The following is a 56,007-nucleotide window of genomic DNA, read 5'->3' on the forward strand; positions in this document are numbered from 1 at the left end:
ACAGACACACACACACACACACACACACACACACACACAGAGTTATGCAACTTGAGGCCACTGGGCACTTTGAATGCTACGGTAATCTACAATTGTTCACCACAGAGATTGTTTTCTGCCACGTGAACACTGGGGGGCAGCAGAGGCTCCCGCTTTGAGGCAGCGGCCACCGCCATCACCTTGCTCAGCGGCATCATGTCGTATCCCATGAACAACTCCCTCATTTTTACACCTCAACTGGATTGGAACTATTACCCCATCTCTAAAACTTTATGAAAATAAGAATGCCATTGCAGATAGCTGAGTGGTTGTAGGACAGATGTTGTTAAGACCTCTGACAAAGTCAGGAAGCAAAAAGTTGAGCTTACGTCACTCAGTCTCTGGTGCACCACTCCCGTCTCCGGCACTCATCCCTCGCCTATAGGCAGCTTCGTCTCCGTGACCCATGCCCTCTCCTGCACACATCGCCTTCTTCATCCTCCCATACGTTGCCATACGCCCCTCCCCGTCTCCGTGATACACTCCACTCGCTAAACGCTCCTCATCTACGTCGTCGTCTTTCCTCCCGTTCTGTGACACAGGCAATTGTTGCGTGTATGAGGGAGAGTTACACCTCCCTCATTCCACTGGATATCCATAAAAATGATCTGATCCTCCCTACGGCTCCATATGCACATGCCGTTCGAGTAGTTCCACACAAGATGCATCAGTGATTGCAATCTCTACACCCTTGCCCTGGCCTCCTCACTTCTCACCTTCCTTCCAATTCTGGCAGCACACAATCCGCTCACACCCACACACACACACACACACAATCCTCTCTCTCTCTCTCTCTCTCTCACACACACACACACACACACACACACACACACACACACACACACACACAGAGACACACACACACACACACACACACACAGACACACACACACACACACACACACACACACACACACACACACACACACACACACACACACACCATCTCCGAGAGACACACACAGTTCGTAGGCAGTCATCATAACATGACTGAGTTCACTGTGAAATTTGAGAAAGAGAAGAGGTTGAGTCGGTGGTGAAGAAGGCGAATGCAATGTTGGCATTCATTTCTAGAACAATATAGGTGCAGGGATGTGATGTTGAGGCTGTGAGCAGCATTGGGACCCTTATTTAAGAAAGGATGTGCTGACGTTGGAGAGGGTTCAGAGGAGAGGCACTAGAATGATTCCCGGAAAGGGAGGGTTAACATATGGAAAACGTCTGACCACTCTTGGAGTGTGCTGACTGGAGTTTGGAAGAATCCGGAGGGGGGGGGGAACCTCATAGAAACAATTTGAAAGTTGAAAGACATGGAGAGAGTGGATGTGAAAAAGTGGTTTCTCACGAGCGGGTATGACTTGAGAATTGAATGGCGCCCATTCAGAACAGAGATGCAAAGATTTTTTTTAGCCAGAAGGTGGTGGATCTGTGGAATTTGTTGCCACAGGCGGCACTGGAGGCCAAGTCCTTGGGTGTATTTAATTCAGAGATTGATAGGTATCTGTGTAGTAAGGACATCAACGTTTATGGTGAGAAGGCGGCGGAATGGAACTAAATGGGACAATGGATCAACTCATGAAAATAAAATGAGTCGATGGGCCTAATGGCCGACCTCTGCTCCTTTGCCATACTGTCTTAAACGCATCCAGCTGCAGCTTCTAACACGCCGCGTTAAGCAGTGGGAAAATGAACTGGATGAACTCAGGGTCATTCGGAAAGGCGATGGTGTGATAGCGAGGACACAGTGGGAGTAACTGAACCTGCACTGTAACTCGAAAACACTCGAAAACATTCCTCCCCGCATGCATAACATCCTCCCTCTCCAAAGCCCCTTCCTGAATCCGTCAAACTCTCTCTCTCCTCCACTGTTCCCCGTCTCTGTCACGCCGACTCCAGTACACCACTCCCGTTTCCGTCACCCATCCCTCGCACTCAAACTATTGCGTCTCCCTGACGCACAACCTATCCTGCGCACTTCGCCTTCTCCATAATCCCGTACATACCCAGATGCCCCTCCCCCGTCTCCGTGATACCCTCCACCCGCGAAACGCTCCCCATCTACGCCGTCCCTCCACTCTCCTTCCACTCTGTGTCACAGGCAATAGTGGAGAGTATGGGGGAGCGATGACGTCTGCAGTCTGAACACCCTTTCTATAGCCTCCAATCTCCTCCCCTTCCTTCCTCCATTCTCCCAACACCATTCCTTCTATATGTTTCTGAAGTGGGTGAGTGAACAACAGTATGTCCTGGTCCATGTCGGTACCAGCGACATGGGAAGGTGGTTTTGCAAAGTGAAGTCAGGGATTTATCTGTTAAATTAAAGGACAGGATAACTACCCGTCCCAGCTGAGGGCATGGATGAACACATTCTATTATGATATTGTGACCATTATTGAGAATTGGTTGTAGGAGGAACAAGCAGGACAGCACGATATTTCGGGGTTCCCTATTTTTAGGCGTGAGAAAGCGGAAGAATTTCAGAAAGATTGGTGACATTATAGGACTGAGAAAATCTCACCGCAGAGCGCAGGCAGAACATACAAGGCAGCTCGTCTAAGTGAGACTTTATCGGTGGAAATGAGGAATAAGAAATGCGTGGTCATGTTATGGGGCTACATTATAGACCAGCAAACAGTCTGCTGGATTAGAGGAAGAAACCTGCAGAAAGATCGCAGACTGTTGCAGTATATATAAAATTGTTATAGCAGGTGATTTTACCTTTGCACGTATTGACTGAATCGCCTACTGCTAAAGGACCAGTGGGATAGAGTTTAACAAAAATATTCAGGGATGATTCCTTGATCAGTCCCAGTGAGAGAAAACACTACTTTATAATCTACTGCGGAATGAGACGGCAGGTGTCAGCGCTTTGTGCAGGAGCAGACTTTGTATCGAGTGATCATAAAGTCATTTGTCTCCAGGTGATTATCGAAAAGTATAGGGCAGTCGTTGGGTTGAGATTCGGAAATGGAGCAAGGCCATATTTGTTGGGAACAGAAAGGATCTGGAATGTGTGGATTTGGACAACATGTTTTCTGGAGCTTTAATTACCTTGGCAGCTTTACGTCACAAGATGCTGGATGTAGAGTAGAAATAAAAATAAGAATTGTCATTGCCAAAACCAACTTCCAAAAAATGAAACCCATTTTACCTACTGACAGATTTCTATGACAACAAGGCTTAGGCTACTGAAATACTACTTCTGGTCAATCTTGCTGTGTGCTTCCGAAACGTGGACTGTAAGACCAGAACTCAAAAGAAACTTAGAAGCAACAGGAAGGTGGTTTCTTAGAAGAATGCTGAAAATATCACATAGAGATGGGGTACTAATGAGACAATACTCCAACGTCCCCATATAGCAAGATCTTTAGTGAGAACATTAAATGAGAGGAAACTAAAATTCCTGGGCAATGTCATCAGGAAGGAAGAAATGCAATGTTTTGTATTATACATAACCATCTAAAAATTACTGCACAGAAACAGGCCATCTCGGCCTTTGTAGACCGTGCTGAACGGTTACTCTCACCTAATCCCACTGACCTGCGATCATCCCATAACCCTTCATTCCTTTTCTGTCCATATACCTATCCAAGTTTAACTTTAATAACAATATCGAGCCTGCCTCTAACACTTATACTGGAAGCTCGTTACACACAGCCAGCACTCTCTGAGTAAAGGGCCTGATTTCCTGCTGTACCATTCTATGTTGTTGAGACCACGTCTGGAAAACTCTGAGCATCTCTGATCGGCCGCCTCTGGAAGTACTTGATTCACCTAAAAAGCCGGAGTAAGAATTCACGGCTTTCGTTGCGGGGACCGGAGTACTCGAGCCGGAGGCGATGCAACACCAATTCTTCTCTCCGTCGCCACAGGCCCCGCTGTAACGATGCAATCGTGGGATAATGAAAACGGTGTCCAACATAGAATATATCACATAGAAATCTACGGAATATTAAAGACCATTCGGCCCACAATGTTGTACCATCCATGTAACCTGTTCTGGAATCTGCCTAAAATTCCCTACCGCATACCCGTCATTTTTTTTATCTAAACTCTACTTACCTATCGAAAAGATCCTTAAAAGTCCCTAATTATTCCGCCTCCATAACTGTGCCCGCAGTCTATTTCACGGACCTACCAAACTCTGTGTGAATAAACTTAACCCTGACATCCTCCAACACCCCGCCCCCAGACCTACTGCCAAACACCTTAGAAGTACGCCCCCTAGTGTTAGCCATTTCACACCACGGACAAAGCCTCTGGCCATCCACACGATGAATACCTTTCATCATGGAATAGATCTCTCTCATCAACCGTCGGTCCAAGGAGAACAGGTCGTGTTCACTTAACATATTTCATCAGGAATACGCTTCCATCCAGGCAATATCCTTACGAATCTCCTTTGCACTCTAATTGATCCACATTCTTCCTGCGTGAAATGAAAAGAAATGGGGTCTACCTAAGTTCCTATTTAACCTTAACGGTACATCCACGTTCTCGATCTCAATTCCAGGGTTGATGAAAGCTCACAGACCATACGCTTTCTTAACATTGACTTTCTGCGCAGCACCTTTAAAAATCTTATGGATGGACAAGGATCCCAATTTCTCGCTGATATTCCACACTGCCAAGAGTCTTATCATTAATATTATATTATGTACTCAAATTTGAGGTACCGAAATGAACCGCTTTATACATACCTGGGTTGAACTCCATCAACCGCTTCTCAGCCCAGCTCTGCAACAATTCGATGTCCCGCTGTAATTTCTGAACACCCTCCAGACTAGCCACAACACTGCCAATTGTTGTGTCATAAGACTCACGAGTCCTGACTCCCCAGGATCTTCTCCAACAACCTGCCCACGTCACTAGTCAATAATTTAATGGGTTATCCCAAATCCCTTTCTTGAACAAGAAACAACATTTGCGACTTTCCCTTCTTCCAGTACTTACTTCCACCCAAGTGATGATGCAAAGATCATTATCAGAGACTCAGCAATCTCTTTCCTCGTTTCCCACCACAGCAGGCTGTCTCGGTGAATTATCTAACTTAATACCTTTCAAAACCCTGAACACACCCTTTGTCTCAATCTCATTAAGTATCTCTGCTACCTCCTCCGATTCCATGCACACGCTTCCACTACTGCCCCTCATTGTTCCTATTCTGACACGGCTCCACTTCTTGCTCTTCACATACTTTACCATGTGGTTTTCCTTAATCCACCTCACCAAGACCTTCAGAGTTTCCTAACTCTCCTAATTTTATTCTTCAGTTCCTTCCTGGCAAGCTTGTAATTACCTGGAACTCTGTAAGTATCTAGTTTTTTTGTTTTGAACCTGTCGCGTTTTCATGTCTTCGAATCCAGATTCTTCACATCTCTTGCACACCATGGTTCTTTTACCTTCCATTCATTCCCTGCCTCGATGGAACATGCAAATGCCGAACGCCGTGCTCCTGTCCCCTGCTCTATCTCTGCCGTGCATTTCCCTGAGAACGTCTGTTCCCGATCTGTGCTTCCAAGTTCCTGCATATTAGCATTTTAAATGCCACAAATTGTTCATAACACTAACGTTACATTGTTTATCCCCATGAGTTTAATTAAGTTTAGATTAACCAGTTTGATAAATTCTAAGGATTCCTTTTGGCCTGAGAGTGTAGTAGTTCATAAACTTATTAGGGAAAACTAGTATGGTATATTAACCACTGTTACATGTGGGTCAAACGATACTTTAATTAGCATTGTCGGTGTGCTATTAGTGCCTGAATTACAGGTATGATACAGAAACAGTATACAGAGCAGTATTGGTTTCCCACATATTCGCCTGACAGTAGGTGGGTGATATTTTTACATGTGGAGTTGTAATTTGTTCAGATTACTATTCTGATTTGATGAGTCTTAAAACAGGTCTTTCTGCTGGAGGTCAGATTTACTGTTATAAAATCATTAATTGTAATTCCACATACAACGTATTGATTTACATGTCATCTTCTGCAAGATCGTAGCTCACAGCGGCGTTGGGCGGAAGGAGCGAGTTGACGATTTTACTGAAAAACAGTTAAGAGTCAACTCTGGATATGGACCTTCCACTTAGAAATCAGAAGCTGAGGAATTGCGGGGTTAACAATTGTGGGCTTTTTCCATGACTTCTGGCATAATGGGAACAAGGGCGTTTAACAAATGGTTAACATATCATACTAATTTACTGAATGTATTACAGAATACGTAAAAGTGTTATGTTGATGTGAAAAGGAGGCTAAACAAGAAGGGAAGGAATTACATAGACGTGACATAGACTTGGCCAAACATTGCTTAATTATTCCTTGTGTCATGTTGGGAGACATCATTCTGGGTCGTGTAGATTTTGTCATAATGAAAAAGTTACACACATACTATTTTAGAGTGAGGCATATCAGATAGAAAGAAATCAGATTCACGATTCAATACAATTTTTAAGGTTAATAGTTTTAATTTAAAAACGTTCCGAATTTGTGGGAGGGATTTTAATTTATTTCACAACATTTTGTTCCATTGACTATAATCTATTGGGTTTTTGGGTTAATTTATCATTCACCAGGAAAGAAAATAAGCAGCGAAGGTTTTATTTACAAATTTCCAGCACCGTATGACAGTCCAGTTGGTGGCACGAAAGCGCATTTAGGTTAGACTGTCCACCGCTCCTTATTCAAATCCCGCCCTGACCTCTTTGTCGTTAACTACTCATCCAAGGGGAAGGCCGAACCTGGTTTGATTGATATTCGAATAGACAAACAGTACCTGAAGAGTGCGGCAAGGTCGGACTGAGATTGATGGACGTGAATGGGAACAGATCGACATATTCACATACCAATGGATGGTCGGCTTTCCGGAATAGTTCTTTGACAGAAATCTGGTGGGGCCACGGGGGTTCAGGATCGGCAAGACAGTGGTTTTCCGCCAAAACCTATCCACACTCCCTTCCCCCCCCCCCTACACACACACACAAACACACACACACACACACACACACAGACACACACACACACACACACACACACACACACACACACACGCGCGCGCGCGCGCGCACGCGCACACACACTATTGTCACGGAGAAGTCAGTCGATGAGGCAACCCGGCCGGGAATTATAACTGAGGGTGAAATTGATATGCTGGAGCCCGGAATGGAGACACTTCGGCCGCCTCTGGATTGTACTCAGGACCTGGATTCATTAATGAGCTGAAGCACCCAGGTGACCGGATACTTCACGGCACTGATCACGTGCTCCCTGAATTTCGACTGTGTGACCATGTAAATAATGGTGTTGGTGCAGTAGCTGAGATCCCTCAGGAAACCCCCGACGTAGTGAAAGATCCATTCAGAATCATTGAAATCGAATCCTTTTCCTGAAACCTGATAATATATGACATTTACAGTGTACGTCATCCACAGAAGGATGAAGCTGCCGGAGAGGGTGAAGAGTAAAACCACAGACCTCCTCCTGCTCTCCATCTCCGGGTCACTACGACTCTCCCTCTTGCTCTGACCCTTCAGCCCCTTACGGACCCGACTGGCCACTAAAATGTGCCTGACTGTCAGAGCGTTGAGCAGCAGGATCCCAGCATAAGGTAGAAATGGGGTTAAAAATGTATCAAACCAGTCGTATCCAACCCACCCGGAGTCAGTGAAGTAATTCTCTAAAACAGCACAGAACCAGGGTATATTGTCGATGATCATCACGTGTTGAAACGTGAAACATCGCGGAAGGTTTTTCAGACGGAACAGTACGCCGGTTGTTGTTAGAACCACAGCCGCAGTTTGCCCGGTGCAATGTTTCGTTTCCAGCTTCGTGCAGCAAATAATGACAAACCGATCAAAGGTGAAAGCGACGGTGAACCAGACAGAGCAGTCAGTGGCTGCGAATCTCAGTACATGGATAACACTGCACACAGGGGTGATGTACAGGAAATTTACCGGGAAGTAGTACACATTCAATTGAAACAATATGACCTCGGTGTCAATAGTCAGTAGATCCGCCGTTGCCAGGCAACCAGGTAGCGGGTGGTGCAGGTGGAGAGGCCGCACTTCCCCCGGGAAAGGATTACAATTGTCAGAAAATTCACTTGACAGAGAGAGAGAGAAGGAAAAGAACATCACCCAGGACTTATTCTCGGGGACGTAACACGGGATCGAGATTCAGCTGAAGATCCGGGGCTCGAGATTGTAAAATATGGAAATCAGACACGGGTTACAGTTTCCCCTGACCTGCCTTTTTTTTCAATTTGGAGGTAGGACGAGCTGAGGAATCGGCGGCGAGAACATCGAGCGGCATGAACAGCAATGATCTGTGGTCTCCCGAGTCCAGTCGGTGAAGGGGCTGATTTAACTGATTTCACTGATTTAACCGTAACTGACCGCGCCTCTGGAAACTCTGCATCTGACGGGTCCAATAAAGGATCCGGAGTGGAGCCACACACACAAATTATTGGAGCAGCTGGCACGTCAGGCAGCAAGAATGGAGTTGAACAGACTCGCCGAGACCGTCCTCAGGACGAAGCCGTGCAACAATTCACGACACAAATTATTGGGGTAAATTAGGTCGTTTCCAGACAGCCGCCGAGCAGATTAGATTGGAACGTGTAGTGGTGTGTGTGTGTGTGTGTGTGTGTGTGTGTGTGTGTGTGTGTGTGTGTGTGTGTGTGTGTGTGTGTGTGTGTGTGTGTGTGTGTGTGTGTGTGTGTGTGTGTTTGTGTGTGTGTCTGTGTGTTTGTGTGTGTGTGTGTGTGTGTGTCTGTGTGTTTGTGTGTGTGTACGTCAGAAGCCAGCTAGCAAACAGCTTTATTATTTATCCCCAGCGCGGGTCTTACACAAACACACTGGACAAGGATTGTCTGAATTTGCCCTATCTGTATAACACTCCTCACACTGTATTCCTCAATGAAATTTCCCATCGTGTTTCGAACTTCAAGTCCCCAGCCAACAGTCCCTGTAAACTTCATCGGGCCAAATTTATCTCCCTACTATTAAAGTTTTTCCATTATTCACGAGGAAGAAAGATTGCCTCATCAAAAATATTAATATTAGCTCAAGATTGTTTGCTTTCTTATGTCTAATCATACACTAACATATACCATCCTTTCCTGGAGACGTCCGACCTGCATTAATAATAGCCCTCTTAATTCACACATAGACAACTCAACATCACTGATACTATCATTGCTCCACCTGACTGCCAACACACCAGTGCACCCACTGAGAACCTTATCCCTACACATTTAACCTCTTCGCTTAAGTTATCTTGTTTATGATTCGCGGCAAATGACACAGTCAATAACCCAACCGTCTCCATTTGAGTAGCAATCATTTTACCCTCATCAATCAATACTGAAACATCAGGTTCATTACGGACCGTACTACACATTTCCTTTAATGATTAGCCAAACTTCCCTAAGTTTAATATCCCTTCCAGAATAATCTCAATATGTCCTCCAGTAAAGGCTTTTCGCAATCTTCAACAATTTCCTCAGCACAGCCTGTAGCCTTTTTATTGTTGATAAGGTCACTGGGAAAATGATACTTCTTAACTTGCCTAAACTCTTCAATTCCCTCCCTAATTTAACCTATGCACTCTTCAGTCCACCACGGTGCAGCTTTTCTCCCATGAATTCCATTTTAACAGGAATCACTTTCAATACTATTGGATGAATAATGTGACATTACATTTTATTGTTAAAATCGACATCAACCTCAACATTCAGCCCTGACAGACGCTGTTCACGTAAAGCTTTAAACTCATCCCAATTTGGTTCAACAACAAAAAAAAAAATCACGTCCGCCCGATTTGCCTCTTGTCCCTGATATAAATCTAAACAACGGCTTATAAAGACAGACAGATGTCACTTCCCAATCTTTCATCACCCATAGCGTCCAACATGCTGACGACAGCCAATATGTTCTGAACTAAAACTAAATATCTCCGTGTATCAGAGTTATTATAAATATTGTGTTTCGTGGTGAGAGTTTCCTGAACACATATCACATCGGGAGGATTTCACAAGTCAGATATCATGTATTTTTTATAGAGTATGGAACATTAGAAATCATTTTTCTCGCATTCCTCTGCAATATTTTAATCCCATAATGTCGACTGGGATTCAGACACCAAACGCTTCAGAGCTTCATTTACAGCTTCCCACATAGCATCAGTTATAACAAGATACTCCTCTGCAGGTTTCAAAATACTTTCAATTTCCACAGTTTGATGTGACAACTCAGCATCAGAATTCGCCAGGTCGGTTCTAAACATCACGAAATTTATTTTATCCAGCTGTAAAGTACCGTTAATAAGAGAACTGTCATGCCGGCATAGGTCCATTGATTTCACGGGCTCTTCTCCCACTGGGAAGAGAAGAAACTATCATCGTTTTGTTTAACTGTGTACAAGATCAATCTCACTGACTGACGTTCATATGAACTGACCGTCGTATGAATTCATATTTGGCGACAGGCACGTCGGCCGCTGACAACTGCGGGAAAAAGTGGATCTGAGCAACGACAGGCCGCGTGCACATCTGCCCCAATCTCAGCCCAACCACTTCTGCTCCTTCGCCATTTTGGAGTTGATCGATTTGCTGCAGTCGGTAGGTCGCCAGCCCGCCGTTAGTCTCTTCGGGCGGAGTTTGTTGTGGATCAGGAACAGTGTTGAGGAGCGAACTAGGAGCAAACGCAATAGGACTGCTGCACCATCGATAACTCTCCGAGACGTGAGCAAAGGTAGGCTTTTATTGGCTGGAAGAAAGCACAAGCAGCAAGTGACTACCACAGAAGCAGTCAGCAGGGGGGCCGTGTCCAGACAGGTATATGTAGTTCACCACAATGACTACAACTCCCAGGCGGCTATGCGCCTCCCCAGCCCACAACCCCAGTTCAACAACTGCCGCTGAGAAAATCCAAAGACTGCCCGATTTCCCGTTATCTGGGCAATATCCTTGTATACCACCGTCCAAAACCTCCAGAACTTTTTTTTTTCTCTATAGTTTTATTGCAACACTTCAGTTGCGATTAAACTAGAGATCCATGAAAGTGCAGAGTAACTACTTCACACCAGAACTCAGCGCCGCGACTAGTAGTGACCACTACCCATCATCCTATGCAGCTACTTTCAGTGAGTTATTGTCATTGGCGCTCCGGCTCGCCGGCGAATGTTAACAGTGCCTTGTAAGATTTTTCATCCTGTCTCTCGTCCGTTCTCTTCACCTCAGATTACAAGTTAATTGAAACAAGTGAGTGAACCATTTGCCGATACATTTATAAACAACAGAACGCGTTAGGAGCCAGGGTTACTTGTGAGATAATGTCAGCTGTATGGTAACGAATCATGGCCAATCGTCCCACCGAGTCCGCACTGACAGCAGATACACCATCGCACTGATGTTTCATTAATGAAGACCGTCTAATCTGTTCTGTCGGTTCGCAATCAGAGCAAGACATTAACGAACAATTAAACGACCTATTGTGAAGGCAAATTATATCGGTAACCACAACCTTCAGGAACGGAGCGTCAAGTCGACCAGCTTTGAAGTCACGCTCCAGCCGGAAGGACGTCAGTAGAATCGAGGAAGGTGTCGTCTCTTTAACAGAGGCTTGGTGAATTCGGGACATGTGAGAAAAATTTTATAATTCGGTACAGAAAGAATACAAATTCATGTTGAGAGAAAGACAGAGAGAGAGATCAGCATTTCGATACCAATTGTGGCCATTGATGCTACGATTAATGTCTCTTTTTTTTCGCCTGTGTCTGAAACAATACACCGAAACAGGTAAATATTGAGTTTACTCGACAGCACAACGAACTAAGGTGAGAGGCCTCTTACAGATATCATAGAACATAGAGCCTATGTATTGCCATACCAGCTAAAAAGCAAATCAAAGGCACTCAAACTCTAATCCCACCATCCTACCATGTCCATATACCTCGATCGTCCTTACATCCAAGTGAATATCAAATCAGTAGATAGGCACATCGTATACCACCTATAAATTTCCTGATATTGCAAGTATTGCTGGTCGAATCTCAGATGGAGACGAGAGAGCGAACAGGGGCGAGATACGCCAATGTGTGGTGTCACAGCAAAAACATTGCACTGAACGTCAGAGAGAGGAAAACAGATTATTGTGGACTTCAGGAAGGATGGAGATACCGATCCTCATCGGGGGGGTGGGGAATCAGAAGTGCAGAGAAGAAGCAGTTTCCAGTTCATGGGTGTTAAGATCTCTGCGGACATAACCTGGTGCCAGCATATCGATGCGGTTATAATGAAGGCAAGACAGCGGCTATACAGTACTTCTGTACAATGTCCTCTGTATGTTACTCAAAAGGGCATCTTTGGTTGGTTAAGAGTGGGAATGCTTCTTTGTCTGATAAGCGTTTCTCTCGCAGTTGTTTAGCTTTAGACTTGCTGCTGTGGGGATTGTATTCATTTGTTCATTGCTAACCAATGAGGCTGGGAGCTTGGGGGAGGAGTGTCCCGGGTTTTCAGGAGAGGAGGGAAGGGGACGCCGAGGAAGGCGGACGTGCGCTGCACTGCTTGGTTGAACAGCGGGGTGGTCCCAGGACGTGGAGGTCGGAGAAAAGTGACGAGGGGCCGAACGATGTGCACGAAACTGACTGAACTTTGATGTTGGCGCCTTTTACTTTTTCTTTTCTTTCATATATATATCTAAAGGTTCCAGGAAGCAAGGGGCGAGTTTCTTAGGCTCGTTTTTGAGAAGGATGTCTTTGGATGAAAGCCACACCATCTGCCCAGGTCGATACTCAGGCGCAGGAGTCTGGGGATTGCGCAGATTTATAGGGATGCTTTCGAAATTCTGAGATCTCACAGAGTTTTGGTGTCTGCGGATTTGGAGTTGTGACGTGTCTAAATTTTACATCATTCACAGATACTTTCATAATAGATATATTTTTAATGTCCAACAGTGTTCTTGTTACTTTATGGTGGCGGCACCAATTTGCTGATCGGTTTGAAGTGATCCTTGCTCTGGTAAAATCTAATGTGCATGTGTGCATGTTAACGGGATTGTGGTGCAGACTGAAATTCGGATTGCGCCGGTATAGGGGTGCGAGGATGAATATGTGACTCCACGCAGATTTGCTGTACAACCATACTTTTGTGTAGTGGTTGATCTCCAAATGTATTCTGGGGCATATGTGAATCTTTATTGTCCAGGCCGGCATTTTCTGAATTCTTTAAAATGATTCGCATTCTGAGATTATGCTTTGGGACGTGTCAGAGTGATTAGGGTGCGCGCCGATTTGGGGATAGAGCAGATTCAGGACGTCACCTACAAATTTGCGAGGCACAGTTACTTACGCAGTCATCATGTGTACTGTTCGAAATGATTATTTTCTGGGATTACGTAAAACGCATTTGAGGTTCCCAGCGGGTTTGATGCACACGTGGATTTTGGCTCTTTCTTGAGGATGTGTGCGTATTTGGGGTGCACATGGGTTTGAGATGCGAAATTAATTGGAACTTGCGCAGACTTAAGGGTTTCTTCTCCGATAAAGGGATGCAAACCATTTGGGGGTTTGTGCACCTACACTCCATCCGCCGAACAGGCGGTATCTCCAAGTGGTCACCCATTTTAATTCCACTTCCCATTCCCTTTCCGATATGTCCATTCATGAGTGACTCCACTATCACGATAAGGCCACACTTAGGTGCGAGGAACAACAGCTTATAATCCGTTTGGTTAGCTTCCAACCTGATGGCATGAACATTTCTTTCTCAAACCTCTCCTTCACCATTTTCTACCCCTTTGTCTCTCTCTCTTAATATCTCCTTGCCCGCCATAGCCTCCCTATGGTCCAGCTCCCCTTGCTTCATTTTTTTCTTTCCTCCATAGCCTTCTGTCTCTTTCAGCAATCTACTTCCAAGCACTTTGCTTCATCCATCCACCTCCAAGTTTTACCTGTCTTCTGGCGTTTCTCTTTCCCCTCACATCACCTTTCAAATCTACTCCTCTACTCTTTTTGCCCTCCAGTCCTGCTGAAGGGCTTCAGCCCGAAACGTCGACTGTGTTCTTTTCCATAGATGCTGCTTGGCCTGAGAAGTTTCTCCAGCATTTGGTCTAATCAATCCCCCCACCCCGTTTTGTTAGGTGCTCAGTTATATTGGGCCGTAATGTACAGCATACAAGTCTGCATATACCTTTGATTCATCTAATCGCATTCAGGAGTTGGGTAAATCTCCAGTTGAATGCTATACACAGGAGAGAAAGTTAAAATATGGTTGTCTTAGGAATGCATTCCTGTGAATGACCGGGACACGCTGTTACATTATCACACTGGTCAGTGTTAAGTCTCCAGAGACAACAACATTATCATCACGGTCAACGGTGGTCAAATGCATGTGCACCCTCATACCCAGCAGCAGTATGCACGTATCTCGAAAATGCGTGTGAGTCAGAAAATCTGCGTACTTCCCCAAGTAAGGACGGACATTAGGCGATTCAGACGAAGAATCATTTCAATCACAAAATAGCTGCCTTGTCATTAACTGCTCCACGCATCCCAAAGGTCGGGAGCACATCACCAAATCTGCCGATCAACCCGAATCCTTATGAACTCCCAGATACACACTCCATATTCGCCGACAAACCCCCAAATATGTTATCCCCAAATACGAGCGCATCCCCATAACAAGAACAAACCCCAAAAGCCGTGTGCATCCATGTGCACCCCAAGACCCTGTGCAACCCATTTTAGCTGACACGCAATACCCAATACCCAATGCAGCTCGCACCCTAAACCCGCTGACAACCCCACATGCCCATGAGATTTTTCCGAGCAAGATGCATTCGAAACAGTTGAGAAAATGTATCGTCGACGTCAATAATCCGCACTCAACACATTCGTGTGCAAATCTTGACCCGCCAACACACCCAAATCTAAGTGTGTGCACGGCCATGTTTGAGACTAAATTTCGAGTGATGTCTAAGTTTCTTCCTGAAATCTCACCGGCGGTTGTTTTTTTCGCCTTCTCTTAAATTGCACTAATTTCTAAAGGCGCAGCGCAGTCCCTTTAAGTTTTAAATATGTTACAGTATTGATGAAGAATTAGACCAATAGTCTGTAGAGTTGCCCAGCGCTCCGGATTATCGGAATTTACTTTAGCAGAGGCTTTGCATCAATAAATCAAAACAGCCCGCCGTGAATCCACAAAACGTGTGCATATCACCAAATCAGTGCGCACTCCAAACACACTGACACACCACATATATAAGAGATAACTCTAAAGCAGAATTCCTGTCCAACAGTTCAAAATATGGCTGTTCCAACAATTAAAATTCGCACCACCCAAAAATATGATTGCAACTATTGATTGGTAAACAAACAGCCCCCGGAATATACGAACATCACATCATCTAATTACGTCCCCGTAATTGACTACAGACCCCTAAATTGGCGCGTATCCCCAAATCCTTGTGCGTATTTGCTGCCAAACCCTAAATATATGCACACCCAAATTCAGCGCTCACCACATATATTTGTGGATTCAATTTTAAATCCGTGCGTATTCCCAAATCCAAGTTCACACCATAGCAGTGTGCACGCCTTATTCTCCGAAAATGCCCAATATCTGCACGACCCAATTCAGTGCGCACCCCAAAGCCGCTGACATCCTGACATGAAGTTTAGAATCCTTTCAAGAATTCATTCCTCGACATTAAAATCCGCACACAGCCCAAAGTTAATGTGCAACTTCAAATGCGCCAACAAGCCTAAATCTTTATCTCACCCCAAATCCGTGATTACATGTACACAGTCCCAAATCCATGTACACCTCAAATACGGGCTCCATCAACTAGGAACGCACCCTAAAATTCATGTGAATATCATACCCACGGAGAAAACCACTTGCACATTAGATTATCCCAGAGGAAGTATCATTTAAAATAATTCACGTCAAATTTCAAATTAAATTCATTATTCACGTGATCGAAATGAAACAACTTTGAGATTCGGCACACTTTCAAACCGCAGGCACCGCAAATACGTGAAAAATCCCCACAACTTCAAAACCGTGGACGCACGCGCACTAATTAGATTATCTCAAAAGAAAAAAAAACAGACAAAATCTGTGTACTACGAGCCCCACAAATGAATGTGAAGGTTTCAGCGTGTTTGGGCTGCGCATGGTGATGCGCACCAATTTGACGATGCACATGGATTTTGTGATGAGCACCAATTTGACGATGCAAATGGATTTGGTGATGAGAACCAATTTGACGATGCACATGGATTTGGTGATGCGCACCAATTTGACGATGCACATGGATTTGGTGATGAGCACCAATTTGACGATGCAAATGGATTTGGTGATGCGCACCAGTTTGACGATGCACATGGATTTGGTGATGTGCACCAATTTGACGATGCACATGGATCTTGTGACGCGCACCAAGTTGACGATGCACATGGATTTGGTGATGCGCACCAATTTGACGATGCACATGGATTTGGTGATGCGCACCAATTTGACGATGTACATGGATTTGGTGATGCGCACCAATTTGACGATGCACATGGATTTGGTGATGCGCACCAATTTGACGATGCACATGGATTTGGTGATGAGTACCAATTTGACGATGCACATGGATTTGGTGATGAGCACCAATTTGACGATGCACATGGATTTGGTGATGAGCACCAATTTGACGATGCAAATGGATTTGGTGATGCGCACCAGTTTGACGATGCACATGGATTTGGTGATGCGCACCAATTTGACGATGCACATGGATTTGGTGATGCGCACCAATTTGACGATGCACATGGATTTGGTGATGAGCACCAATTTGACGATGCACATGGATTTGGTGATGCGCACCAATTTGACGATGCACATGGATTTGGTGATGCGCACCAATTTGACGATGCACATGGATTTGGTGATGAGCACCAATTTGACGATGCACATGGATTTGGTGATGAGCACCAATTTGACGATGCACATGGATTTGGTGATGTGCACCAATTTGACGATGCACATGGATCTTGTGACGCGCACCAATTTGACGATGCACATGAACATGGTGATGTTCGCTGATTTGGGTTGCCTTTTCCAGTCGTGGGACACAGATAGATTTGCTGAGTTGACGGATCAAAAATTGCGTCCGGTTTATTAATACCGAGGCTGCCACTTTTTCCATTGTATTTTATTGATTGTTTCTCCGGGAAAATCTGATGTACCAATGGCGGAGTCCGCGGGTTTAGGGTGTGCACTGAACTTACGATTGCGCAATTTTATTTCTTGTCGATGAATATGGGTTGCACACGGTCTTGTGGTTCATGTGGATCTGGGGTTGTGCTTGGATTTAGAAGTGTTCTCTAATAAAGAGTTGCAAACTGATTTAGGGGAGTGCTCTGATGTAAGGGTGCGCACCTTTTAGGGATAGCAAATTTAGGGTTGAATCTCCACGTTTTTGTGAGTGAATATCGATTTGGTGACGTGGTGGTTTTTAACAGACAGCCATTTTCTGTTAACAATGATTATCCGTCTGGGTCTTCTAATATGCCTGTGGTACTTGAGGATGTGCGCAGATGTGGGGCTGCAGGATTAGTGATCCGGATTTTAGTGTAGTCTTGAATACGGGGCTGCACACGGATTTCGGTTGTGTCGCCGATCTGCAAAAGGACTTTGGCGCACACATGGCTTGCTAACCACGAGACGGTCATTGATAATCCCTTATGCCTCTCGGGTATTAGAGGGTTTGGGGTGCGCACCGAATTTGGGTTTGCGCATATTTAAGGGTGCTTCGGCATAAATGGGTGGCAACCGATTTGCGATGCGAACAGATTTACTGAAATCACCGGATTTGGGGTTTCATGCAGATTAGGTCATTTTAGGTGAGTTTCGCCGAGTACTTGTGCACAGTGGTGTGTGGATTTGGATTTTGATGGTGCTTTCTAATTGCACTAAATTGCACAAACCAATATGAGTGCACAGGACGTCAGTATGGATTTGGTCCTCGCGATTTTTTTAAGGTGAACGCTGTCACTCTAAAGCGATCCTTCCTTTGGGAAAATCAAATGTGTACACGTGAGTATCAGCAGGTTTGGTGAGGTACACGGTCTTCGATGCTCCCGGATTTGGGGACCTGACAAATCTCACGGTTGTTTAATTGATAGATACTTTATTAATAAATACACTTCCAGTTTTCTACGCTGCTCTTGCTACGATTTTTAAGTTGGAAGTTGCTACTTTCTGAATTATTTGAAATGATTTCTCCTCTCGGATAACCTAATCTGTAAGTGGGAGGTGTTGACAGGTTCGGAGTGCGCACCCATTTGGGTGTGCATACGGATTTGGGAGTGCACGTGGATTTTGGTTGTCGGTGGAATTGGGTATAATGCCAAAATTCAAATTGCTTATTTTACAGATACTCGGATAAATAATGCACTTTAACGTTGAGCCTTGTTCTTGCTATTTTTTAAAAGTGGATTTAGCTATCTTGTGAAATGTTTGAGATGTTTCTCTGAAAAGGATAAACAATTGTACATATAGGGGCGGACTCAGAGATTTTGACATGTGCGCAGCGAGTTTAGGTACACACGGATTTGGGTGTGTCGGTGTACTGGGGGGGGGCTTGACGAATTACAATGTTGTTTCACTTACATATACTTTACTAATAGAATTCGGAAGTTTGTTTTAGATTTTTGAATGCGAAGCTATTTTGTGAACTGTTTGAACCGTCTGGGTCTTCTAATATGCCTGTGGTACTTGAGGATGTGCGCAGATGTGGGGCTGCAGGATCACACAATCCGCTGTCACACAGAATAAATGTCCCTCTGCACTATCCCATTACACACTCCTGGAATCAAACTCTGATTCACATTTTCTTGTAATAAATGCAAGGACGTCAGATGTGTGTGTCAGATCGACTGAAGATATATCCACACCTGAGTGAAGCTCTCTCCACACCATCCCATCACACACTCCCGGGGTCAGACACAGAGTGAACCTCACTCCACACCGTCCCATCACACACTCCCGGGGTCAGACTCAGAGTGAATCTCCCTCCACACCGTCCCATCGCACATTCCCGGAGTCAGACACAGAGTGAATCTCCCTCCACAAAGTCCCATCATACATTCCCGGAGTCAGACACAGAGTGAATCTCCCTCCACACCATCCCATCACACACTCCCGGGGTCAGACACAGAGTGAATCTCCCTCAACACCGTCCCATCACACACTCCCGGGGTCAGACACAGAGTGAATCTCCCTCCACACCGTCCCATCATACATTTCCGGAGTCAGACACAGAGTGAATCTCCCTCCATACCGTCCCATCACACATTCCCGGAGTCAGACACAGAGTGAATCTCCCTCAACACCGTCCCATCACACATTCCCGGAGTCAGACACAGAGTGAATCTCCCTCCACAAAGTCCCATCATACATTCCCGGAGTCAGACTCAGAGTGAATCTCCCTCCACACCGTCCCATCGCACATTCCCGGAGTCAGACACAGAGTGAATCTCCCTCCACAAAGTCCCATCATACATTCCCGGAGTCAGACACAGAGTGAATCTCCCTCCACACCATCCCATCACACACTCCCGGGGTCAGACACAGAGTGAATCTCCCTCAACACCGTCCCATCACACACTCCCGGGGTCAGACACAGAGTGAATCTCCCTCCACACCGTCCCATCATACATTTCCGGAGTCAGACACAGAGTGAATCTCCCTCCACACCGTCCCATCACACATTCCCGGAGTCAGACACAGAGTGAATCTCCCTCAACACCGTCCCATCACACATTCCCGGAGTCAGACACAGAGTGAATCTCCCTCCACAAAGTCCCATCATACATTCCCGGAGTCAGACTCAGAGTGAATCTCCCTCCACACCGTCCCATCGCACATTCCCGGAGTCAGACACTGAGTGAATCTCCCTCAACACCGTCCCATCACACACTCCCGGGGTCAGACGCAGAGTGAATCTCCCTCCACACCGTCCCATCACACATTCCCGGAGTCAGACACAGAGTGAATCTCCCTCAACACCGTCCCATCACACATTCCCGGAGTCAGACACAGAGTGAATCTCCCTCCACAAAGTCCCATCATACATTCCCGGAGTCAGACACAGAGTGAATCTCCCTCCACACCATCCCATCACACACTCCCGGGGTCAGACACAGAGTGAATCTCCCTCAACACCGTCCCATCACACACTCCCGGGGTCAGACACAGAGTGAATCTCCCTCCACACCGTCCCATCATACATTTCCGGAGTCAGACACAGAGTGAATCTCCCTCCACACCGTCCCATCACACATTCCCGGAGTCAGACACAGAGTGAATCTACCTCCACACCGTCCCATCACACAGTCCTGCGGTCAGACCCGGGGTGAAGCTCCCTCTACAGCGTTCCATCATAAACTCCCGTCGTATGGCACAAACTGAGGCGCCCTCCAAACTTCCCCATAACACATTTCCGGTACCAGATATAAACACACTCCATACCCTCCTATCACGAATTCCGGCAGTGAAACTCAATATGAGTGTCCACTCACAGAATCCAATGGACAAACACATTACGCTTTTACATCATACCCTACAGAGGTCAGACAGAGAGTGAAGCTCTTTCTCCCTAAAGTCCATCATGAGTTCAGGCTGCTCACTGTCACATCACATGGTCTTGTGGAGAGCAACAGAGTGATGTTCCATCCACACCGTTCAATCACACACTGCCTTGGTCAGACACATTGTGAATCCGTCTCTCCACGACCCCATGACACACTCCTGGGGTCAGACACAGATGAAGCTCCATCCACACTGTCCCATCACACACTGCCTTGGTCAGACACAAAGTGAATACCACACTCCACGGCCCCATCACACACTCCAGCTTTAAGGCACGGGAAAAAACGTCCTCAGCACACGTGGCAAATGAACATAGGCATGGAACATAGAATAGTACAGCACAGTGCAGGCCCTTCGGCCCATAATGTTATCCTGACCCTTAAACCTTGCCTCCCATATATATCCCCCACCTTAATTTCCTCCATATACCTATGTCGTAGTCGCTTGAATTTCAGTGTGAAATCCGTGCATTTCCTTCCCCAATGTTTTTACTTCTAGGTCAATTTCGCCAGCTTTTTGGCTATAAACTCAATCTACACAAATGCGAACACTTTCAAATTAATAAAGAATCTGAAACATTAGTATTTCGTGACCTCCCTTTAAAGCAGTTAATAATCAATTTACTTTCCTTGGTATTACACTTACAAGGAATTTCAAGGATCTTTTTCGTGAATATTGTGCTTATCTTCGGAACTCTACAAAACAGAGTTTGTCACAGTGGTCACCCTTATCTATGTCTCTGGCAGGTAGCGTTAATGTTATTTAAATGTATATCCCTCCTAAATTTTATGCTTATTTCAATCTATTGCATATTTTTCCTAAAGCTTTTTTTGACTCCTTAAACTCCATTATTTTGTCCTATTTATGGAAGGGCAAACGTTCTATACTTAATAAAGCTTACCTCAAAAAATCTGAAGAAAAAATTTTTATGGTTTTACCTAATTTCCGTTTATACCTCTGGGCGGCTAATATTCGCTATCTTGCTTTCTGGTCCTTTATTCGTAACCAATCTGATTGTCCTAAATGGGTGACAATGGAGTTAGCCTCCCCTGAGGTTTACTCTATTTCTGAACTTCTTGGATCTGCACTCCCTAGTTGTTTGCCTACACTAATTGTTAATCCTCTTATTAGACATACTCTGAGAATGTGGGCCTAGTTTAGAAATTGTAATGGCCTTCATGCTGTCTCTCTTTCTAGTCTTATCTTGCATAATCATCTTTTCTATCCTTCCATGCAAGATTCAACATTTCATGATTGGTACAGAAAGGGCATTAGGCATTTTAAGAACTTTTAATTGATAATCGTTTCGAAACTTTCCAACCACTTTCTGCAGAGTTCAATCTACCTAATGCCCAGTTCTTTAGATATCTTTTCATTAGACATTCCATTGATCCTTTATTGTCCAATTTTCCTGCGATGCTTGAGAAAAAAGTTGTGCACCCTTTGATAAAATTAGAACGGCTTGGGAGCATGACTGAAATGTTTATATTTTATCTGTTGCGGTTCTGGACTCATTTCGTAAGTCAGTTAATTCAACTTCTTTTTGTGCTCGTCACTGCTGTTTTACAGTTTAAGATTGTACATAGGCTCACATGTCTAAATCTAAATTGTCCCGATTTTACCATAACATTAGTCCTTCTTGTGACAAGTGTAAAGGGGGCTAGGCTTCTCTTATCGATATGTATTGAGCCCGACCTGGTCTAGAGGAATTTTGGAGAGACTTTTTCTTAACCTTATCCCATATTCTTAATTGACACTTAGAATCTTACTCTCCATTGCTCTTTTTGGTACCTTGGGTGAGGCAAATATACATTTGATTCCGGCTAACCGTAGAACAGAATATTTTGCTTCGGTTTTGGCTAGACGTGTAATTCTTCTTAGGTGGAGAGATGTTGCACCACCCACACATGCTAACTGGCTTACTGATATTATATCCTGTTTAGACATTAATAAAGTTCACTACTCACATCTGAATTCGGATATAAAGTTTCAGAAGGTGAGGGGACATTTTGAATATTTTCATAACTCCTCTTTCAATTAAGTCTTCTTTTCAGTCCCTTATTTTTAGTTTGTTTCTCTCTCTTTGGCAGTAGGCATTATAATTTATTGTTCATATTATCATTTACAGTTTTGGAGTTTTGAATGCTTCAATTACTATTTTTTTTACATCTTGCAGTGGTTGGTCTGGAGATTTTTTTCTTGTGCAGGGGGTGTGAATACAAACGTTGCATGATTTTATTTTGTTTTTGAATCATTGATTTGATTATATTATTTTATGTTTATCTTGCACTGTATTAATATTCATTTTGTTGTAGTAATAGTATAAAGGTAAAAAAAAAATCAATTAAAAAAGTCATTTAGTGTATTTGCCTCCACCACAGACTCAGGCAGTCCATTCCATGCACCAACCACTCTCTGAGTGAAAGGCCGCCCTATAATATCCCCCTTGAACTTCCCTCCACTTACCTGAAAGCCATGTCCTCTTGTACTGAGCAGTTAAACCCTGGGGAAGAGGAGCTGGCTGTCCACTCTGTCTATTCCTCTTAATATTTTGCACAACTCTATCATCCTCTCATCCTCTCATCCTCCTTCTCTCCAAAGAGTAAAGCCCTAGCTCCCTTAATCTCTGATCATAATCCATACTCTCTAAACCAGGCAGCGTACTGGTAAATCTCCTCTGTACCCTTTCCAATGCTCCACATCCTTCCTATAGTTAAGCGACCAGAACTGGACACAGTACTCCAAGTGTGGCCTAACCAGAGTTTTATAGAGCTTCATCATTACCTCGCGACTCTTAAACTCCATCCCTCGACTGAAAGCTAACACTCCATAAGCATTCTTACCTACCCTAACTACCTGGGTGGCAACTTTCAGGATTATGTGGACATGTACCCCCTGAGCCCTCTGCTCCTCCACACTACCAAGTATCCTGCCTTTTACTTTGTACTCTGCCTTGGAGTTTGTCCTTCCAAAGTTTACCACCTCACACTTCTCCGGGTTGAATTCCATCTGCCACTTCTCAGCCCATTCCTGCATCCTATCAATGTCTCTCTGCAACCTTCGACAATCCTCTACATTATCCACAACACCACCAATCTTTGTGTCGTCTGAAAACTGCCTAACCCACAATTCTACGCACACATCCAGATCATTAATAAAAATCACGGTAAGTAGGGATCCTTGTTGGACACCACCAGTCACATTCAGCCAATCCCAATGTATCCCCTCCACTACGACCGTCTGCTTTCAGCAGACAAGCCAATTCTGAATCCCCCTGGATAAACATCCTGGGATCCCATGATTTCTGACTTTCTGAATAAGCCTGCCGTGAGGATCCTTGTCAAGTGCCTTATTAAAATCCATGCAGATCTCATCCACTGCACTACCATCATCTATATGCCTGTCACCTCCTCAAAGAGCTCTAACAATATCCTTGACCAGTAATGCGACACCTCCTCACCTTTCCCCCACTCTCTATCCCTTTTAAAGCACTGCAATTCAGGAATGTTTAGAATCCATTCCTGCCCTGGTGCCAGCCAAGTCTCTGCAATGACCAGTACGTCATAATTACATGTATGTATCCAAGCTCTCAGTTCATTACCTTTGCTTCTGATGCTGCTTGCATTCAGGTATCGCACTCTAGCCCTTCTACCTTACTACCTGTACACCCGTTATTCTGCTTCTCTTTCCTTAAAGCCTCTTTATATATAAATTCTGGCATTACTCCATTCTATACTTGCGGTTCTCACATGACCATTATCCTCCTCCACCTCACTATCTGCTCTAACACTCTGTTCCGCACCCTCTACAAATCTAGTTTAAATCTCCCGGAGCAGCACTGGCAAACCTTCCCGCAAGGATCCGAGTCCCCCTCCAGTTCAGGTGCAACCCTTCATGTCGGAATAAGTCCCAAGTTCCCTAGAACAAGGCCAGCTGTCCGGAAACAGGAAGCCCATCATCCTGCACCGGCACCAGCCAGGTATTTAACTGCATTATCCTTCTGTGTCTGTCCTCACTAGCACGTGGCACGGGAGCAATCCTGCGATTCCAACTCTGCCTGTCCTGTCCTTCAAATTTGCACCTAACTCTCCTTACAGGACCTCCTCCTTCTTCCTATCCACATCATTGTTCCGTACATGGACCACGACATCTGGCTACTCGCACTCCCTCTTGAGAATACTGAGAACTCGATGCGAGATATCGCGGACCCTGGCACCAGGAAGGCAACAGACCATCCGAGTTTCTCGATCTCTCCCGCAGAACCACTTATCTACCCCCTCAAACTATTGAATCTCCTAACACAACTTTTCTCCGCTTTTCCCTCCTGAGTTCAGGGTCCAGTCGGTGCCAGAGACTTGACCACTGCAACTTGTCCCTGGTAGTTTGACCCCACCAACAGTATCCCGAACGGTATACTTATTGTTGATGGGAACGGCCAAAGTGGTGCTCTGCTCTTTCTGTCTATTCCCCTTCCCTCTCCTGACAGTCACCCATCTACCAGCCTCCTGACTCTTAGGGGTAACTATCTCCCTGAATCTCCTGTCTATTTCTGCCTCTGTCTCACAAATGACCCGAAGTTAATCCAGCTCCAGTTCCAGTTTGCTAACTCAGTTTGTCAGGAGTCGCAGCTGGATGCACCTTTTATAGGTGTAGTCATCAGGGACAATTGTGCTCTCCTGAATTCTCACATACTGCCCTAACCGTGCCTCTATCACCAACACCGAAATTAATTAAATTAATTAAAGGATTTTAACCGGCCTTACCTCACTGGCAGCAAGTCTCTGCCCGCCCAAGCCTCTCGAGGCACAGCCTTTCTACTCTGTCTCCCCTGCTCCGTCCCCCGCTCCGTTAATCTGCTCGCTTTTTAAAATCTCCCGATGTCTCCGGGGGAGTGTGATTGTCCATCAACAGCTGCTCGACACACGACAGAGCAAAGTGTCAGACACAGAGGGAAGGTATCTCCACACGGTCCCATAACACATTCCCGTGTTCAACACAGTGTGAAGCTCCCTCGTTAGGTATCATAACGCACTCCTGGAATCAGACACAGACAGAAGATGTCTCTCCACGATCCCATCACACACTCTCGGATTCAAACACAGAGTGAATCCCGCTCTAACGACTTCCATCACTCACTCCCGGAGTCCTAAACATACTTAAGCTCTCTCTCCACGATCCCATCACACACTGCCGGATTCAGAGTGTAACGCTCTTTCCACGGTGCCATAACTTCAGGGGTCAGACATGGGGTGAATCTCTCTCGGCACTGTCTCATAACACAATCCCGCTGCCAGACACAGAATGAAGCTGGATTCATACAGTCCCATCAGACATTCCCGGAAGGAGACACAGAGTAAGGCTGTAATGTTACGTCTCACAATCCCGTGGTCAGACACAGAGTAAATCCACATCCACAACGTCCCGTCACACTCTCCTGGGTTCAGTGACAGAGTGAAACTTCCTGCAAGCTGTACCATCATACACTCACCGGGTCAAACAGAGTGAATCACCCTCCATACCAGAACCATACACTCCCGATGTCAAGCACAGAGTGATTCTTCCTCTCTCCATGCCTGCCCTATGATGAGGAGCAAGTGAAAGAGTGGAATGATGACTCACCTCTTCTGCTGGTCAAAAATTCACAGATTTGAGCCTTGGTTTCGTTGACAGATCTGTACTTCGTTTCCATCTCAGTGAAGTGGTGATGGAGATCGCTCTGCATTCGTTCAATAACGGACAGATTAGCGTTGAGCGCAGAAAGCTTGGATTGGAGGGTTGAGTTTAAATCATGGTAGTTTCGATCAGAGGTGACCTTAGACTGACGAATCTGCGATACTGACAGAGATGTTGAAGGATGTTTCGCGTTTGCAGTGACACGTGAGACAATATCGCGCTACCGAACGGGTCACAGAGAGTGTTGTGTCAGTGTGACGGTGAAGGGTGTCCCAGTAAAGGAGGAGAAAATGGCGGCGCGACCCAGCGCGCGCGGCCTCTCTGGAGATGGATATCTGTTCCTCGTTAAGTAGGGATACGTGCACAATCCTGATTTGATGGAGACAGACGTGAGAGCGTGTAGGAACATCTGGAGAAACTATTGAAATACCCGCTTCACTTCCGTTGCTACTGTGCGGTATTCAATCTCCGGAGAAGAAGGCCGCTGAGACCTACGTTTTGCTTGTTTCGGCGGCCGGGACGAGGTCGAAGGGGCTCCACAGAGGATTCCGCTTGGGGGGCGATATCAGAGGGACTTGTCGGAGGCTCGAAGTTTTCGGACGGACTCCGTGTCGGCTGTCGTCGGGTACTTTCGAGGCATTAGTTGGCAGTGCCTGGAAGTTTATGGCAGGGAGAGATACTCCCTTTTGCTGCCTGATATCGGGACTATCGGGACTGGAGACTTTTTTACTAAACCTTGCCCATGGTCTGTTTTTTTATCAAATTACGGTATTACTTTGCACTACTGTGACTATATGCTACAATTATTTGGTTTTGTCAGTTTGTCTCTGGTTTCTCGTTTTTTTTTTAATTTTGTGATATCACTCTGGAGGAGCATTGTATCATTTCTTAATGCATGCATTTCTCAATGACAATAAACGAGTGTCCTCATAATACAAAAAAATCTAAAGGATGCGCGTGTGGTTCATTGGGAGGCGCCACCTTGAGGGGCGTGTCGGTGTCACGCTGAAGGGTGTATCAATGTCCCGATGATGGTTTTGTGGTTACCATGGGGGTCTGCGTCAGTATCGTGCGGGGCATGTCAGAGTTGCTGAGAAGGACGTGTCGCTGTCACTGTGATAGGAGTTTCTCTGACCCGGAGAGAGGTGTACAGGGATACAATCAATTGTAACTCGATGTCAAGCCGAAGAAAATGTCAGGGTGAAGGGCCTTGTCGTTTCACCGTGTGTGGAGTATCTGTGTCATGGTGTGTTGTTCTCAAGTATGTCTGTGTCACGGTGATAGACATGTCATTGCCGCGGTGTGTGTGAGAGTATCACGCTGAACTCTGACGGTGTCACGGAGAGGAAGATGTCGATATCATTGTAAATTTAGGTGTCGGTATCACGTTCAGGGGTTTCCCTGTGTCAGGGTTACGTGTGGGTAATTGCCTCAGTGAGCGGTGCATCGGTGTTAAGTTGAGGACCGATACCGTCTCGGTAAGGGGTGTTACAGTGACGTGTGTGCATTTGTCACGGTGCGGTGCAGAGCGAATCACGTTGAGGAGCGTGAAGGTGTCCCGGTGTATTGTGCCCCAGTGTTACGGTGAAGAGCTTGTCGGTGTCAGTGTGAGGTGTGTTTTGCTGTGGCCCTGAGGAGTTTATCAGTGATACGGTCAGGAGAATGTCGATGTTTCAGTGAGGGGTGCGTTGCAGTCAGTGCGACTGTCATGTGTGTGTCCCGGAGATGATCGTGTCAGTGTCGCGGTTAGGAGTGTTCTTGTGTCTAATTGAAGTTCGTGACCGTGACAGTGCTGCTGATATTATAGTGAACAGAACGTGTCCTGATTGTGTTATGGTTAAGTCCGTGTTTTTATTACGGTGAGCGGTGTGTCCGTGTTTTGGTGATGGGTTTTAAACGGTGTTACAGTGAGGGGCGTGTGGGTGTCATTATTTAGCGTCTGACTCCACCGGGAGCCCATTCCACTCACCATGGATCGACAGTCCGACCACAATCACGATGAGGCAGAGTCGGCAGATCAGACGGTACGGTCTATTTCCGATCTTCACTTTCGACTTCCGTTCTTGCGCAGCTGTGGAGAGACCACACGACCATAAGACCATAAGATTAGGTGGCAGAAGTAGGCCATTCGGGCCATCGAGTCTGCTCCTCCATTCAAGCATGGGCTGATCTAATACTTCTCGTCATCCCCACTCCTCAGCCTTCTTCCTATACTCTTTGAAACGCTGTCTCCTCAAGGACCTGTCTATTTCTGCCTTAGATGCACCCAGTAGCTTGGCTTCCGCAGCAGCTGGTAGTAAAAAAAAAAATCCACAGATTTTCCACCCTCTGACTGAAGTAATTTCTCCGCATCTCAGTTCTAAAAGAAAGAGCTTCAATCCTGAAGTTGTGACTTCTTGTCCTGGAATTCCTCACTACGGGAAGGAGCATTTCCATATCTAGTGTGTTCAGGACTTTCATCATTCGGAATGTTTCTATCAGATCCTCCCTCATTCTCCTGAACTCCAGGGAATGCAGCCCAAGAGCTGCCGAACGTTTCTCATGCCGAAACCCTTTCGTTCCTGGAATCATTCTCGGGAATCTTCCCTCAACCCTCTCGAATGGAACAAAGGGGAAATCATGCCTGAATAATCGTCTGCAATTTGTTGAGGATGTAATTCTGAAAATGAACAAGGGAGATCCGGTGGATGTAGTGTACCTGGACTTTCAGAAAGCCTTTGATAAGGCCCCACTGAGGAGATTAGTGGGCAAAATTAGAGCACATGGTATTGGGTTAGGGTACTAACATGGATATAAAACTGGTTGGCAGACAGGAAACAAAGAGTAAGGATAAACGAATCCTTTTCAGAATGTCAGGCAGTAACTTGTGAGGTACCGCAAGGCTCGGTGCTGGGACCGCAGCTATTTACAATATAAATTAATGATTTAGATAAAGGTATTAAACGTACCTTAGCGAATTTGCAGGCACAAAGCTGGTGGCGGTGTGAAATATGAGGAGGATGATAGGAGATTGCAGAGTGACTTGGGCAGGTTGCGTGAGTGGCCAGATGCATGGCAGATTCAGTTTTATGTGGATAAATGTGAGGTTAACCACTTTGGTGGCAAGAACAGGAAGGGGGACTAATATCTGAATGATGTCAAGTTAAGAAAAGGGGATGTACAACGAGATCTAGGTGTTTTTGTACATAAATCACTGAAAGTAAACATGCAGGTACACCTGGCAGTGAAGGAAGCTAGTGGCATGTTGGCCTTCATATCAAGGAGAGTTGAGTATAGGAGCAAAGAGGTCCTTCTGCAGTAAGACAGGGCCCTGGTGAGACCACAGCTGGAGCATTGTGTTCAGTTTTGGTCTCCAAATTTGAGGAAGGATATTCTTGCTATTGAGGGAGTGCAGCGTAGGCACAAGGTTAATTCGCAGAATGGCTTGACTGTCATATGTTGAAAGATTGAATCGACAGGGCTTGCATACACTGGAATGTAGAAGGATGAGAGGGGATATGATTGAGACATATGAGATTATTAAGTGCTTGGACCCGTTAGAGGCAGGAAATATGTTCCTGATGTTCGTGGTGCCCAGACCCTGAGGCCACAGTTTAAGAATAAGAGGTACACCATTTAGAACGGAGTTCAGGAAAAACACTTTCCCCCAGAGAGCTGAGGATCTATGGAATGCTGTCCCTCAGAAGACAGTGGAGGCCAATTCTCTGGATGCTTTCAAGAAAGAGTTAGACAGAGTTCTTCAAGATAGCGGAGTCAAGGGATCTGGGGAGAAAGCAGGAACGGGGTACTGTTTGTGGATGATCAGCCATGATCAGATTGAGTGCCGCTCCTGGTTCCATTTTCCGAATGGCCTACTCCTGCATCTATTGTCTATTGACTATAATATCAGTATGAATATGGAGATTAAAACAGCAAAAACAAACCTCTAAGTGTGGTCTTATGAGTGCATTTTGGTGCCTCATAAACACATCCCTGCTCTTATATTCTGGCCATCTAGAACTGAATGTCAACATTTCATTCGCTTTCTTCACCACTGACCGAAACTGGAAATTAATCTTTAGGGTACCTTGCACAAGTACTCCCAAGTACGTTTGCATCTCTACATTTTGAATTTTCTCCGCATCTAAATAATAGTCTGTTGAATTATTTCATCCACCCAAGTGCATGACCATATACTTTCCAAAACTGTATTTCATTTACCACTGCTTTGGTCCATTCTTCTAAACTACTGAAGTCTCTCTGTTTCTTCAACACTAGCAGTTCATCCACATATCTGTGCAGCATCGGCTGCAGAAAAGGTGGACGCTATGGAGGGATTGTCTAGTGAGACTCTTTTGTGGAGGTTTGGAACTGGAAGTGGTCAATAAATTTACAGTTTTATTTTATAGGCCGCCAAGAGTAACAGGGATATTGAGGAGCAGATATGGCAACAGATCCAGGAAATGTATACTATCAAAATTGTTGCGATGGGAGATTTTACTTTCCCAAGTATCGATTGACACCTCTCTAGAACAAGGGGTTTATATGGGGTAGAGTTTATTAGCTGTGTTCAGGAAGATAGAGAAGCCTACACGAGAAGAGGCTGTATTTGATTTGGTATTGGTGAATCAACGTGGCCAAGTGTCAGAAATCTCAGTTGGAAAGCATTTTTGAGAGATTGATCATAATTCTATCACCTATCCAACGGTACTGTAGAGTGATAGGAACAGACAAATTAGAAAAACGTTTAACTGGAGTAAGGGGAATTACGAGGCTATCAGGCAGGAAATTGGAATCTTAAATAAGAAACAGATGATACCAGTAAAAAGTACGGATGAAATCTGGCAAATGTGTAGAGGATATTTGTGTGGAGTTTTACATAGGCACATTCCAATGAGACTGGGATGATATGGTAAGGTACAGGAACAGTGGTGTACCAAGGCTGTACTAAATCTAGTCAAGAAGAATAGAAACAGCTTGCAAAAGGGTCCGAGAGCTAGGTAATGTTAGAGATCTAGAAGATTGTAAGGCTAACAGGAAAGAACTTAAAAGGGAATTTCGGAGAGCCAGAAAGGGGCCAAGTGAAGTCTTGGCGTGCATGATTAAGGAGCACCCCTAGGGATTCTGCAGGTATGAAAAGAGTAAGAGGATAAGACGTGAAAGAATAGGACCTATCAAATGTGACAGTGGGTTAACTGTGTATGGAGCCGGATGAAATAGCGAAGGTACTTATTGAACATTTTGCTTCGGTATTCACTATGGAAAATAATCTTCTTGACAGTAGTTATGACGCAGCAGACTGAAAAGCTTCAGCACTTAGATATGAAGAAAACGGATGTGCTGGAGATTTTGAAAAGCATCAAGTTGGATAAGTCGCCGGGACCGGATGGCATGTACCTCCGATTACTGTGGGAGGCGATGGAGGAGATTGCTGAGCCTCTGGTGATGATCTTTGTATGATCAATGGAAACGGGAGAGGTTCCGGAGGATTGGAGGGTTGAGGAGGTTGTTCCTTTATTCAAGAAAGGAAGTAGAGATAGCCCAGGAAATTATACTCAAGTGAGTCGTACCCCAGTGGTTGGTAGGCTGATGGCGAGAATCCTGAGAGGCAGGATTTTTGAACATTTGGAGAGCTATAACATGATTAGGAGTAGTCAGCATGGCTTTGTCAAGAGCAGGTTGTGCGTTACGAGCCTGATTGAATTTTATGAGGATGTGACTAAACACATTGATGAAGGAAAAGCAGTAGATGTACTGTATATGGGTTTCAGCAAGGCATTTGATAAGGTACCCCATGCAAGGCTTGTTGAGAAAGTAAAGAGGCATGGGATCCAAGCGTCATTGCTTTGTGGACCGAGAACCGGCTTGCCCACAGAAGGCAAAGTGTGGTTGTAGGCGGGTCATTTTTTGCATGGAGGGTTGTCACCAGTGCAGTGACTCAGGAATCTGTTCTGGGACCCTTACTCATGGTGATTTTTATAAATGCCCTGGATGAGGAAGTGGAGAGATGGGCTAGTAGGTTTGCAGATTACACAAAGGTTGGAGGTTTTGTGGATAGTGTGGAGGGCTGTCAGTGATTACAGCGGGACATTGAGACAATGCACAACTGTGCTGAGAAGTGGCAGATGGAGTTCAACCCAGATAAGTTTGATGTGCTTCATTTTGGTAGGTCAAATAAGGTGGCAGCATATAGTATTAATTGTAAGAAACTTGGCAGTGTGGAAGATCAGAGCGATCTTGGGGTACGAGTCCCTAGGACGCTCAGAACATCTGCACAGGTTGACTCTGCGGTTACGATGGCCATCATCAATCGTGGAAGTGAATTTACGAGCCAAGATGTAATGTTGCAGCTCTATAGGAACTTGCTAAGACTCACCCGGCGTTCTGTGCTCAGCTCTCGTCGCCTTACTATAGGAAGGATGGGAAAACCGTAGAAACGGTGCAGAGGATAGTTACAAGGATTTTACCTGGATTGGGGAGCATGCCTTATGAGAATAGGTTGAGTGAACGTGGCCTTTTCTCCTTGGAGCGAAGGAGTATGAGTTAGAGCTGACAGACGTGTAAATGATGATGAGAGGCGTTGATCACTTGGATAGTAAGAGGCTTTCCCGCAGGGCTGCAATGGTTCCCAAAGATGACACAGTTTCAAGGTGATGTGGAGTAGGTATAGAGGAGATGTCAGTGGTAAGTTTTTTTTTTACTCAGAGAGTGGAGGGTGCGTTGAGTGGACTGCTGGCAACGGTGGTGGTGGCGAATAAGATAGGGTCGTTTAAGAGGCTTTTAGATTGATACATGGAGCATAGTAAAATAGTGGGCTATAGGTAAGGCTAGTAATTTCTAAGGTAGGGCCATGTTCGGCATAAGCTAGTGTGCCAAAGGGCCTGTACTGTGCAGTAGATTTTCTATGTTTCTATGTTTACCCAGATGGTATACCATCTATGGAACGAGCTGCCGGAGGAAGTGGTTTATTCGGGTACATTAGGAACGTGGAGACTTGGGGGCATGACTTGTGAGACTCTCCAGAATGACGTCAATACTGCGACCACTGACCTGTCGGTGCAGTGATTGTCTGCTCGCCAGGATGCGAGACGTTGCGGTGATCCTCAAACTCAGCAATGAGGGGTTCGGCTTTCGAAAAGTTCAGTTCTGCATAGGTGGAGATCAGACCGTCTGGGGAGGAAAGACGGAGAATATGAGTGTGAGTGTGTGTGTGTGTGTGTGTGTGTGTGTGTGTGTGTGTGTGTGTGTGTGAGTGTGAGAGAGAGAGAGAGAGAGAGAGAGAGAGAGAGAGAGAGAGAGAGAGAGAGAGAGAGAGAGAGAGAGAGAGAGAGAGAAGGGAGAGAGAGAGAGAGAGAGAGAGAGAGAGAGAGAGTGAAGCAAATGGATGGAAGACGATGAGTGAAGGAACATTGACAGGGGTGAAAGAGAGAATAAGTGGGCAGAGGTAGAAGTGAGGACAAGGTGGACGGGTGAAGAGACAAGGAGAGCGAGGGAGACAGAGTGAGAGAGGGGAAAACAGAAGGATAATAGAGACCGGAGAGTGCGCGAAGCAGAAAGAGGGGACTGGTGGGTAGAGAAAAGGAGAGTGTGTGGAGTGGGAGTGAGTGGAAAATGGTGGGGGGGGGGGGATCGAGAGGGGATGGAAACGGAAATCAATTGAGAGAGATAATAGGTAGCGAGAGGATGCGGGAAGAGGAAGAGCGGGAGAGGGGCTGTGTGATAGAGGGGCTGTAGAGCGTTTGAACAGAGAGAGAATGAAGGAGAGAGTCGGTAGAAAGTGTGAGATGAGGGAAAGAGTGGGGAGAGAAGGGGTTGAGAGATGGAGAGAGGCAAAGACGTAAGGTGAAAGTCGAGAGAGAAGGGGAATAGAGGAAGAAGTGTGAGAAAATGTGGAGAGAGAGGATGAACAAGAGGGACGGGCGAGAACGGGGGAAATTGGTAGAGGGTTAGTGAGGTAGTAGGAGAAAGAGGGCAGTGAGGAGATGGAGAGTGAGAGAGAGACTGGGGTAAGTAAGAGTAGAGTGAGATTTTAATTTTATATTGCGTCCCTCCCACTGTCCTATATCCTCATCAGTCCTCGCTCGGTTTTTCCTGCTCTCTGCCATCCCCACAGCGCTCCTTTCTTAATGTCTCCTGCTCAACACCCCTCCCGCAGTACAACTACCATAACGCCCTTGCTATGACATTCGCTCTTTACTGACTCCTCCCACAATACTCTCTCTTCATCCTATTCCATATGACTCCCTCTATACCTCCCCTCCCCAGCTCTGTCTCCACTCCCCTACCCCGAGTGCAGGCTCTGCGCCAATCCTCCAACAGAGCTCCCTCCTCATCGCTTATCCCACCTTTCAGCTGGGGACAGAACAGTGAACGCGATGGGTTCGTGGGTTCCCTCTGACTAATCGTTAGGGTCAATTGAGCGCCTTCCATGAGATCTCCCGACAGGAACGAACACATCACCTAACGGCGGTCAAACTGACAGAGATGAAACTGTCCGGAGCCGGGGAACAGAGATGGTCCTGAGATTAAGATCCACATACGATACATCAGGTTCAGCTGGGGACAGAACAGTGAGAGTCCGTGAGGCTCCCTCTACCCGTCCGGTCGCACACACCCGGGATCAAACTCAGAATGGAGCTCTCTCTACCCCCATTTTTATCTGACCCACTCACCGTTGGAAGGAGACTGTGCATCCGTTTCTGCAAACCTCACGTTTACGTAGGTCTTGCCCTCATCCATCTTGTACAGGACTCTCTGCGTCTCTGAGCTGAAAACGACCGTTGTCGGAGGAAACCCGTGATGAGAAGGCGGTCAAACCGACACCAGCAAACACCAGGTGGACAGCTGATAAAGAGAGGAACCGAGAGCAGGGGGAGGAATTGCGGAGAGGACAGAGAATGCGGAAATGGGAGTGCGTTGCTGAGAGACATTAGAGTGGGGGGAGCTGGGAGAATATTGACAGTGTGGAGAAAGAGAGGGAGGGGTGAGAGGGAAAGATTAGGGATCAACGGAGAAGAGGTGAGCGGGAGTGTACAGAAGGTCGAGGGGGTGAGAGAAGGGGTAGTGTGTGGAGAGAGATGGAAGCTAAGCGTGACAGAAATGGGGAAACAGGAGTAGGTAGCAGCGATGTACAGAATAGAGGGTGAGGACTTTCGGCGAAAAATTGGGAAAGCGGGAGAAAAGAGGCGGTGAACGGGAGAAAGAGAGGGAGGGGGGAGCCGGAAAGCGAAGTGGAGGAGAGAGAAGGGGAGAGTGAGCGCTTCAGAGAGTAAAAAGAGAACCGTGGGAAGGGATGGAGGAGAGGAATATAGACGGATTGAGAGCGGAAGATAAACAGGGGGAGGAAAAGATAAGGAATGGAAGGAAGAGAGAAAATATTGAGGGCAGGAGGGAATGTCGGAGGGATTTGTGTCACTCATACATAACTTGTATTTCCCGGGAGATATGCAGCCACCGTTGGTTCATGGATTGGACGTTGGTCTGTTCCTGCACATCGCCGGGGCTCCAGGCCTTCAGTCCGCGAGAAGCCACGACCCCAGGTCAAAGCCCGAACACGCACCGAAGTGAGTGAGGTCACACCGCACTCCGAGTGAAGTAAACTCGTTGCATCCACATGGTTTCCTCGCCTCCCGCATCCAGTGGCCCTTCTTCTCCCTATCTCTCTCTCACTCACTCTCTCTTTCTCTCGTTCTCTTTCTCCATACTTCCATCACTCTCCGCTTTCCCCACCATTTCTCTCTCTCTCCTACATTCCTCCCTTCCTTGCATTAGGAGAAACTTGAGGGATCGTCCACTCATTCGCGGCTCAGCTCCCAGTGGAACAACTTCGCTGCTTCTATCTTATCTATCTCTTTTTTGATCTGTTTCTCTAAGATCTCCTCCCTTTCTTTGGGTTCCAATGAGTACAGCGCCAGGCGACTCGATCTCTCCTCATTTTCTCCGCCCCCCATCTCTGAAATGAACCTAGTGAGCCTCTTTTGCACCTCCTCCAAGTCCAGTATATCCTTCCTCAAGTAAGGACACCAGAACTGCCCGCAGCATTCCAGGTGTGGTTCCACCAGGACCCTGTACAGTTCCATCATAACCTCCCTGCGCTTTAGTTCAGCCCCTCTCATAATGAAAGCCAAGATTTCATTTGCCTTCTTGACAGTCTGCTTCACCTGCAAACCAAACCAGACCGTGATTCATGTTGAGGAACTTGTAAGTCCCTCTGCATAGCAGCACGCTGCAATATTTTAACACTTAAGTAATAATCTGCTCTTCTGTATTTTTTTCCTGCCAAACAGGATGACATCCCATTTACTAACATTGTATTCCATCTGCCAGACTCTCGCCCACACAACCTATCTATATCTCAATGTGGACTCCAAGTATCTTCTGCACAATTTGATTTTCCAGTCAATTTAGTATCATCAGCAAACCTAGGTACGCGACACTCTATCCTATCTTCCAGAACGTTAATGAATATCGTGAACAGTTGTGTAACATCAGCCATCTTCGTGACACTATACTCGGACCTCTCTTTCAGATCGTAAATATATATCGTGAGCAGTTGTGGGACCAGAACCGACGCCTGCGGCACACCACTCACCACTGATTGCCAAACAGAGTCATGCCCATGAATCCCAGCACTCTGCTTTCTTCCAGTGAGCCACTCCTCCATTCCTACGAATCTCTCCCGCATCCATCATTCAGTGAGCCACTCCATCACCCATGCGAATCTCTCCCGCATCCATCATTCAGTGATGACTGCAACATCACACCTGCCAATCTGCAACTGCGCTGCGAGGTCATCTTCTTATTCCGTGTACCGTGTGCATTCAAATATAACATCTCCTGTGCTGCATCCATCCTCCCCGATTCTGTCCACCTTCTACTGTGCAACTCATCCCACTGACTACTGTTACGTATTCAGGCAATAATAAACATATGAGTTCGGCAAGGGTTTTTATAACAAACAACACTTTTACTATACACCGAAAACAAACCCCCCAAAAGTAAACAAACACTAACGTAACCGGAAATCAGCTGCTGTGCGGCAGCTTGAAAAGTTCTTAAAGCGATGTTGCAAAAACAGTTCTTTAAAGTACAAATGTTCGAAATGCTCACAGTCCATTTAAAAGGAGAGACTTTATAAGACAATTTAAATTCTCTTTCACGTCATTTTGCTTCGATCCCCGATGTCGAACTTTTCCCACGAAGAATTCACGAAACGAAAAGAAACGGCTTAAAGGCACTGACCTTTCCTTTATCACAATGTCCTCAATTTTCTGCTATCCCGCAGAGATTAACACGAGAACAGTCAACGAATTCCTTCCGAATAAGATTAAACAAGGTCGAACCCGTTTCACTGTCGAAAATCGATTCTCCTCGATCTTTAGCTCCCGAACTCTGATCTTCATTCTCCACTGATTCTCAACTAGCAGTATCGTAAAGACACTGCTGGCAATGACCTTTTAACCTTTAGGCATTAGATAAAAAAATCATCCTTCAACTAAACTGCGTCATCACATTAAATCACGCAGTGGCATAAAGTTAACTTGTCAAATCCAGCCACGAACTGCCCCCCCCCCACACCTCACAGGTTGGTGTCTTCCTTTTATAACCTGTAAAAACAACATGTCACATGATCTCTACTGGCGGGAAAATGACGTCACTCCACCATCACAAGACCATTACCTCAAGTCCAGTTTTGCTTCAACCCCAGTCACGTGACAAGGGTACCACTATCATGTGTCACGAGTACGTAATACTACAAATTTGCCATGTCCATAGCCTCTTCTCTCTACACATTTCCTCTGTTTGAAACCAGTAAACTCATCTTCAACACAATTATCCGCCTTCCCTCCGATCCTTCATTCATTGAAACACATGGGTGTTAGATGATCTATACTGGACCCAACACTGGACCCGCTTCACTTTGTATCTTTCCGGAATAGGTCCATGGTGGGTGAAATCTCACTTGCTCTTCTCAGGACCTTGGACCATCTGGACAAAAGCAATACCGACGACAGGCTGCGGTTTATCGACAACAGCTCAGCGTTCAGTTCTAATCAACAAGCTCCAAACCCAGAGGGAGGTATCTTCCTCTGCAACGGAATGTTTAACGTTCTCTTCGGGAAACCACAGTCAGTGTAGATCGGTCACAGCATTTCAGATCTACAGGTGGTTTTGAAGACAAATTCGGAAACTGGACAAAGCAGTTGCGGATAGAATACAGTGAGGGGAAGCGTATGGTCATGTACAAGAAATAAAAGCATTGACGATTCTCTCAATTGGGAGAAATATTAATTAGCTGCGACGCAAACGGATTTGGGAACCTCGTGCGCTATTCCCTGATGGTTCATTTACAGGTGGAGTGGTGATGATGGAGGGAAATAGAAGGTTAGGATTCAGTTCCAGACGATGAAAATATAAGTTCGCATGAACGAGAGCAGATATTTATAAGGTGTTTGGATGTAGGTACAGAATCGATGACGGGTAAGTCGTTTTATGCAGTAATGGTGAGAGCGTGGAGTGGGCTACAAGCCACGGGGGTGGAGGGGTGGAGGCAGAATCGATTAGGGACTTTTACGAGACTCCTGGATAGGTACATAAACCTTGGAAAAATAGGCTATGGGTAACAATGGGTAATATCTAAGGTATGTACATGTTCGGCACAACTTAGTGGGGCAAAGACCATTATTGTGCATTTGGTTCTCTATGTTTTATTTTTCTTTCCTTCTTTTTGAATCATTTTATTAAATTTCAAATAGGCAAACATTAAAATCATAAGAATGATATCAAGAGAACGGGATTGCATTAATAACGGTCAACATGTACAACAACTGTTTCAAAGTAACAATGTAGTTTAGACTCCCAATCTCCTAGTAACTAATCATGAAATAGATATTTTATAAAGAAAGAAAAAAAGAACCCGAAACTATATTAAAAAATTCTAAAAGAAAACAAAGTAAGAATGTTTGGGCTGCCTTATTTCATCGCCTAAAATTATGATTTTTCGTTAACTCCGCTCCACGAGACCTGAGAAAGAAATTACTAAAAAAGGATTCAGAAAGTGTCAACGTATATCAAAAGAAAATATTCAATAAGTGGCATCTAAGTCTCTTCAAATTTAACGGAAGTAACACTCCTATTTTTTTTCCAAGATTTAACTGGCTATCGTTTGGGAAAGCCATTGAAATGTGGTAGGAGTATTGGAATCTTTCCATTTAAGTAAAATGGATCTACTGCCTAATAATGTAACAAATGCAATTGAACGACAAGAGCTGATGAGGATAAATGACTGGAGTCTATTACTGGTAGTACAAGATTTTGCTGTAGTAGGATGAGATTGTAAAGCAACACTCAGAACTGCTGAAATGATATCAACAATATATTTCCAACATTTTACAATGGGAGAGCAAGACCAGAACATATGTGACAGTGGAGCTACTTCAGAATTACATCTATCACAAACAAGATTTATATGGAAGATAAAACGAGCTAACTTATCCTTGGAAATATGAGCCCAAGGAAATGCATTAAATTGTATCAATACTTCTGGCACAAATTGAATAAGTATTAACTCGTTGAATTGTCTCCCATTTATTTGTAGATAAAGATATTTGGAATTCTCTTTATCACACAATCTATATTTTATCGGAATTACCTAAGGGTATTTTTATAATTAAAACATAAATAAATGCTATTAATCTCTTCTGATATGGATTTAAACTTTTTTTGTTTTCTTCTGTAATTTCAATTTGATGCAATATGGGAAAGGTAACTAAAGTAGCGTTCAGAAAGTTTCTAATCTGTAAATATCTCAAAGTGCTATCAAGGCAACATATTTGTTAGTCAGCTTTTCAAAGAACATAAAACAATCATCCATGAATAAATCAAGGAAACATAAAGAAACATTCTTTGTTTTCTATAAAAGGACAAAAGCTTGATCAATTCTTAATGGTTAAAAGAAAACAATGGATATAATAGAACTTGATAGGATACATTTACTCAATCCAAAAAGTTTCTAAATTGAAATCATATTAGTATTGTGTTTTTATTTATTCGATTTATCATTGTCAGCTCCTGTGTCCAAAATGTTACATATCGAATATTTGTTGCACAATTGTAAACTCCAAGATTCGGCAAAGCCAAACCACCTTTCTTTTTTGATTTCTGTAAATACTATTTCTATTCTGCCGAATCAGTAATATCAAAAAACAAAGATTTAGGAAAGAAAATTAATACAGCCTGAAACATATGCAGATATTTAGGTAAAAGAATCATCTTAATAGCATTAATTCGACCAAACAAAGATAAGTACAATTGGGACCATTGAATAAACCGCTGTTGGACATGGTTAATTAAAGGTAAAATAATAAAATTTATTTGGTCTTTATGCTTCTTAGTATTTTACCACCCAAATAAATAAAGTAATCAGCAAGTAATGTAAAAGGTGATTGTCTATAAATTTTAACTTGCATATTTAATGGAAAAGCACACTCTGATTAAAATTCAATTTATAAACAGAAAGTAAAAACTACTAGACTGATGAAGTAGAGTTATTACAGCAGTAATGGAGTTCACTGGGTGATAGGTATATAGCAACAGGTCACCTGCATACAGTGATAATTCATGCGTCCAATTCCCATGAATAACACCAAATATATTGGGTGAATCATGAAGAGCGATTTCCAAGGTCACCAGGGCAAATCAAGTAGTAAAGGGCTTAAAGAACAACCCTGTCTAGTACCTCGAAAAAGCCTAAATAAATGTATCTTTAATAATTGGTAAATACAGCAGCCAAAGGTGTATGATATATCAATTGAATCCAAGATATAAATTTGGGGCTAAAATTAAATTATTCAAGTATATAAATAAATATTCTCATTCCAGTCTGTCAAAAGCCTTCGGGCGTCACGCGGAATAACACATGCTGGTGTAATAGATGAAGTAGCGATTACAATTTTCATTAACCTCTAATATTAAAATGTGAATAACGATTTTCAATAAATCCTATCTGTTCCTAGAGACAATTTGTCTTGTACTGTTGCTTGTAACTTTATCTTTCGATTTCATCACTGTTGTCCTGTTTATTTCAAGTTTGAGTCGGAGTGTGTTCGAGAATTTAGTCGCCGCTTGTTTTCATCACCATCTATGGCTCTCTAGTAACAGAAGGAATTACAACGTTACGGGTTTGAGTCGTTGATGAATCTCATTTATAAATCATAGAAACATAGAACATTACTGCACAGAAACTGGCCTTTAGGCCCTTCTTGGCTGTGCCGAAACATTTTCTGCCTAGTCCCACCGACCTACACCTGGAACATATTCTTCCATGCAACTTTCATCCAGATACTTGTCCAAGATCTTTCGTTAATGTGAAATGTGAGCCTACAGTTGTCACGTCATCTGGCAGCTCATTCCACACTCACACCCCTCTCTGTGTGAAAAAGCCCCACTAAAGTTCCCTTTAAACTTTTCACCATTCACCCTTAACCCATGACCTCTGATTTTTTTGTCCCCTCGCCTCAGGGGAAAAAGCCTGCTTGCATTCATTCTATCTATACCCATCATAATTTTATACACCTCTATCATGTCCATCCTCATTCTTCTACGTTCCGGTGAGAAAAGTCCAAAACTATTCAACCATCCTCTGTAACTCAGTTTCTCAAGTCCCGCAACATCCTTGTAAACCTTCTCCGCACTCTTTCAACCTTATTAATATCCGTTTTGCAATTTGGTGACTAAAACTGCACACAATAGTCCAAATATTCCAATTCTTAGAAAGGCCAATGTACCAAAAGCTCTCTTTACTATCGGATCTCTCTGTGAAGCTACATTTATGGAATTATATATCTGTATTCCAAGATCCCTGTTTTCCACTGCAGGCCTCGGTGCCTTACCATTAGCATTGTATGTTCTACCTTGTTTTTCTTCCTTCCAAAGTGCAATACCTAACACAGTAGTCCATCTGCCATTAATTTGCCATCTCTAAGTCCATCTGTAGCCTGTCTACTTCCTCAAAACTGCCTGCCACTACACTTATACTCATTTGGTCTGCAAAATGTGTAGCCACGTTCAGGGATCTATGAACAAGGCCCCTCTGCTCATCGAAACAAATTTGTCTTTAATAGTGTGCTATATGTTTGTATTTGTCCGTGATGAACTCCACTATCAATTCTCCAACCATATCTGCAAGGGATGTCAGCAGAGCGGCAATGGCTTTAATTTCTGGGTGAAATAAATTAGGAAGGTGCAGGACATGTGTTTTCCTAAAAATGGAGGAGTACTCAATTCTCAAGAAGTATTCAATTGTTGCCGAAAAGGGAATTCAAGGCTGTTGTAAAAGCTTAAGCGAGTAGAAACACTTATTTATCAAGGGATCAAAGAGGAATAAAGGCACAGGCATCGGTGCACGGTTAACCCTTGAATTCGTGATCACGTTGCCTTACGACCCCGCCAAAGTCAGGTTATATCTTAAATTTATACAGCGAATTTTGGGCCATAGCCAACAGCCAAATATACACACTGAGCGATTTCAGGAAGCACTTGTTGGATATTAGCCAATCTTCGAAGGCTTCCGTGCGGTGCACAAAATTAGAACTGCACATCTGCTGTCAGTTCCTCCATTACCAATGCAGTTTCGCAGAAACGTTAACATTACCTCATTCTTCGTGTAAAATGTGCTTAGCTTTTGTTAGCTCGCACAAGCAAGGCAGCGTCTGCATCTTATCCTGTGGCCTCACTCTTCCACTAGTCAAGCTTAGCAACAACATTTCGTTTTTGCACAATAAAACAAAGTAACTTATCATGTGAACGTAGGATTTAGAATCAGAATTAGTCCATTTGTCTCATTTAGAACGCTGCACAATTTCAAAGTGTCTGATGCGATTTACTACTCAGCCTCAATCTCCTCCCTTCTTCCAGTATTCCTTCAAGCCCTGGCCAATCAAGAACCTCTGCCATAAACATAAAAAAGTACGTTTTGGCCTCCACGGCCGCCTGTGCCAAATAAATCCACAGATTCACCACTGTCTACCTAAATAAATTTCTCTTCGTCTCTGTTCTAAAAGTCGCTCAATTCTTCCAAGTCTTTGTCCTCTGGTCTTCGACTCCCCAACCAGAGAAACTATCCTCTCCACAACCACTCGATCAAGGAATTTAAATAAATAGACTTCAATGTGGTCACCCGTCTTCCTTCGACATTCAAGTGTGTACAAGCCTAGAGATATCAAGTACTTCTCATATGAGGCCCTTCAATCTTGTAAGTATTTTTGTGAACCTCGTTTGAACCCTTCCCACTTTGAGCAACATCTTTCTAAGATAAGAGGCACAAAATTGTTCACAATAATCCGCGTGAGGCCTCACCAGCGCTTTATAAAGTCTCAGCATTACACCTTTCCTTCCATATTCGAGTTGAAATGCTGATATGCATTTGTCCTCCTCAAAAACAGACTCAATCTGAGAAAGTTACATCATCGGCATAACATTGTGGGCTGAGGGACCGAGAATGTGCTGTAAATTTCTGTGTTCAACCTGCAAATTAACCTTTGGGGATTACCCATAAGGACTTTAAAGTCCCCTTGAATCAATGATTTTTGTGTTTTCTCTCCATTTAGAAAAGAGTCATCCCTTTAATTTTCTCCCAATGTGCATGACCATACATATTTGAACACAGCTGTACATCTGCCATTACTTTGCCCTGTCTAAGCACTTCTGCAGCCTGACTACTTCCTCAAAACTACCTTCCCCTCCACTTATCCTCAGATCGTCTGCAAACTATGGAGCCACGTTCATGGAGCTGCATACACGGACCGTAAGATCCCTTTGCTCATCGACACTGTCTTGTCTTTAAGAGTGTGCTATATCTTTCTAATTGTCCTGGTTGAACTCATCTGCCATTTCTCCAACCATATCTGCAAGGGATTTCAGCAGAGCTGCAATTGCTTTCCTTTCTAGGCAAAAAATGAGGAAGGTGCAGGATATGTGTTTTCCAAAAATGAAGAAGCTCTCAGTACTCAAGAAGCATTCAAGTTTGGCCGAAAAGGGAACTCAAAGCTCTTGTAAAAGCTAAAGAAAGGGCTTACAAGAAAATAAAAAAAATAGTGTGACTGCAATCATCGATGAGGCTCGCGGCTTCCTCCGGGTGATGGTAGCCCCCGGCCCGAGAAACTTACGAATTCTCCTTTAGGTGGATGCAGTACAATGTTTAAAAACAGTCCGCAATATGAGAGTAAATGACTGCACTTAAAATTTGTATTTTGACTGTAAGGTTAGTAAAGCAACATAAAAAATAAGAAAGGGGCACGTTCTTATGATCAGTCTAATGTTCCAACGTTGGACCACACAGTGTCGTCCATTTGTTCCCGTCGACCTCTTCCGATCGTAGCCGACCCTCGGATCCACTCTCCTCAGACCGCTCCGTCCAGCGGTCATAGAAACATAGAAACACAGAATGCCTAGATCACAGTACAGGCCCTTCGGCTGACAAACTGTGTGAACATGTCCTTACCTCCGAAACATCCAGCCCTTTTACAGAATGGACTTCTAAATTACCTGGGTTTACCAATAGCTCTCTATTCTCCTGAGCTACATGTACCTGTCCAGGAGCCTGTTAAAAGTGCCTGTCCTGTCGGGCTCCACTACCATGTCCGGCAGCGCATTGCGCGCTCTCACCTCTCTCTCCGTTCAAAACAAAAATACCCTGACATCCCCTCTGTACCTACTTCTAAGCAGCCTCTAGTGCTATCCATTTCACTCCTGGGGGGGGGGGGGCAGGCCTCTGACTATCCAAACGATCAATGCCTTTCAGAATCTTAGACACCTTATCAGGTCGTCTGTCATTCTCCGTCGCTCCAAGGAAATATAGCCGTGTTGACTCAACCTATTCTCATAAGGCAGGCTCTCCAATCCAGGCAACGTCCTTGTAAATCTCCTCTTCATCCTTTCCATCGTTTCCACATCCTTCCTGTAGTGAGGCGACTAGAACTGAGCACAGTATTCCAAGTGGGGTCTGAACATTTGTAATATTACCTCTCTGCTCCTAAACTCAGCTCCTAAAAGAAACTAAACTCCTAAAATAGAAGACCAATACACCGTATGCTTTCTTAAGGACGGAGACAACTTGCGCAGCAGTGTTGAGTGTCCTATGGACTCGAACTCTAAGATGTCTCTGAGGCACCAAACTGCCAAGAATCGTTCCAACATATTGGACGTACAAAAGAGGACTACCTCTCACTTATCCTGGTTGAACACCATCTGCCTCTTCTCAGCCCAGTTTTGCATCCTAGGTCTGTCCCGCTGTAAGCTCGGACAGACCTCATTATTGGGGGCATTTCAACAACCCCAAACATGTATAGTCCGCAAATCTACGAAGCCACACCTCCACACCTTCATCCAGGTAATTTATAAAATCACGAAGAGTAAGGGTCCCAGAACAGATCCCTGAGGAGCTCCACTGTTCACTGGCCTCCATGCAGAATATGACCCATTTAAATCCTTCTGTGGGCAAGCCAGTTCTGCATCCAGAAAGCAAAGTCCCCTTCTGTCCCATCCACCCTTACTTTCCCAATAAAACTTCCATGGGTACGTTATCAAATTATCGTTGAAATCACTCGTTGAAACCTAGATATACTGCGCTACCTACATCGATATGTTCAGTCACACCATCAAAAAAAATCAGTCCGGCTATTAAGGCACGACCTACCTTTGAATATCCATGCTGACTATTATTAATTATATCATGCCTCTCCGAATGTTCACAAATCCTGCCTCTCAGGATCTTCTCCTTCAACGTAGCAACCACTGAAGTAAGACTCATTGATCTATAATTTCCTGGGCTAGCTCTACTCCCTTTCGTGAATAAAGGAACAACATCCGCGACCCTCTAATCCCCCGGAACCTTACCCATCCCTATTGATGATACAATCATCATCGCTACTAGTTCAACAATCTGCTCGCTCGGCTCGCACAGTAGCCTGATCCTCCATTCCCTGTGACTTTTGCAACTTGATGCTTTCTAAAAACTCCTGCATTTTGCCTTTATTAATGTGTACATACTCAAGGTTTTCAGTCCGCTCAGTCACCCGTACAAACGCCAGAATCCTTTGCCCTGGTGAATTCTGAAGCAAAGTATTCATTATATTCCTCTGCTGTCTACTCCGGTTCCATCCACCCTTTTCCACTGTCATACTTGATTCGTCCCAATCCCTCACGTCTTATCCATTTGTTCTTCACATACTTATCGAGTATGCTGCGGTGCAGCTGAATCCTAACCTCCAAAGGCTTCTTAATGCCACTTCTGGCTCCTAATTTCTTTCTGAAGCTCCTTCCGGCTAGCTTTATAATCTTCCAGATCTCCGTCATCTGCTTAACTTTTAAACTTTTCATAAGGCCTTCTTTTATTATTGACATAATTTCCAACAGCCTTTGTTGACCACGGTTTCTGTACCGTACCATACTTTCCCCTTCTCATTGGAACATGCCAATGCATAACTCCAACCAAATATCCCGTAAACATGTATCATAACTCTTTCTTACAGTTCTGAGAACACCTGATCCCAATTTATGCTTATCAATTCCTGCCTGTTAGCCCCGTATTTTGGCTTAATTCAATTAAACGCTTTGCTAACTGATCTGTTCCTATCCCTCTCCAATGTTATGATAAAGGAAGGAGAGTGTGATCACTGTCTCCTTTGAATTCTGATCTGGTGGCCATTACAGATACTTCGATGCCTCAGGGACAGGAATGGTTACTTTCGGGGTCGAGTTTTGAAGTTACAGAAAGACATGGAGGGAGGCAAAAGAGGAGGGGTAGTGGCACTGTTGAACAGAGATAGTGACACAGCTACAGAAAAGGTGTACGCCATGCCGGAATTCTCTACAGAGTCTCTGAGGATGAAGATTAGTAACAGTAAGGGTTCAATAACTTTAATGGGTGTTTTTATAGGCCGCCCAGTAATAGCAGAGATATCGAGTAGCAGACAGGAAACCCGATCCTGGAAAGACGCGATAATGACAGAGTAGTCGGGATGGCAGAGTTTAATTTCTCAAATTTTGATTGCTATCTCCCTAGAGCAAGGGGTTTAGGTGGAGTGGAGTCTGTTACGTGGGTTGCAGTAATGTTTCGTGACACAACATGTAGGTAAGCCTACAAGAGGAGAGGTTGTACTTGATTTGGTACAGGGAAATCAAACTGGTCAGGTTTCATATCTCTCAGTGGAAAAGCATTCTGGAGATAGTGTTCATAATTCTATTTCCATTAAAGCTGCATTGGAGAGATGGACAGAGACAATTAGAAAAACACTTAATTGGAGTAAGGTCATTTATGAAGTTATCAGGCAGGAAAATGGAAGCTTAATTTGAAAACATATGTTCTCATGGAAAAGTACGGAAGACATTTGGTAAATGTTCAGGGGATGATTCACAGTGAGCGATTTCAAGAAGCACTTGCCAGATATCAGCCAGTCTACGAATGCATCCGAGCGGTGCACAAATTTGGAACTGCACGTCTGCAGTTAGTTCCTCCATTACCACGACAGTGTCGGAGAAAAGTTAACATTACCTCATTCTTGGAATGAATCTTTGCAAACTTCTGTTAGCTCGCACAAGCAGAGCGGCTTCTGCATCTTATCCTGTGTTATTCGGGGCCTCAGTCCTCAGCTAGTCAAGCTTAGCAACAGCATTTAGTTTTTCCACAATAAAACAAAAGAAACATATCATAGGAACGTAAGATGTAGGAGCAGAATTAGACCATTTGGGTAATTGGGTCTGCTCCACCATTTCATTGTGGCTGATCCATAGAAACATAGAACATTACAACAAAGAATCAGGCCTTTTGGCCCTTGTAGATTGTGCCGAACTATTTATCTGCCTAGTCCCACCGTCCTGCACCTGGCCCCTATCCCTCCATACACCTCTCATCCATTTACCTGTCCAAGTTTTCAATGTTAAAAGTGAGCCCGCAATTACCACATCATCTGTCCACTCTTCCCACATTTTCACCACTCTCTGCGTCAAGAAGCCCCCCATAATGTCCCCTTTAAACTTTTCCACCTTCACCCTTAACAGATGACCTCTGTTATTTTTCTCTCTCCTGGCCCCAGTGGAAAAAGACTGCTTGCGTTCACTCTCTCTATGCCCATCATTATTTTATGCACCTCTACCAAATTTCCCCTCATTATCCTACGCTCCAGGGTATAATGTCGTAACCTATTCAACCTTGCTCTGTAACTTAGTTTCTCACGTCCCGGCAACATCCTTTTAAACCTTCTCTACACTCTTTCAAACTTATTAATATCCTTCCTGTAATTAGGTGACCAAAACTGCACACCTTACTGCAAATTCGATCTGTCCAATATCTTATACAACCTCATCATAACATTCCAGCTCTTAAACTCAATACTGTGATTTATAAAGACCAATCTGTATCCCCAGGTCCCTCTATTCTACAGCACTCCTCAGTGCCCTACCTTGTACGTTCCACCTTGATTTTCCCATCCAAAATGCAGCACCTCACCCTTGTCTGTATTAAACTCCATCTGCCATTTTACAGTCCGTTTCCCCAGCTTGTCCAAATCCCTCTGCAAGCTTTGAAAACCTACCTCACTGTCCATTACACCTCCAATCGTTGTATCATCAGCACATTTGTTGATCCAGTTTACCTCATTATCATCCAGATTAATGATATAGATTACAAACAACAATGGACCGAGCACTGATCCCTGTGGCACACCAATAGTCACAAGCCTCAACTCAGGGAAAAAATCATCCACTACCACTCTCTGGTATCTCCCATTGAGCAAATGTCGAATCCAGTTTACTACTTTATCATCGATACCTTGCAACCGAATCTTCTTAACAAACCTCCTATGTGGGACATTGTCAAAGGTTTTACTGAAGTCCATCTCTGCGGCCATTCTCTCGCACTCTCATTCCCTCTCCACGGTTCCTCTCCCACCCCCAGCTTTCGCTTCCTCTATTTTTCAGCTGTTCAGCTTGTATTTTTTGGTGTCGGTCTGACTCACTTGTCAAAACGGGCTTACTCTAACAACGGTTACTTCTCCTTCCTGAGCTCAGATACGCAGAGAATCGTCGACAGGATGGACGACAGCGATACTTACATGAATATGAAACGCACAAATACTGGCTCAGTGGCACCTTCCCGAGGTGAGTGGGATTGAAAGACGGAGGGAGGGCGTTTCAATTTGAGTCTGGCTCCCAGGGCGTGTGTTGGAGAGTGTGGATGGAAACCCCCGCTGCGTTTGTCCCTGGGGTTTGGTGACGGCACATTGGGGAGGGAGCGTCACTCTGTGTCTAAGCCCAGGACTTGTGAGCTGCACAGGGAGATTCACCCTGTGTTGACTGGGTCGATGATGAGGGAACCTCAGCCAGTTTCTGAAACTGATGTACCGTAGGTGGAGACTAAAGCCTAAACCCTCTCTGTGTCCCATGTCCGTAGAGATGGAAGTCAGTTTCATTGTTGTTGCCTTGACTGCGGTCATGTAATTTGTCGAATCCTGTCGAGAAACCTCAGTGCCAACTGACAGCTCACCCTAATGATTCGCTGTTTGAGAATATGTCAGAGGGAACGCGGAGGACAGGATAATTGGAGGGAGCAATGTGAGGGGGTGGGGGCGTCAGTGATGCTGGCGTGCTTTGTGAAGGTTGGCGTGGAGCGACTAGCATCTGAGGGCATTATCGAGGCAGCATTGTGGAGTGGGGTGTAGAGAGTGTGATGTGTGAGGACGGAATGTCATGGGGACAGTGTTGTGTAGTGGGGTGTAGAGAGTGTGATGTGGGAGGACGGAATGTCATGGGGGCAGTGTAGTGGATGTCTCGTGTTCGGGGCGGTGGGGTGGGAGGGTGACTGAGGGGGGAGCGCTTAGACGGCGGAGGGAGGGAGCGTTGTGGGATGGCAGGTGTTTCAGCAGCACCGTGGGAAGGGTGGTGTTTAGAGAGGGCAATGAGAGATGCAGTGATGAGGGAGACCTCGAAAATATATTTTTAATCCACTCTCGTATTTTCCATCTACAACCCCCACCTCACTCTGCACAAACCTTACCTCTCTCCCTTTCCCTCTCACACTCATTCTTCTGTTTCCCTTCTCTTCTCCCCTCTGTCCCCCTTTTCCCATCTCGTCCACTCTCCCCTCTCTGGGCCTCACTCTGCCCCTTGTCCCTCATCACCCCCTATCTTTACGGTCTAACTATTCTCCCCTTGCTGCTCTCTCTCACTCGCTCCTCTCTAACGCCCCCTCCCCTCTCTATCCCTCCTTAAACCTCTCTCTCTTCCGTACTCACTCTCTCCCTGACCTCTTTCACGCTATCTGTCCCACTATTCCCTCTCTCACATACTCTCCCTTTCCATATAACCATATAACAATCACAGCACGGAAACAGGCCATCTCGGCCCTTCTAGCCCGTGCCGAATTCTTAATCTCACCCAGTCCCACCTCTCCGCACTCAGCCCATAACCCTCCACAGCTTTCGTCCATATACCTATCCAATTTTACCTTTAAATGCCACAACTGAACTGGCCTCTACTACTTCTACAGGAAGCTCATTCTACACAGCTATCACTCTCTGAGTAAAGAAATACCCCCTCGTGTTTCCCTTCAACTTTTCCCCTTTAACTCACAAATCATGTCCTCTCGTTTGAATCTCCCCTACTCTCAATGGAAACAGCCTATTCACGTCAACTCTATCTGTCCCTCTCAAAATTTTAAATACCTTGAACAAATCCCCCCTCAACCTTCTACGCTCCAATGAATAGAGACCTAACTTGTTCAACCTTTCTCTGCAACTTAAGTGCTGAAACCCAGGTAACATCCTAGTAAATCGTCTCTGCACTCTCTCTAATTTATTGACATCTTTCCTATAATTCGGTGACCAGAACTGCACACAATATTCCAAATTTGGCCTTACCAATGCCTTGTACAATTTTAACATTACATCCCAAATTCTGTACTCAATGGCTCTGATTTATAAAGGCCAGCGTTCCAAAACCCTTCTTCACCACCCTATCTACATGAGACTCCACCTTCAGGGAACTATGCACTGTTATTCTTAGATCTCTCTGTTCCACTGCATTCCTCAATGCCCTACCATTTACCCTGTATGTTCTATTTGGATTATTCCTACCAAAATGTAGAACCTCACACTTCTCAGCATTAAACTACATCTGCCAACGTTCAGCCCATTCTTCTAACCGGCATAAATCTCCCTGCAAGCTTTGAAAACCCACCTCATTATCCACAACACCTGCTACCTTAGTATCATCGGCATACTTACTAATCCAATTTACCACCCCATCATCCAGATGATATATGTATATTACAAACAACATTGGACCCAAAACAGATCCCTGAGGCACCCCGCTAGTCACCGGCCTCCATCCCGATAAACAATTATCTGGCATCTCCCATCTAGACAGTGTTGAATCCATTGGATTACTCCAGCATTAATAACTAACGACTGAACCTTCTTAACTAACCTTCCATGTGGAACATTGTCAAAGGCCTTGCTGAAGTCCATATAGACTGCATCCGCTGCCTCCCCCTCCCCTCTTTCTCTCCACATTTGTCTCCGTCTCGCGTGATTATTCTGTCCGCTCTCTAACTATCTCCCAGCATCTCTCTACCCCTTTATACCCATTAACTCTCCCCTCTCACATTGCTCACTAACTTAATCTTCTCCCCTCTGTCACTTCAACTTTGGATCTGTTTCTGCAATCTTTCCCCCTCTCACTCTCTCCTTTTGACTCTTCCATCCTCTCTTCCACACATTTCACTACCCTTCACTTTACACTCTCTCACCAGTCTGCCTCGCCTCTTAATCCTACACTCCGCACTGACTACCTCTCTCCCCTCACCTCACTTTACTCTCTCTCTCTCCTATTGCTCCTCGTTCTCTTTCCCCAATTCTGCTCCATTTTCCCACCCATCGCCACTCTTCAGTCACCCCCTCTCAACAACTCAATTAATCCTTTTCACTCGCTCTGTCGTTGTACTCCCTGTCTCGCTTCTCTCTGTTGCCTCTCCTTTCATTCCTTTCGCTGTCCCCAACCATCTCCCCCCATCGTGTCTGTACTCTCTTCCCTTCCCTCTGCACCTCACTGTCCCCGATTCTCTATCGCGCTATCTCACACTTGTCTATCACTCTCTCGCAGACGATCTGACCTGCACCGACACCGATCTGAACATTCGGAAAGTCGAACGCCTCACCAATAGACAAGCAGGTCAGTGATGCAACAACGACGTCATTCTGGAGGGTTCACATGTCATACTGCCAAATGGCCAAGTGTGTAATGTATTCTTCTCCACCAATACCCTGGCAGCTCGTTCCACAGACTGGCCACCATCCGGGTAACAAACGGTAATCAATCGGCTCACCAGCTGAATCTATTTCCCCTGTCTCCTTATACCTATGCGCTCCTGTCCTCCATTTTCGAAATCTAGGGGAAATAATTGCGCTCATTCACTCTGTCTGTGTTCCTCGTGGCTTCATATACCTCTGAAATGTCATCCCTGCTCTACAACAAATAAAGTCGCAATCAACCCTTTCCCTAACTCTGTCCCTGGAGTCCCGGTAACGTTGTCATAAATCTCCCCGAGCACTCATTCCAGCTCTGTGGCATCTTTCCGAGAACATGCTGACCAACACTGAATACCGTACTCCAAGCGCGGCCTCATCGAAGTCCTGTACAAATGCAACATGACCGCCTTACTCCTGTACGCAATAGACAATAGACAATAAATACAGGAGTAGGCAATTCAGTCCTTCGAGCCAGCATCGCCATTCATTGTGATCGTGGCTGATTATCCACAAACAGTGCTCAGTTCCTTCCTTTTTCCCATAACCCTTGACTCCGCTATCTTTAAAACTCTATCCAACTCTTTCTTGAAAGCATCCAGAGAAATGGCCTCCACTGCTTTCTGAGGCAGAGCATTCCATAGATCCACAACTCTATGGGTGAAGAAGCTTTTCCTCAAGTCAGTTCTAAATCACCTACCCCTTAGTCTTAAAATATGACCTCTCGTTCTGGACTCCACCAACATCGGGAGCATGTTTACTGCCTCCAGCGTGTCCAATCCCTTAACAATCTTATATGTCTCAATCAGTTCCCCTCTCATCCTTCTAAATTCCAGTGTATACAAGCCCAGTTTCTCCAATCTTTCAACATATGACATTCCCGCCATCCCGGGAATTAACCTCGTGAACCTACGCTGCACTCCCTCAATAGCAAGAATGTCCTTCCTCCAATTTGGAGACCAAAACTGAACACCATACTCCAGGTGTGGTCTCACCAGGGCCTCTTTGTTCCTATACTCAACTCCCCTTGTTATGAAGGCAAACATGCCATTAGCTTTCTGCACTGTCTGCTGTACGTGCATGCGTGCGCTCAGTGACTGATGTACAAAAACACCTAGATTTCGTTGTATTTCCGCTTTTCCTAATTTTACACCATTCAGTTAGTAATCTGCCTTCCTGCACTTGCCACAAAGTGGATATTCTCACATTTATCCACATTAAACTGCATCTGCCATGTATCTGCCCACTCACCCAACCTGTCTAAGTCAGCCTGCATTCTCTTAACATCCTCCTCATATTTCACGCTGCCACCCTGCTTTCTGTCATCTGCAAATTTGCTAATGCTACTTTTAATCCCTTCATCTAAATTATTAATGTATATAGTAAATAGGTGCGATCCTAGCACCGAGCCTTGCGGTACCCTTCTAGTCACTGCCTGCCATTCTGAAAAGGACCCGTTAATCCCGACTCTTTGTTTCCTGTCTGCCAACCAATTTTATATCCATGTTAGTCCCCTACTCCCAATACTATGTGCTTTAATTTTGCCCACTATTCTCCTATGTGGGACCTCATGAAAGACTTTCTGAAAGCACAGATGCACTGCATCTGTTGGCTCTCCATTGTCCATTTTCATAGTTACATCCTCAACAAATTCCAGAAATTCGTCAAGCATGCTTCCCCCTTCGTAAATCCATGATGAATCGACCGATCCTGTTACTGCTATCCACATGTGCCGCTATTTCATCTTTTATAGTTGACTCCAGCACTTCCCCACCACTGATGTCAGGCTAATTTCTTGTATTCTCTCTCCCTCCTTTCTTAAAATGTGGGATAACATTAGCTATCCTCCAATCCTCAGGATCTGATCCTGAATCAATAGAACATTGGAAAATTGTTACGAATGTGTCCACGATTTCTAGACCCACTTCTTTAAGTACTCTGGCATGCAGACCATCTGGCCCTCGGGATTTATCAGCCTTCAGTCCCATCAGTCTAACCAACAACATTTTCTGACTAATGTGGATTTCCGTCAGTTACTCCGTTGCCCTAGGTCCTCTGACCGCATCTGGGAAATTGTCTGTGTTTTCCCTAGTGAAGACAGTTCCAAAGTATCTGTTCAACTCGTCTGCCATTTCCTTGTTCCCTATAATAAATTCACCCGTTTCTGCCTTCAGGGGCCCAACTTTGGCCTTAAATGTTTTTTTTTTCCTCTTCACAAACAAAGAAGCTTTTACTATTCTCCTCGGTATTCTTGGCTAGCTTACCTTCGTCCCCCATATTTTCTCCTCCTATTGTATTTTTTGTTATCTTCTGTTGCTCCTTAAATGTTTCCCAATCATCTGGCTTGCCGGTCATCGTTGCTATTTTATACTTCTCTTTTATTTTTATACTGTCCTTGACTTCCCTTATTAGCCACGGACGCCCCCTAATCCCCTTAGAGTCCTTCTTCCTGTTCCAGTGTCACCCCTGCTAGGGTATCTTTCCAGTCAACTTTGTCTAGGTCCTTCCTCATGGCTCCATAGTTCCCTTTTTTCAACTGTAAAACTGACACATCCCAGTTTCCCTACTCCCTCTCAAATTGTAGATTAAAACATCATATTCTGGTCACTATCTCCTAATGGCTCCTTTACCTCCAGTTCCCTTCTCAAATCCGTCCATTACACAACACTAGATCCACAATTGCCTTCTGCCTTCTAGGCTCCAGTACAATCTGCTCTAAGGATCCATCTCGGACGCACTACACAAACTCCATTTCTTGGGGTACAGTGCCAACCTGATCTTCACAGTCTCCCTGCATGTTGCATTACCTTTGCGACATGCTAATTTTAACTCTTGATTCAACTTGCACCCTATATCCCGGCTACTATTGGGGGGCCTGTTGACAACTCACATCAGAGCATTTTTGCCCTTCCAATTTCTCAGTTCTATCCATACTGACTCTGCATCTCCTGATTCTATGTCTCCCCTCGCAAGGGACTGAATTTTATTCCTCACCAGTAGAGTCTCCCCAGCCCCTCTGTCCACCTGCTGTCCTTTCGATTGGACGTATACGCTTGAATATTCATGTCCCAGCCCTGGTCCTCTTGCAGCCATGTCTATGTTATTCCTATAGCATCCTATAATTTCCATCTGAGCGTCAAGCTCATCCACTTTATTTCTTATACTTCGTGCATTCATATATAATACTTTTCGTTCCCCTCGCTTCTCACACGGACTGCTGTTGCACTTGGCCATACTCTCCGATCCCTTCCTGAGCTTTCTACCCCTTTAATTCTGTTGTCATTGTTAAGTTTTCTGTTTCACTCTTTCCCTTTAACTGTGTCCTTATATTTCGAGTTCGTACTCACCTGTCCCCCCACTTACTAGTTTAAACACAC

At 44.8% G+C, this 56,007-nt stretch overlaps 1 protein-coding gene across 1 annotated transcript; it reads right to left on the reverse strand.

Annotated features, from left to right (window-relative positions):
- Positions 1-6,015: 6,015 nt before the first annotated feature.
- Positions 6,016-35,072, reverse strand: LOC132389591 (uncharacterized). The gene is made up of 6 exons (XM_059962076.1): positions 35,006-35,072; positions 33,384-33,503; positions 28,324-28,425; positions 26,360-26,516; positions 10,498-10,731; positions 6,016-6,085 (listed from the first exon to the last, which is right to left on the reverse strand). Exons 1-6 carry the CDS (start codon positions 35,070-35,072, stop codon positions 6,016-6,018), a joined length of 750 nt encoding a protein of 249 aa, XP_059818059.1.
- Positions 35,073-56,007: the final 20,935 nt, after the last annotated feature.

Source organism: Hypanus sabinus, unplaced genomic scaffold (genome assembly GCF_030144855.1).
Source record: "Hypanus sabinus isolate sHypSab1 unplaced genomic scaffold, sHypSab1.hap1 scaffold_608, whole genome shotgun sequence".
NCBI lineage: Eukaryota > Metazoa > Chordata > Chondrichthyes > Myliobatiformes > Dasyatidae > Hypanus > Hypanus sabinus.

Bases quoted from the DNA above. Each gene is read 5' to 3' on its own strand.
- LOC132389591 (XM_059962076.1), bottom strand. From the start codon at position 35,072: ATGGATGAGGGCAAGACCTACGTAAACGTGAGGTTTGCAGAAACGGAT. The intron at 33,504-35,005 runs GTGAGTGGGTCA...TTTCCTCCCCAG, and splicing joins TGCACAGTCTCCTTCCAACG to ACGGTCTGATCTCCACCTAT. The intron at 10,732-26,359 runs GTACAGATCTGT...GTTTGCTCCTAG, and splicing joins TTCACTGAGATGGAAACGAA to TTCGCTCCTCAACACTGTTC.